We start from the raw sequence: 72,089 nt of genomic DNA on the forward strand, positions 1-72,089 counted from the left end.
AATGCACATAGTTATGAATAAAGCTAAATGACTTCATAGATAGTATCTATGTGTGGCCTGCAGGAAATTAGGTCCTTTCCAAAAAATATGTAAGTATAATCTTATTTGTCTTTTATTCACTTATTCAATCGTGTACGTGTCCTTAGATAATTTCAATTATTAGACTTTGAGAACATAAACTCGCACAACACTCAAATAACCGTTACTATCGCCACTGTCGTCAAAGCGCCAAGATTTCCACTTGGAGCATGCGGAGTGTTGATCAATGTACGTGCGTTCATTCATGGCAGGGCTCACAGGGTGCTATGTGTTGCATAAAAAGTTGTTATGCCACTCAAATTGCCAGCACCACCACCACCATTACAATTCGTCCCAGAGTTTTTGTTATTATTGTTGTCGAGATGTTGTTGATTGCTGCTAGTGCTGCTGCTGTTTTGCTTTTGATGACGATGATGAAGGCGATTGCCTAGCAACGCAACAGTTTGCCATGGCAATAATACCTTATAATTTGTGATTGAGTTTTATTCAAAGAACACAAAAAAGATCCAGCAACAAATAGATTGAGATGGACGACAAAAACAACTAACAATAGCAGCACACACAATGGCGTAATAAATCAGAAAAAATGTTGTTGTTGTAGCTGTGTCGTGCAGAAATTAGCTGGTTTGAACTACTGCAGACAAATGAAAGAGAGAGGGAGAGAAATAGAGAGAAAGAGATGGGAGATGGATACAGAGAGTGAGGATTGGTAAAGCAAAAATTGCTTGCCGAAATGAAAGCGTAAAAAAAGTGAAAAAAATAATAACAACAAGTCAATAATAATTGCAGCTGTCCAGGTAAGGTGGGCGAAAAGGTCAGCAAATACGTAAAAAAGTGAGAATTAAGTTGGGAAAAGGGTGCAAAATTTAATAACAAATTTTTGTATTTTAAACTAATGAGCTATGGACATATGAGCTTATTAATGAATAAGACGGCACAGAAAAGTAGAAAAAAAGAGAATTTTTGGTAAGTAAGCATTTGTAGCGTTCGTCCCGAGGCTAGCTTTTATGACATGATTATTTCGCTGAGTAGGTTGTCGGCTTTACATCACCTAGACCGATTTCACTTACTGCCGTCAGACGATTTGATTACCAATGGGTTACCAATATCCCCTTCGATATTTGGTGTCAGATAGGGTCATTCTGCTCATGCTCGGTCGCCATTGCCTCTTTGGTTATCGACAGGGTGCACCGACGTGGAGTTGAGATTGACATTTGGGTAGGAGAGCTTATGTATTCAGTGCAGTTCACGTAAATATTATCGTGTTTACGAAACATTTTGGAGGAAGTTTCAAATAAAAATTTGTTGCATAATTTCGGTGGAAAAGATATACCTACATATATATTTAGATGTGAGAGAAAATGTAATAAGTAAATTGAAATTTTTATTAGGATCTCTGTTGTTATTGTTGTTATTATAAAATTTAAAAAATATGCCTAAATAATGATTATTAGTTTTCTGGGACTCCAATAATAAAAATATTAAAAGAAAACTTTCGATACTATGAAGAAAAGAAAGGAAATAAGGATTATGGCTTTTCTTTTGAAAAAAAGGAAGAAAAAATGCAATAAGAATACCGCTAAATAAACCATTTGACTATTTGACTATTTCTTTAATAAAAATCCATTTAAATGCTACCTTGGTTATTTCTGCAATCGTCCATCCTTTTACCTAATTTTTCCACAAAATGTAAATGGGAAAAAGCATTTTAGAAAAAAAGGTGCCACTGAAGCCGCTACGTCAGAACGGAAAAGAAACAGTTATTATAAGTGGAAATATTTAGCCCCCCCCCCCCGACGATATTTGGCAATTGATTTGTTAGATTAGCCATCTAAACGATTTCTAGGATGGGCTTTAATTAGTCAAAAAGGCATTAACAAACTATATTTCAGCTGCACTGAGCGCAACTCCAGCTTTAATAAAAAAGCCAATAAGTTTTCTGAGGCATTTGAACATAAATCTCTACAAATCGCCTTCGCTGGTTAGCTTTTTGAAGGTATTCCTGGCTGTGAATTTAACTTTCCCTGTTGTAAATTTTTATACCACAAAACGTTTCTTGCAACCCCACATTCTCTTCCTCGCATTTTCCGTAATGAGCAAAACCTTTCCTACATATTTTTAATAACTATTGTGCAACAGAGCCAATTCTCTACAATTCGCTAAGAAAAATCTTTTCATTATGAAAAAACCTCCATTGTGTCCAAAGCGCTTATCAGCGCTAACTCATCATCACTCGCATATCTGTTAATAAAGTTGGCGATAGTATTTGCCAAATATGTTGAAAGGAAACTTTTTCCTGATAGAAAAAAAAAATATCTTTAATATAAACACAGCAGCCAGTTAAACTTCACTCAGAATGCACTAGAAGGAGAAGAGAAATTAAGCAGAAAAATTAAAAGCACAACCAACAGAAATTGCAAAGAAACGCATCAAAGTTTTTGGGTGCATTTGCGCTTGAACGCTCCACAAAGATGCGCGCGAAATAACTGAAGTTTTGAGTTGTTGCCACCGAAACGCCTCAAAGTATTTGCGTCTCAATATTTGTGTCTTCGCTTGTTGTGGCGTAGATGACTGCATACCAACTTGTGTATTTTGGCGCAAACTTTTCGGTGCCAATGCCAGTATATGACGCAGATACTCCCTAATGTGCATTCATATTTTTTCGGTTACTTGGTTCCTCACAACTGACTTGCCGTGATCTAATAAAGTTCAAAGTGTGGTGGGGTTGGTTGTAAGCAAAATATTTACCACTTGCAAGGCTGAGAGAAAGTGCTTAGCAAAAGTAGTACATAATATTGAGAAGACGAGGTCTTGGCTTTGCTTAGAAATCTGTGAGATCTTACCACAATTGCCCGCCTGCTTGCTTGGCTGTCTGACTGCTTGCCTGACTATTGAAGCGGTGCGGGTTTCTATTGACGACCGAAATTCCTAAACTAATTAGGTTTGCTTGATGAAATAGTTTTGTGTTTCGTCGTTGTTGTTTATGCACACAAACACATTTGATATGCAAAAGTACGAACACATATGCCGATTAAGGAATTTCCTTTTCTTGTTTGTGTGTGCTGATTCATTTCACCCTTCTTTAGTTAGATGTTGTTGGGCTGTGTATTTAGTCCCACATGAGCGTAGCGCGAAGAGAGGCTTGCTGAAGTGGAATTAATGAAAATTAGATAAAAAAGGACAGCAAAGTAATTTAAATTAAATTAAGATAAATGAACTAAGAACTAAAAAGATATATAAAATACTTTAAAATAATGTAAAATTTATATTTTTTAAATTTATATAAATTAAATATATAATTATATATTAATAAAAATATATATTAAATATATAAATTAAATATAAATTTAAAAAATATAAATTTTATAAAATACTCCAAAATAAATTAAAAGTGAATGAAATTAAATGAAATAAAAATAAAAGTTTACCAAAGACTATAAAATAAAGTAAAATAAAATTAAAATAATAAAGTCTAATTAAAGCTAGGGAAGATGAAAAAAGTAAAGTGAAATAAATAAAATAAATAAAAATAATAAAAGATAGGATGAAACAGAATAAACTAAAATAAAATGAAGTAAAATTAAATAAAATAAATAAAAATAATATTCAATAGCTTAAGGCAAAGTAACTTAAAAAAAAGTTAAATTAAAATGGAAAATAAAATAAAATCAAGTGATTTAATATTAAATTACATTAAATTAAATCAAATTGAATTAAACTAAACCAAAAAATAAAAAAATAAATAAAAACAAATTTATAAAATTACGTAAAAAATAAAAAATTAAATTAAATAGATTAAAATTCAATTAATTGAAATGAAAAATATTTATTAAAAAAAAATGGGCTTCGTAAGACCTGGCTGCTAGTAAACTTTGTTTGTGTTTAGATGGTAAGATTTTTGATAAGTTAATGAGTAAAAATAAAATAAAATAAAATGAACTAAATAAATATAGTGAAGCAAATTGAAATAGCCAAAAAGGGGACCCCAGATTCATGGTGGATCCGTCTTGGTCGCTGCCTTTCTCGTCGATTCCGGTGCTTCACCTCCACTACAGAATTCATTCGTCGGGACTATCTCTCGGATCAAAAATTTGATACGGTTTTTATTCTATGTGAAACCTAGATAACCAAACTTAAGCGTTACTTAATAAATTAAATAAAAAACAATAAGTTAAGTTTTGACTACATTTTATTTTATGCTAAGTCTACTGTAGGTTAAAATTTTTAACATTTTTTTATAATTTTTCTTACGCTGTTAGTCGCTATCTCGCCGGTTTTGGGCCCTCGCTGTTATGCTATTTTTAATTCACTTATCCTTCTTTGTCCGATCTCCGTATTTTTCTTCTTCTTCTGTGTAGTATACTTGAAGTAAAGCAGCTCTCCGATAAATGCAAAAGCACTCAATATCAAACCTATCAGCAACGGCAATACTAGACCTACAAAATTATCCATATCCAATTTGACTGGACCCACATCGAAGTCCATATACATTGAAGCTTGAATTTCTTCTTGCTGTTGTCCATCCATATAATGTGCGCCTACTTCCCACTCCCAGAAAATGTCCAAGCCAGTGGAGTGAACTTCCAATATTACATCATTCAATTTTGAAAGTAAGGCCCAGAGACGTGGCACAAAAACAAAACAATATTGAAAGTAGATATCGTCTACCATAAGCTTGAGACGCTTAAAAGATTCATCGGTGAGGAAACCAACGTTGCCAAAGTGACCTGAAAGAAAAGTTAAGAATTAAAACAAAAATAAAATTGTAAGACTATTGAGCAATACTCCAGCGGAAATTGAATCCAGGATTGAATAGCAACTGCGATACGAAAGAAATTTGTACCACAAAAAAAAAAACGTATTCAAAAAAAAAGGTTTACATATAGTTAAGTTTATTTTAAATCCGATATTGATATACCTATAAAATACGAAACCCATTTCGAATTGCAATTACAATTTGTATTTCAAAGTATGTAGACCTCTAGATCAACGAACAACTTCGGTGTATGAAGTGACATATCCTATCTTATCATGTGATGTAGCTTTATGATATATATGAAACTAATTAGATATCTTAGATAACTATTTGCTGATTTACTAAATAATTTGATATGTTGCCATCTCAAGTGATGTGATGACTTTCCATATGAGGATATCTCTGGCGATGTGATTTGCTGACGTGTTAAGTGATGTGCCTTGATACGATTTTATAATAAGTGATGTGATGACCTATGAAACGATGTGATGTGCTATGACAATTTTGTTGTAGTGGTATATCTAGTGACTAATTGCAATTATAATTCGCATTTCAGAGTAGACACTTAGGTATTCTAAGTGAAATAATCTCTAGATTTCCATACAATTACACAGAAATGACATAAAGGCATATCCTATCATGTGATGCAGGATTATGGTTAAGTATAGTATGATTTGATGCATTTTTTTTATACAAAAACTAATAATTTATGTCAAGTGATGTGATGACTTTTTCATCATCACATATGTGTCTAGCGATGCGATTTGCTGACGTATTAAGTGATGTGCTTTGATATTATTTTATAAGATATTTTATAAGAAGTGATTTGTTGCCATATGAAGCGATATGATGCGCTATGACAATTTTGTTGTGGTGACATGCACGGCTATTTTACGTAATTACTAGTTAAGTGTTGTGATGCGAGTTGCTGGACACTACGATGACGTATTGGTGACATCAAATGATGTTATGTGATGTGGTGTTATGATATGTCAAATTATCAAATGGGATATTGCAATTCGACCTGATTATACTGTGGATGTGATAACATGTCAAGTTGTGTGATAAATTTTTTTCGTAGAATCTTGACATTCACTACTGCTCACCAAATGCTAATCGCTCCAAGATAAATCCCATGTTCTCAGTTTTAGCCATTTCTGTTAGTTGTTCATAAGTATAGACGTGATAATTACTCAATAATTTCTCAACCATCGGCTGGAATTGAAAATAAATTTATAGGCAATTTAATCGCCTTAACAAATGAAACTCACATCAATATCATCTCCTTCCCCTCTAAAAGAGATTACCCAATCAGGTGATGTTGCTGTCCACGGAATACCATGCCTATACAAACGCTCGACTGAGTCAGAAGCTTCCTCCATTCTAAGTAATGTTATTTTATTAAGACATAATGAATTAAAAAATAAATCGCTCACGTTGGCAACGTCAATATTGCCGATAGTCCACCACCATAGACGCTGGTCACAATCGTGTCCATCATGTAACAGGCGAAGAGCACCGTACGTACCGTGTTCGAGTTGACTACATAGTCTGAACCCTGCGACACGAATAGTTTCAGCGTAGTAATGTACCCAAATTGAAAACTCTCTAGTAAACTGTAGTGAGGTTCGTTGTCGGATGGCGCCAAACGGCGTGTGAAAAAGAGTGCCAGCGTCTCAAGTAATAAACTGGCAAATACACCCATCCAGAGTGTAAATTGAAATGGCCGAAATGGTAAGAGCCAACTGGTTAGGCGCTGTGGTGCCGGTACTAAGCAAGTAACGCCAGAGCGTCCAATGAAATGGGACATATCTAAGTAGCGGTAGTCATCGGGCCTTTCAAAAGAATGAACGAGTAAAGGAGATGAACTAATTGAGATTTAAAATGTGAATTGCTTACCAAAAATACAGGGCACCCACAGCGTATTGAGACTTTCTTTCCGTTATCAATCCAAATAATCCATCGCCTGTCAGATTTGCATACGATGTACCCCACTCAGTTTTATCAGCTGCAATAGATTTTTTTTTAATTCGGTGTGCTTTAAGACAGCGTTGGGTACTATTTTGCTTACACGAATCTGCTTGCACAGTGCAGTTTATGACCTCGCAGAGCGCGAATAGCATTCGTACTTCGGTACCGTCCAGGTGTACAGTGCCACGTAGATTCTCAGGATTATTATCCTTTACTTGAGGCTCGCGATTCTGGAAGGTTTATTATAATAAATTAAGTTTTCAGAGTAACTCAGATTTTAGAGAATGCAAATGATGCGAATCTGAGACAAAACCAATTTTAAGATTTTCTGATCTGATTCATCAAATATTTCTTCGGAGTAATATAGATTTTTGCAGGATATGGTTTCTGTGTAATTTTTTAGAGCTACTCAGATTATTATCAGAGTATTCAAACGATTTTTTTATTGCTCGAAAATTTTTTGAAGTGATGGAGGTTTTTCGGAATCACTATTGTTATTATTTTTATTTTTGATAATATTGGTAGGATGCATTTGGTACGGTTCGGAGATTTTCAGTGACTTTACGGCGCTTTTCGGAGGTTTAACGGTGCTTTTCGGAGAATCTCAGAGTTTCATTAATGCACGATAAACAATTTTGAGCGATTCTGGGAAAAATCTAGAATTTTCTAACTGTTACAAAATTTTTCGGATTAGCTGAGCATTTTCGGAATAAGAGGTATTTGTATTATAATTACTGCTAAAATTATTATTATTATTATTATTTTTATTGGATGGAGCTATGTGGTGCGTAGCGAAAAGATTTCGGAGTTTTTCGGAATGACGTGTTTTCTTTTTGGGGTCCAGAAAACACTTCTGAAACATTTTTGTAATATTTTTAAGGTTTTCGAATGAATGCAAACTTTTTCGGAGTACTTTATTAATGCTGTAACTATAATGTTTATCATTTTTATTATTATTGCTGGTTAGAGTTATTTTGTGCAATTAAGTTTCGGAGCCTTCGGAGGTTTTGCGGTATTTTTCGGAATAGTTGAAATGTTTTCAGGACGTATAAAGTGTTTCGGAATATCTCCATGCTTTTATAATTCTCTAATATCACAGGCCGACAAAATTTAACCAACATTCAGACCCAGAAACCAGACTATATATTTCCGAAGGTTTATGATGCGCTGAATCCAAATCTGGCCTCAGAATTGCTCTATCAGCTCTGGTTTTTGAGATATCCTAACCTAAAAGTGCAAAAAACCCCATTTTTGCCCATATTTGAGGTTATGTAGCCTTGCAGATGTTTTCTTTCACCAAAATTAAAGGATGGCATCTTTAAATACAATCCTTCTTTTTTCAAATGGCGTTTTGTTTGCTCAAATATTATTTTTTTTCGCAGAGATATCGCATTTTGAAACTTTCATGTTTTTTTTTGTATTTTTTGCACTTTTAGGTTAGGATATCTCGAAAACCAGAGCTGATAGAGCAATTCTGAGGCCAGATTTGGATTCAGCGCAACATAAACCTTCGGAAATATATAGTGTGGTTTCTGGGTCTGAATGTTGGTTAAATTTTGTCGGCCTAGTTCCATTAAACACGAAAGATACGATTATCGTAAAAACTCAAACTAATAAATTAATTTTAGTTATCAATCCGAATTTTGCATGGACAGAGAAGCAGATATTAGTTTAAATTATTTCGGATACTTTTCCTTGTAGACTAGTGTATTTAGAGGTATTTGATACATTTCGGTGGTTTTACGAATAATCTAATACGAACTGTTACAGAATTTTTCGGAGTCGAAATTGATTTTCAGTGCTGTGTACAGCGCGTTTTGTTTTAGTTTAGTTTTGTTTTGCACTCGCAATTTTACAAATTTACCAATTTTTAGGCTGTGTACGTTGCAAAATAAAAATTAATGTTTAAAGAAAAAAAAAATCACTAACGATTTATAAGAAAGCAATATTTTCTAAACATTTGCTTCTGGTTGATACCTTGAATTTCATTTAACAATGAAACTTGTAAAATCGAGTGGTGATTTGTATAGCAAAATCAAATTAACTTACAAAATCTAAGACGGAAAATGGCCGATAATCGAATACGCCAGCAGTCACTTCCCGTCCCTGTAAATCCTTAATTTTATCCATATACAAATCCACACCAAGCTCAAACTTGTCACTCAAAGCATTGTAATGATCCAATACATACAATTGCTCCGGATGTTCGGCCAGCGGTCCAATGAATTTATTAGTTTTCAGGGTAAACATTGAGCAATTGCCGCACTCAGCTTCGACTATTAAAATATTTGGTTGATCTGTAATTAAATTGAAATACCAGCAAAGCACTTCCATTGATAAATGTGCAATGAAAATATACATACATCTATGCATACACACACACACTCGCACTTATAGTACGAATATATGTATATATATATATATGTATGTATGCGTGTCATGTAAGGTAAGTATTTTACCTATGAAAAGAAAGTCATCGAAGTATGCCGCAGTGCCAGGGTCCTGTTGTAAGTCCTTACGGTAGACAAATAGAAATTTATTGCGCAGCGAGCGCCAAACCGATATTCTGCTGGCATTGTAGAAGCTGCGCGTAAACACTGGTATGTCCTGCTGAAAGGCAATGAAAGACTGCGAGGTGTGATGTACATTGAAAATTCAAATTGAGGGCGCATTGACGAGGAGAAAGAGTAGAAGTGGTAATTAAAATTCATGCGTAATTAAATTAAAAGGCAAAATGAAACTGATTTTGCACGCAGCGCTTACTTCACATATATTTATATGCCCTCATTTTCTGCCAACCGCCGCTCTACTTAATTACAAAACTCACCTCACAATGCGATTCTCGTATGGCTATAGTCAATTTTTGCACCAAAGCATCCAGTTGCATGCCATAGTCACGCTGAATTTCGTTGAACGCTGTGTAATTGTAAATATCCTGCTGCAAGGATTGTGACAAATTATCAGGCCAAATATTTATGTATTGTATGAATTCGCTATCGGCTGGTGTTTGCAATTCAAATGGAAAATCGCGATGCCATAGGATACAGGTGGCGTGAGAGTCAATAAAATACTTTTGTACTAAGGGATGAGTGCAAGGAAATTTTAATCAAAAATAAATAAAATGCAGCGATTTTAAAAATGCAAATTTACTTATGAAATTGAGTAGCGTAGTCCAATAGTTGACTGCAGGTGACAGCAGCAACATTTTTTTCATTTGATTTTTTTCCACTCTACGCACACAAAAATTGCTATTGGCTGCTGTAGTCGAGTGCACTTAATGACACCTTCGAAAGGTTGGAGTGGCCCTTTTATATGCAATCCACTTTTGTAGGCATTTTGCTTACACTAGACACTTAAGTTGAAGAAAAAATGAAAAAAGGCAAAACTAATTGCTTGCCATTGCCTTTGAAAATTGCAAGTATTAGTTTGCTCTTGTAAGGCATGCATAGGAATGATATCCCCATAAGTGCTTAATTGTAAAGGTAAACATTATTTGCAAATGACTTAAGGTGCATGCATATAGAGTTCTTCACATCGGTACACACTTTTCCACTTGAATATTTTAACCCTGCATGCCCACTGTTAGTCATTTCGACTAACATCACTGCTTTTTACATTTGTAATTTCTTTTTCTCTCATTGTATCAATTTCATTTTTAACGTTGAGAGAGTTTATTCAGTTGCAAAGGTGCTCCTGATCAGTAGGGACTTGTTGTTTGGCTGGCTTAAGTGGTATGTATGTATTTGTAGAAACTGCGTAGTCGAAACGACTAACATTGGACTTAGTGCAACTTTTTTAGCATTGAAAATGAGGCCGACTAAAATATGTGAGGAAGAAATTGAAAAAATTTTGGCTATGTCGGATGAGGATGAAGAGGATTTCAGTATTTCCGAAAGCGAATTCGAAACGAATTTACTAGAAGAGGGTATGAATTCTTCGGAGGATGATTCTTCGGACAATTCGGAGGACTGGAATGAAGAACCACCACCTCAGGCGCCGCAGGATAATATAATACCATTTTCCAAAAGATTTTTGCGTGGTACAAATAAATATAAATGGGCGACAACTAAAGGAAAACGGCGTCGGTATGCAATTAACATAGTGCATCATGATAAAGGTCCAACAGGAGCAGCAAAGAATGTTACGGATTGCGCTGAAGTGTTTAATTATTTATCACTGATGAAATTTTAAGTATTATAGTTCATTACACCAACATCGAAATTGAAAAAAGGAATGGAGATGTTCCAACTGAAAAGCCGGTGAACAAAACAGAACTTGAAGCACTGATTGGCATCTTAATATTGAGCGCTGTTATGAAAGACAATCATTTGACCTCTCTTGATCAAATGTGTAGTGTTATGTCGTGCTCAAGGAAAACGAAGAGATGGCGAATGTGCATGTTCTATGGCATACTTAATATCGCGTTTGTTAATAGTTATGTGATATAGGTATGTTCATAACGCATTAAGCGCGAAAACGGAACCTCTTTCACGTCGGGAATTCATGAAGAAACTTCATTCAGATCTAATTAAAATGGCAGAACGCCTAAAGAATCCTAATCTGCACTCGGAATTACAGCAAAATATCCGAGATATTTTATCCCTGCCAGTTGAGGAGGCAAGTGTTAAGAATGTACCCTCAAAAAAGAAAAACAAATGAAAAATTTGTTCTATCTGTCCTTACAAAAACACCGAATGACGAAGAGTGTATGCTCAAAATGCATGAAACATGTATGTATGTGGTGAGCACAAGGTCGAGATTTGTGCCTATTGTGCAAAACTTTAATGTACAATTAACATTTTTTATCAACTTTATATTTAATGAAATTATTTAAACTTTATAACGGCAGGAAGCCTTGTTACTTTTTATGTTCTTTTTAATTTATTTTTAATTTTTTCTCAACATCATGTGTTGAGCAATAAATAAATGTTAAGCTTTCAAGCTGAAATTTGAGACTTGTGCCTAATGTACAAAACTTTTATTTTGAACTCTTTTTATGCTTAAATAATATAAAATAATTATTTAACTTTATATCGGCAGTGAAATGTTTTTTAATTTTAAGGTTTTTTAATTTTTAATTTTTTTTTTTGTAACCCTAAGTTAGATATCTAAGACTGAAGAATAACAAAATGTGATAATAATAAAAATAAATGAAAAACAGAAACAATTGAAAATGTTGTTTTACTTTTGAATAAAGAAGGAATAATAATTTAATTTTTCAGTAACTTTTAAAAATTATGAGCATAGGTAGTTCTGCAGCATCGATATTTTGAGTATGTTTAGTCGAATCGACTAACATTGGTAACAACGTACAAAAAATCACGGTGGGCATGCAGGGTTAAAATATGATTATTAGTAATTTTCCGTCAATCAATGGCTAATTTAACTTGCGTGTCGATGGTGCGTACGAGCTACTGTGCTGTACCCTGGTTGCTCGAGCGGTAATTCGTTCAATTCAAATTGGAAAAATAACAAAATGGTAGTAAATGTTTTTTTTCGAATAGCAGTCACCCGCTCTGCAGACAATGGCAAGTCTTTGAGTTGGAGACCAAATATCTTAGGTGCACATGTAGCATTCTCTAATGTGGGTTCCAGTACATAGGAACATGGAGGGTACTGAAATTGGTTCTCAGGAAAGAGTCGATTGAATAGGTTTAGTGGTCATCGGCATCCCCTTGACTTTTGTTAAAGTTAAAATGCACAACTTGTTTCTCAGGAAAGCAAAGATCCATCTGCTCCATTTGTCGTGTAGCATTTCGAAAATCCCATGATCTCCTGTATAATAGACGCAGGACGCTAATAGTCATAGGGACTATACGTCATTCAATTTCGAAACTCGTAGCTGTGTTTACCGGCCATTGGACGATCGGCAAGCACACAGAAAAGCTGGGCTTACCATTTAATCCCCATTGTACAAGCTTTGCAGACCTTTCGGAGAAGGAGATTGTAGAGCACTTTCTCTGTTAATGTCCGGATTTGGCAACCAGACGATTAAGGTCACTGGGTGCTCCTTTCTTCGACAGCCTAGGGCAGTGCTCCAACCTGAAACCGATCAATCTTGTCCGCTGCATTAACAGCTCTGATTGGCTGTAGATATTTACCCATTGGCGGTCTCATAATGGTATCAATATGGCACTTCAGTGTAACTTGGGCAGTGCCAGTCTGGTGCTTCAACCATTTCACCTACCTACCTCCATGATATCAATTCATCACCAGTAAATTTGTCACAAGGAATGTTTAGTAATAAAATAACTTTCGCCCGAAGCGGCTGACTTGCCTTAAAATCATGTTTCACTAACTTTTTCCGGCACTTCATTAAGCCTGTAAAATTCAGCGGGTTCCAGATAGTTCTTTTATACTACTTTGAAAGCAAACTGGTGGCTGATAGGGCTACTGTATAACCAACTCACTTAGACCATTGCCGATCCATTTTGGAATTGCAGTATTATAAAGTGGCCTAAGTGGGTCAAAGAGTGTCAGAAGGAGGATGTGTTGAGCAGGGAGGCGCATTCAAAAGGAAGGTTAAAGTACTTGTTGAAAGAACCATAGAGGATTAGAGAACGCTGACTTCATAAAGTATAAGCGCGCTGAAGGGAACCTTCTACTACTGCAACGAGAGAGGGACTACAACTGCAACGGAAGAAGGCATCCAAATTCCTGACAGCTCGAAACATATATGTCACGATATGGAAAATATGGCTTAGGCTGTGAGTGATTGCGAAACTTATGGTGGTGAAATCTTACAACACAATTGAGATCTGACTGCTTGAGAGTATGTTTACTTTACAACACGATTATTAGAGTGAACTCAACATCTTCACTAAACTTCGCTGACACCTGAATTGGCAGAGACATGTACTGCCAGATACTCAGATCTAGGCATTCGATTTTATGATTCTATGCCAAGTTGACAAATATTCGGATTTTAATTAGATTAAATAATTCAAAGTTTGTTATTTATGATAAAAATATTTCAGTTGGTTTTAATTTTGGAAAAAAACACACAATACTGAAATTGTCTTCAGCAAGCAAATCTTAAAACTATGTTAGGTTAGGTTATAGTGGTAGTCGGTTTGTACGACCAACTCACTCAGACCTTACAGGTCAGTTGTAATACCATTGTGCGACACGGGAACCCCACTTATTTTCCTTCGTGAAGCGATAAATTTTTCTTACCCTCACGACAGACAGTTGCGTAAGAGAATTGAAAAAGTAATCTGCTCGGATTTTAGCTAAGACTGGACAATTGGCAAGGAAGTGCTTAACCGTTTTTTCCACTTCCTTATCTCTACAACTTACAAAATATTAGTGGGTGAAAACTCCTAGTCTCAAGGAATGCCTGTCTCAAATAGCAAAGTACCGGTTATATTAGCAGCGACCTTCGAGTTATCCTCTCTTGAATGGCTAAGCAATTCCTTATTTGGGTTTCCTATTTATTTGCGTCCACAGCAGCCCAGCTGTTGCGTATGTGCCTTCATCTCTCCATGACCTATTAACCTCTTGAATAGTGTTGTTTTTAATTATAAGTTTGTTCGTGGCCATAGGCATCTAAATTATTATTCTATCACTAAGGATTTGCAGAAATTTTAAAACTGATTGAAGAATTTTTGTGCGTAACTACTCTGGTATTATTGATACAAAACCCAATTTACAAAAATTTCGGCTATTCAAAATGACGTTCTAAGTGAGGGGGGGACATACAAGAATGTGACTCCTTTGGTATCACCCTTCCATTGCAATTTGTAACGAGCTTCTTTCTTCACCATTGCAACGCTCAATCATTTGCATGCACCAGTAACGGTAATCATAAAAGAAAATTCCCACAGAAAATATAAAATCTTCCAACTACCCTGCAGCGTTGCCGCAACATTTCTACGCATCAAGTGCAGCTGTAGCAAATGAGAACAGTAACAGTAACAACAACCACAAATGTAGAAAACCATCAACAATGCAGAAGTACATAAAAAGCTTTGCAAATTTTTACATTTGAATAAACCGCAAATATTTTGTGATTTTAACACGTTGGCTGCCAGGTATCACCGGTGATCACAAAAAAAAACCTCCCCCAGGTGCCAAGTATCACCGGTGATCACAAAAAAAATCTACCCCCAGGTGCCAAGCAAAAAAAGTCATGTTCCCGTTTGAATTTTAATGAGATATTTTTACCAGGAATAAAAGTCACGCTCCTGGCGCGTATGAGCATGTTTTTGTGCTGTGTTCACTGGTGACCACTTGCCGTTTTTTAAAACGATTCTTATTTTTTTTTGAAATGTGATCACCGGTGATCACATTTCGAACAAGTAAATCAAAATAAATCAGTATCAAACTTGAGTTCATAGCGAGCAGTTGGTTGCAAATTACAGTGAAAAATAGTGAAGTGAAGTTGTGAAGTCCGAGGAAATACGTGATGCGTTGAATTCAATGGAAAATTCCAGTGTTAGTGGTGAGGATTTTAGTCCAGATGAAGATGAGTACATCCCAGATTCAGGCAGTGATACAAGGAGTGATGACAGTATTGATGAAGACCTCGATGTTAGTGCTACAAATGTTAATAATACTGCAGATGAAGAACAGACGGAAACTACGACAGCATGGACCTCGCCTGCTACCTGAGAGACTTTGAAGAATTTCGAAGAATTTACCAATCCACCCCAGGTTTTGCAATATGATGCCAGTACGCCATTTCAATATTACAGAAAGTTTTTGACCGATGAGATATTGGATATTATTGTTGAAGAGACAAATAGGAATGCAAACTCTCAAGTAACTGGCATCGGTACTCGCAGCAGCAGTAGGATGAATATGTGGAAAGATACTGATCGCCAGGAGATCATGGAGTTTCTGGCCATAGTCATGTATATGGGAATGGTAAAATACCCTGCAATAACCGACTATTGGAAACCAAGCACATTGTTCAAAAACGCATTCGTCCCACAAGTTATGGCTCGTAACCGGTTCCAGATCTTGCTCAAATTCATTCACTTCGCAGATAATGCCCAGTCCTCTGAAACAGTGTCAAAAACTTATAAAGTTGACAAGGTCTTGCAGGAATTGATTCTGGCCTTTAAACAAAATAGCGCGCTCACCTCCGCAGGGAAAACACTTTTTAATAACGTCGACAGAAGCAACAAAGGATGGTAGGCGCAAGAGACATCGTTGCGGCATGTGCTATTCAGAATTAAAGACGACAAACTCGTCGTCAGTCGCCAGGAAGAAGGCCAAACTAGTGGCAACATACTGCACCCAATGTCGAGGGTCACCATACCTATGTCTTAAACATTTTCAACAACTACATTAAAATTAGAAACAAAAAATATAGTTTTTTCTGTTTCCAGAATTGAATTGAATTTTCTCATTTTTAATTTCGTATTATTTCAAAACTTTGTATTTTACTATGAAATAAAATATTTTTTCTTTTAAAATAAACTTTCATTTTTCTCAAAACTCCTTCCGTTAGGGTCCCAGCCCCTAAAATCTAGGGGACTAGGTGTGTATCACTGGTGATACATTGGCACCTGGGGGTAGTTTTTTGAAATGATCACCGGTGATACATTGGCACCTGGGGGTAGGTTTTTGAAATGATCACCAGTGATACATTGGCAGCCAACGTGTTAATGCAACAACAGATACAGCACCAGCCGTGCTGGCATTGCTTACATTTCGTTAGTGGACCGGAGTAGAAGTTTTTCATTTCATACTCACACACATATACTCTTATACAATATGCATGTATGTACTTTTTCTAATTTTCCTTGACTGCTGCTTTTGCTGTGTTGTCAACATTTTGACAAATGCCATCAAATCTCAAAGCAGCTATTGCTGCAGCTGCTGCTGCTGCTGCTCTTTGTCAGCATTACACGCAGCGTTTGCGCTTAGTGGTTTTTCTCACTTTTACATTGCATTACGTTGTTGCTTTTGTTGTTCTTATTTGCCTGTTTGTCACCAGCAAGGTGTGTGGTTAATAGTTGACGCTTTTGCTTTGTCATATGCTTCACACAGCATTCAGCCATGAAATCATCAGAGCTCCAGCACCAGCAGCGGTAGTGACAGCAGTACAAAAAAGTCATTCCAACGTGCTCGCTGCGCGCGAATGCGAAGGCAACAAACTGCCTTTGCTTTCACTCAATGAATTGCAGACGAATGCTGTCATACTAAAATCATAGCAACAATAATAACAAAATTACTTATTTCTAGAGCAACAACAAAAAGTTACCATTTATATTGCAGCTGCCGAAAAAGATGTCAGCGGTAAATAAGTGCAGAAATTACATTAACTCGCGACAATGACTTTCAGTGCGCTAGTGGTAGTTAGCGGGCAGTGGGTTGCGGGTAGCTACTGCATTTAATGCGATTCACCAGAGTTGTTGTTGCTGTTGGCACAACGCATTTTCGCTGTCATGCTGAAATATTTGCGGCATTTTTGATGCGCATTAAGCACAACGATTCTGCCTCTATCGAAAATCTCAGCCAGCCACGACGAAAGGAAAGCCGTGGTGCAGAAACACAAAAGCGAAGGAAGTAAAGGAGTAGCGGAGGTTGTGGCTGTGGTGATCGTATCCGCACTGGTGGGTCACCGGCAGTGGAGGTGTTGGCAGCAAACTTGATTAAATGTCAACGCATTATAAGCAGCTGTAGTAGCAGAAACAACAACAAAAAATAAAAATAAAATAAAACGAGCAAAAGTAATAGTTGCGGTGGGGCATTCAATGCAGATTTTCGGCAAAACTTTCCCCTCCCACCAATCACTCTTTTCCTTTTCTTAAATATTCGAGTATTGCTGCATATTCCACAGCGAGATGAGCCCCATTTATTTCTTCGCACTCACGTCACTGCACTGTGCCTTAAAATGATATGGTGTGGACAAAGATTTGATGATTGAGAAAAAACGGGATATTCTATATCAATGCCGTGTGTAGTAAATTTTCAAAAATCTAAGACCCCTCAAGATGAGTACAAATGATTTTCACACTTTACAGTAAAAAACTGTGCAGGTAAAAATTTCATGTGTCGGTTTAACTATAGGGTTTATACCTTAACAAATCTACTTACTAGCGATAGTTCTGCCATGAAAAAGCCCATCATAAAAAATATCTGCAGTTCAGAGTCGACTTAAAAATGTAGGTCGCTGCATTTGTGGAACAACATCAAGACGCGCGTCACAAATAGAGGAGGAACTCAATAAAGCTAACAGAAGTGTAGTGCAAATTATTATTTTAAAACTATTTACTGAGTTTTTGATTTTCTTATCATCTTAATTTTTTAAAAGACCTTAAAGTTTTGAAGAACTAACTTTTCGAAAAATAGTTTTTAAGTACTTGTACTCACTCTATGATATAATATTAAGAGCATTATCCAGCTATTAAAAACAGTAAAATTAAAAAAATTGCCACAACAAATATGGCACCTCCCTTCTTCTTGCTTATTGCTTTATAAAAACAAAAAACAAAAATTTTCGACCTTTCTTTCAACGAAATAGAGTATGTATAGTGGATACCTCTGTTTACGTTTACACTTTGGAACTTACCTTATTTGTCATTTCGCAAGGAAAGAATTTCGGTGTAAGTATGTTTCACTTTCATTCCTTGATGATATCAGGATGTTTTTAATATTGTATTTCTCTGGTCCAGTCATTTTCACTGAGTGGGCTACTGCTGTGCACAAAGGTTTCCTATTATATAAGTCAGCAGCAATCAAATCCCGAATAAAGCAGAATGGCGACCAATGCAAACATACAAGTCTTCAGTTCCTTCCAAATATTCAAATTAAAAGTTAGATTTTTTTGTTTATTTTGCTTTTACGTTGAAAGTTGTTAGATCTCCTACGTCTTATGATGAAACTTGCATCTCAAAAGCTGCGCTTGCCGCTGTCATAGCCAATTGATGGCAACAATTTAATTAAGTTTCCGCTATGCGCAGTCCACCTTTTGTCACAGAATCGAGCCTGCTTACTTTTTTCGTGTGAGAAACATGACCTTTGACATGAATTGAATGCAAAAGTTTTCGTTGTAAATTGAAATTTAGTCTTCTTTCACTGCTTCTTCCTTTTCACAATTACCAGTAGAACTCTTGGCTCCACGAAAATCTTCAAATCAAATGAGTAAAATAAATTTTGATGGCGCCAAAGGATTTAAAAAAGGTCGCTAAAGGGTTTAGAAGAGCCGGTGAAGGGTTTAGAAAATTTGAAAATGCATTTCAACTTACTCTATCAAAACTATCGTTTAATTTAACTTCTGGATACATTTAAATTTACTTTTCAAAAGGGTTCAAAAGAGTCGGTGAACGGTTTAGAAGATTTCACTTCTGGATGCATTTAAATTTAATTTTTTTTAGGATTACGACTATCCCTACAATTTTTTGTCTCGACATAAGCTAATATCTCATCCGCTAAGTATTGCTGGGCTTGAAACTTTATAGAAAAGTTGTGGTTTAAGTCAATACAAATTCTTTGAGAATGAAAAGGGGCATCAGGTCTAGTACTGTGCTCTATAGCAAGTCCATAGGACAAAAAAAATTGCTTAAGGCAAAAATGATTATTCTTCCTTCCTGATTATTATTCTTCCTTCCTGAATAAGAGTTCCTCCACCGCCAGGTAATGACTTCGTAAATATTGGAAAATATTACAAATATTTGCTTTTATACTAACCAAAATTTTGGCAGTATAACTGATTGGCCATCAATTGGCAAAAGTATTGGTAAAATTACTCTTCAACTGCTTCTCCACGCAATTTCGCTACCGTCAGCTGAATGGATTTGCTAGCGTGGCCGTTCTATACTTGATTACTTAAGTACTTGGCTGCATACTTTTTTCTTATATAAATTTATATTTATATGTATGTATGTATAAATTGTTAGCGGCACTTCGCGCAAATGAGTTTTCTTTCGGTGCTCCACCAAATCTATGTATATAAATGTGAGTATATTTTTGTCTCCTGCACATTGAATGTCCAAATACCTGCGGTGTACTCTGCCACTTTCGCGCCAGCCGATGTGATGGCATTAGCGTAATTTATTTTTAGCATTTAAATATATTTGCAGTTATTCGCTTGTCCACTCCAGGATTTTTGGAAATGGTCTAACAAAAGTTGATGAGATTAAATTAAATGTAGTAATGAAAGCTTGGATTTCGTTGGTTGCTACTTTTTTGCCCTTTTGCTCTATTAGATTTTCGTGTTAAGGAATTGATTGCTGTCAAAGTCAAGAACTTCCAATCGTTTTACTTAAGGTTTTTGTTTTTTGTTTGCTGCGGAAAATATTAACTATGTACGCGGAGGTGCGATTATAAGATTTAGTAGTTGTTAGAGCATCTAATACCGAATACCATTTTGTCGAATTGTTACGTGCCACCCAGGCTTATGTTCGTAACTCATATTTTTGATGACAAAATTCAGCGACTCGTATATGATTTACTAGGCATAAAAGACCACGAGATCAAAGTGCAAATTTCAAATCAGTCTATGTAAACATGATTTACCAGCTAAGTGTTTTCGTATTTAATTTACCTGCCACTCCTCACAAAGTAAAAGGTGTACATTTTAATAAAATTTGTTATAAATTGTTTTACAAATTAAATTGCAATAATGAAAAATACTCACAATGCTTTTTATAAGCATTATTTGCGTTTTTCTGTCTGGAATGTGAACGAATAATCCCGTGGGCGCGTACTGGGATCGAAGGGGAAAACAATTGGATTCCGAAAAAATACCGAAATTTCTCGACTGCAGAATACCGAAGCCACATAATTTAAAATGTGGAATACTTTGTTAATAGATAAAGAATAGTATAAATGAAATTCCAAACCCAAAACAACATCACTAACACCTTTAACCACGAAAATAAAAAAAATAAAAAAATATTTATGGAGATTTTTATTTGTGGAGATTTTTTGATTAATTCGCCTGGAAAAACCAGTAAATGGATTTTTGTTGGCTTTGCTCCATTTGCTGGGGTCGCAATAATTTAGTTATGGCAAATTTATTAACTAGATGTAAGGCAAGAGAAAATTTAAGTAGATGCTATGTCAAATATGCTATGTCAGATGTGAATTGAATGCGTAATTACAAAGACAGATTAAAGTTTAAGGTTCGAGAACTGTGAAATCAAAAAACGAAAAGAAAAAAGAAAAAAATCAACCAAGTAAAGTGTGAACTGCCGACTGGTTTCTTTTAAAATCATAGTTTAAATCTAACAACTGTAGGACAACGAAAAAAAAAAAGAAAATACAAGCAAAAAAATTACTACTTTATTTTAAAATCACAGGTTCTTTTAGGTGCAGATACACACGTTTTTTATACCAACATAATTAGAAATGGATTGCTTAATGATTTATCCACGTTCTGAAACATAAAAAAATTACTTCCAAAGCGGATGCTGTGCTGCGAAAATAGCGCGAATTTCATAAAGAAATTTCGTTATATTGGTGACCGCCGTATTTGATTTTGTGTGTTGGCCAAAAATACAAATTCTTCGTTCCTTGCACAGATTCCCGGAGTATAAAGAGATTTTGCGTAGCTTTTAAATATATCTAAGATAACAACAGTTTTATTGATGCTTCAGTCGTTGCTGGTTTTATTCCTGATTTATACTGCATTAAATGAAGTGAAATTCCAATAGTGAAGTGGCTACCTGCCGTGGTGTAGAATTATTTACGAATCGGACTGGTTGCATTCACGAGTGGATTGTTGTTGGATTATGCTACATAAAGTATATTGCGCCAGAATTTGCTGGATAACCATCGATTTAATACCCTTCTTGATTATATCGACAGCTTCCACTTGGAAAATCTACGAGTTATGGGTAAAACTATGCTACTTCATTCATTTCTTCAAATTAAATTCAAGTGTCTGATATCTGTAATATCCGCTCAAGCACGAACGTTACAAATATGCTGGCTACACGCATACGTGCACGTATGTGAGTGTGTATTGGTATCGTACACTGCATCCACATTTGGTTGCACAATCAGTGAAGCGCATAAATCAGAACATAAAGCAACAAATAAGTGTCTAAAGAAGGTAGAGGTGGGAGGCGAAGAAGAGTGTGCGATTTCAAAAACAGTTTGAAAGTTTTAAGCCGCAGCACAATACAACAGACAGACAGAAGGGCAGCAGTAAGGTGCGCTGTGAGAGATAGAACTGCCAAAAAAAATTATGAAAATGCAACAATGGGGACCGTTAAGGGAGATACTGGTGGCAGGAGGGCGTGTTGAAAAGGGAGAATGTGAAGGTTAAGCTGGCACACATTAAAAAATTGGCAAAACGGAAGATCCCAAAATCGAAAAATCCCAAGTGCAAGCAAAGCACTTGACGCTTGAGCGTTTGCGCGCAAAATTCCTACTTAATTGGTTGAATTCGATCAGAGCGCTTTGGCGTTAGCACAAGCGAGCAACAGGAGGTGAGTGCATAGTAGTTGAGGGCGGGGAGAGAGTTGGTTGGAGTGGCAGCTAATTTGCTGTTCGAACTAAAAGTCAAGAGCACACACTTTTGTCTGTCATTAAGCCAGCAGCGCAATTTTGTTGATGCTTCAGTTACTGTCGATGCTGTTGTTGTTGGCGCTGTTGTTGCTGTTACTGATTTAATACAGTATGTAATGTAATGCCAAAAGTGAAGTAGCCGCTCCGCAGTGCTGCATGCGTAGGATTATTTTCGAGTCGGAGTGAGTGCATTCACGAGTGGATTATTGAATACGTTGGTGCACGCACTGCAAATGGGCACACACACACACACACTTAAGCGCATTCAAATGCTCAGTTGTATATAATGGACGCGATGAGTATTAAATACTCTGCTGAATCTTTGGTGCTTTTGCCAATGCAACGCTACTAAAAAGGAGTTTACGGTTCAATAGTCAGCTCGACTCAGCAGTTTTGGAAAACTAGTAGAAAAAAGCATAAATGCATGCAGCGAATGAAAGTAGATATGCATGCGTGTATTGATGCGTGAGTGCCACTTCAGCTGACTACGGTGCAAAGTGAAAAGATAACAACAATTATAGCAGGCACTTGGCCGATGCTTGCAACTGGTTGCGAGAGATGGCCTCGCCAGTAAATTTATACGCTTTTCATATTTTATTTTTTTTTTAGCCTTGGCTTCACCGAAAATTCCTGCAGTTATTTGCGTTACACACTTGCAAGCATACACAAACACATGCGCGTTGATGCACTGCCTGTATAAATAAATACGCATGCGGCTGCTTGTTGGCTATCTTCACGAATCGAATATGCGTTCGTTCTTCCAGTTAATTTGAACTTCAGCTCTGCTTCATTAATCATTTATTTAGTGAAATATGTATGTGTGTGTGCGCTAAATATTGGCATTGCCATTGAATCGCAATTCAAGTGGCGGCTACGTACAGTGTCATGAGTTCGTATAAGTTAGGGCCAAAAATAGAAGAAGTTAGCGTAGAGCAGGGAAATTTTGCACTTTGTTTGGCTTTTATCTTGTTTTGCGACATCACATCTGTGAACCTTTATTTGTGGGGTATGTAAAATTTAAATGCTCTGTGGATTTAACAGCTTTGATTGAGGCATTGGAAGCCAACATTACTAAAGTTAATCACGAGATACGGACCGGAGTCCTCCAGCGAATCATTCAAAATTGGTGTTTACGGATGTATGAATTACGGCGAAGATGCGGGCTACACCAAAATAGTAAAGAATGCGGAATCTATTTGAATTTTTCTTGTTTTATTTCAATTCAAAATCCTATAACTTTAAATTTATTACCCTTTACATACGCAGTTTGATTAATTTTTGTGTAAACACTCCCTGGTTAGTGCGTACCTGTAACCTTACTAACTCTTCTCGAGCAATGCTTTTGGCACTAACAATCACAAGCAAATGTGTCCGAAGTTAAAGAACTAATTTCACTTTTAATCAACTCATATCTTTTTGGTCGATCACATGCAGTCAGCATAGGCAACAAAATGTCTAACTTTCTTTCCATATCTAGAGAAGTTTCTCAAGGATCGATTCTTGATGACTATTAGATGGCTGTGATACCTCAGCGAATTTCATAATAAACGTTCATGAAGACTTAATATCAGTTTGGCAACTAAATTCTGACTGAAAATAGTTCAAATAGAGAGCAGCAAGGTAATTGGTTATGACCTCAGACTCGTACGGTTGGAGCCAACATTAGGAAAGTTTGTTTTTCCACAAGTTCTTATATTTGATATTATATTTGATATTTTATTTTATATTTTTTTTTATTTTGTATTTTATTTTATAATATTTTATATTTTTTAGTCTTATCCTCCTCACGCAATTGTTGTTTTGTGGTCTCTGATACCTGGACCTCTTATACAAATTTCTGCCCAGTAAAAGAGCAGTCAAAAGTTATTTGTTTAAACATAAAGGCCGTTTGCCAGTTGTCACTTATTTTGATTATTATTAAAGGCTACGTCTCCACGATGCTTTAGGACGTCTTTTGCAGCGATGTCGATGAGAGTACTAGTCTAACGCCGTTCTTCTCATTTTGTTAGATGGTTTGCGGATGGTGTGCCCAACCCATCTCCAGTTACGTTCCTGTATTTCTATTTAAATATTTAGTTTTTTATTTTATTTTAATTTCTTTCTACAACAAAAATTACAAAAACAAAATTTTTAAATAAATAATATATAAAAAATAATATAATTTGTAATTTATAAAGGGTGGTTTAGTTTCAAGGGCCGGTAATGATTTTAAATAAAATACAATTTTTTTAAGAAGATATTGCCATTTCTCTTTATTATGATAATGCTGGTATAGTTCAATTATGCATAAAATAAAATATTGGCCAAATGGCCGCCGCGGTCTCTGCGGCACACCTCCAGCCGATGGTCTAAATTTTCGATGACGCTAAGGCATAATTGAGGTTCTATGCCGTTAATGTGCCGAATTATCTCATCCTTTAGCTTTTGAATTGTTGCTGGCTTATCGACGTACACATTTTCTTTCAAATAACCTCAAAGAAAGAAGTCCAACGGTGTCGTTGACGTTTAGGTGTGGTTCACATTCAACATCGGCCCTTGAAATTTAACCACCTTTAGTTTTTAGTCTGATTTTTTACAAAGATTCTGGATATGCAGACTATGAATAAGTTCGTGCGGTTTTTTATTGACGTAAAATGGTTACAAATTTAATATTCAAAGTATTGTCCATCGCTTACTACTACTTTTTCCCATCTTTCTGGCAATTCACGGATTCCCTTTGTGAAAAATTCGGTCGGTTTTGCCGCAATCCACGAATCGATCCATTTTTTGACTTCATCGTAATTACGGAAGTGCTGGTCAGCCAGGCCATGTTGCATCGATCGGAAGAGATAGTAATCGGATGGCGCAAGGTCTGGACTATACGGCGGGTGGGGTAGGACATCCCATTTGAGCGTTTCTAAGTATGTTTTGACCACTTGTGCAACATGTGGCCGAGCATTGTCATGTTGAAAAATAACTTTGTCGTGTCTATCGGCGTATTGCGGCCGTTTTTCTCGCAGTGCTCGGCTCAAACGCATCAATTGTCGTCGGTAGACATCCCCCGTAATCGTTTCATTCGGTTTCAGTAGCTCATAATACACAACACCCAGCTGGTCCCACCAGATACACAGCATAACCTTCAGGCCATGAATATTCTGCGCCGACGTCGTTGTTGAAGCATGGCCAGGGTATCCATACGTTGCCCGACGTTTTGGATTGTCGTAATGGACCCACTTTTCATCGCCAGTCACAACTCGATGCAAAAAACCCTTTCTTTTGTGCCGTTGAAGCAGTTGTTCGCATGTCATAAAACGGCGTTCAACGTCTCTTGGCTTCAATTCATACGGCACCCAATGGCCTACCTTTCGGATCATTCCCATGGCTTTTAAACGTTTGGAAATGGTTGATTGATCAACTCCCAAAGTTTTTGGAACCTCTTCTTGCGTTTGAGCCGGATCTTGATCGAGCGATTCCTCCAATTCGGTATCCATGAACTTTGGCGGCGCACCCTCGCGTTCTTCGTCTTTCAAGCCAAAATCACCACTTTTAAAGCGTGCAAACCACTTCTGGCACGTTCGCTCAGCTAGAGCATGCTCACCATAAACTTCCACCAAGATACGATGACTTTCGGCTGCTTTTTTCTTCATATTAAAAAATTCCCCGCAAAAACACATTATTTGGCACGAAATTCGACATTTTCAAGTGTGGTAAAAATATTGTTGTTTACGCTTCAAATAAAAAACTTATACTGACGTTTGTGCCTTACGACAGTAGCTCTCCAATGAATGTTTGGAAATGTGGATCGATGGAATAATAATCAAGTTACGCCATCTGTTGTAAAACCGCACGAACTTATTCATAGTCCTATTATATTTTATATTTTCCCGTGGTTCCTAGGTGGATCATAGGGTATGTAGTTTAGTAGCCAATTAAACTTTAGTATAAAAAATTCAAGTTTCAAGTGGCTCAAAGCTCGCGTTGATTTTGCTCGCTGGAGTATTGCAAATTTTTTTCGATATAAAAAAGTGTGAGGATTGCGTTTTGTGGTGTTTACATGTGAGGTGTACTATTTTTATGGAATAATTCGAACCTTTCATGAGTTCGATACATGCAACCTTCATACATAGAACGAAAAATGTATACCTTCAATGCAAATCGAAGCGCGTGTTATGACTCAAAAAGTTTCTAAGTGAATAGCAAATGAAGCTATTCGTTACATTAGGCATCAAATTGTTTTCTGCAAGAACAGCTTACAAGCCATAAGCCTATCCAAACTTATTTTAACTTTCTCGAAAAATGGAAAGATCTGTTGAAGAGCGATTAATGCAAAACTACTAAGAATCAAAATCTGTACGCATTCGCTCTTTAGTTTAGCAAAACAACCCAAGGGCATAAGCTGTTTGCGCCACTTGAATTACTGCAATATTTTAGTAAGTGCATAAGAGTGTATGAATATTTTGAACTTCTACTGCTCATATCTTATACCATATAACGGTATATGTTCTCTAAAGTATGCGCTAAGTGTATAAGTACATAAGAAAGCCGAGCTGAGGCTGTATATTAAACGCTCTGCTACTTCAAGGTTTCACTATTAAGACAAGGCTAGTTTACACTTGTTGTTGTTGCACCAGAATTTCTTATTTGTTGCTGGGCTTGCTAAGCAGCAGTGTTTCTCGCCAACTTTCAGTGCTAATAGCAAAAGTTCATAAGCCGATTATAGCTTGGCTAAATAGTTTGTAATGCAACTTAATGACGCGATTGGCATGGAGAATGCGCTGCAAGACTTAAGTAGTAGGTGCATTAACATTTCAATCGGTAGAAGATATTGTATATGTATATACTGAATTGAATTATATATTGAAGTCATTCTTCATTGCTGGAAAATTTCGAGAATTTAGTTTGATTGAATTTTTAGGATTTATCTTATTTTCCTCTCTTAAAAATATTTCTTTATTTCGTTACACTTTTATGATGAATAGTAATTGTATGTGTACGTGTATGTAATGTAGCAAGAAAATGCATGCAAAATATATGTTGTGTACTTTCAAGTATTTCTGATACATGACGCAGATACGGGCATACATTGAAAGTCTGTACAAAATCATAATTTCTCTTGCATATTTGAAATTTCCATAAATTCACCATTATGCGCCCTCTTTCCACACCGGCACTCAGCTGTACATAATATGCATTCGATTCATCAATACATATATTTGGATATGTTACGTCGTTGGAAAGCATCGCATGACTGTGCGCAATTAAATTCCAATATAAATTTCATAAAAATTTTCTTCATACGCTGCTACTTGTAAATAATTGCTGCATATTTGCATTCTGCTGATATCATCAACAACCACAATGAAGCTTACACTTAGTGCAAACAGTTATTTTTTGCAAAATCATTCTACAAACTGCTACGTGAGAATGCAAGATTTAATGTTATGCAGCGCTTACAGGGCGTATACGCAACATTACTCCTTCACACAGCTTCAGCAAAATGTAATTGAATTACAAGGGAAAATAAGCGCTCGAAATTTGATTAAATTACAGAAATTATTCTGTAGCATGGCACGAAGAAATATTTTACATTTTTGATATCTTAGGGAAAAATGAAATTTTCTGAAATGCAAATAAAAATCTTGTTCCAAAAATACTTACTGAGCAGCTTTTTTTTAACTTAGGTAGACTGTCGCAATATTTCCATTCACCATTTACTTCAAAAACACAGAGGAATAAATGGATATTATCGAAATCATGAAGCCTCCATATGCTTGCAAGAGAGGAATATGGGTGCAGGTACCTGTGCGTCAGCAAACATAAACGTGGATCTACTCTGATGTAATATCTTTCCGGAGGTCCTTGAGGAGAAAGTAGCCAAAAGAGGATTGTTATAGTATTAGTGGTTTTTGTATGGCTCATGACTGATTTGCTCACAAGTAAGCTGCAAGTTTTTGTTAACATATGTTTAACACGTTTATTGCAGATTTGGTGGCCCAGAACAATTAACAACAGAGAGCATTAGGCGAATTGTAAGCAGTTACCCATCCAGACTGAAATAAAGCAGAGGAAGTAAAGGTGGATTGGCCATACTCTTCGAAAGGAACCCACAGAAATATATAGACAAGCAGCAGCTTGAAACCCGCAAGGCAGTAGGCCTTATGTGTACACCCTATGTGTAAATGGAAGAGAACTCTTGAAAAAGAACTTAAGACTGCAGGGAAATCTTTCGAATAAGTCGTTTTGTAGAGGCCCTATGTTCTATCAGGGAGAATAAAAAGTAAGAGAGAGCGGGAGCTTACTTCACATACCACAGGTGTGACGGCGGCTTTGATGGTGTTTTGTATTAAACAGCCTTATAGGCTGCTGGGTTTTATTGTAACATAGAACATACAATCAAGTCACCCCGTTAATTCAAAATTAGAAAAATATACCTTCATGCCCTTTCCATAAGTGGGACAATGTGATTCCAATAACCAAGCACCGCTTTTGTCTCTAAAACTATGCAATACTAATTAAATTACAACTTCTAATGAATACTAAGCTTTCCATGTAAACACAATTTACCACCACTACAAATGCACTCATATTTGATATTAGTTTTGCAAGTGAATTCGCATACTTTATTAAATTATATTGCCACTGCAACACCAACATAGAGAAATTGAATTTTAATTGAAATTCTAGAAGTGTCGACTTCATTCTTGCACCTTGAATTAAAATCCATCTACTCACTTTCTTGCTAAAAAGCTGAAATACATATTTTATTTGTTCTCTTTTTCGTTGTAGGTATGTACGCTTGTTTGATGTTTATACTCGCATCCACTCTCTTGAAAGAATCTAAGTAGAATGTCATGAATGGAAGGTACGATCTCCATACGTATATAAATAAATATATTATATTTTATGCTATTTTTCATCAAACATTGACAAATTCTTCACTACTACAATTCATTTTGTTATTATTTTGAATTGTAAACCACTTCCACCGCTACACAACTGTCAGCCTCCAAGCAGCCAATAGTTAACAGCCGCAAAGACACAAAGGCGCTGGCACGTCTTTTATGAATGCTGAGCAGTGAAAGCAGCAGGCATAAAGTAAGCGATTTTACTACCATCATTGCAACTGTCGTCTGACGTTTCAAATTACTCAAAAGACAATTTCAAATTTATTACTACAACAATTGCTTAGAGGAAGCGCTCGGTCGCGCGCGCGTACATAATTGTAATGGGAAATTATTGTTCTTTTTTTCTTGCCTTTTGTTTCTTCGAATTTCTATTTTAGGAATTTAAGTGAACCACGGCAGCGCATAGTCAGCGCATCTTGAGTTTGTGTAGACGAAAGGTAAATAATGAAATATATTAATATTAAAGCAGGTCGGTCTGTATGCACAGGGAAAGACATATAAAAAAATGCAAAAAAAAAAACAAATGAAAAAAAAAATATAAGAACAAAGAAAACTCGTAGTAAAAAAAAAGTACTAAAAAAATCTACAAACTCGCCTAGTCTGAAAGGATTTCAGAACCATCAAAAACAATAAATTATGCGTTTGTACATATTTTTATTTATTTAAGGATATTAAAGCAAAATTTATCGTGCAAAGCCGCTTGATTCCCAGTGACTTCTTTATTCATTGCCTTCTTGTGGCATTTACAATAATACAAATATTTGAATTTGAATTTATTTATTTATTACTAGTATAATAATACATTATAATTTACAATAAACTGTAAGTCCTACAGAGACTATTAAAAGTCTGTTCGTAGGCTAGTAGCATTTATAATGACAATCTTACAAACTATACTGATATTATTTACTAACATATTTTATTTTAAAGAAACTTAAATTGAGTAGAGATGTAAAGGGTGCTCAATTTAGAGTTATCGGATTTTAAATTCAAATAAAATAAGGAAAATTCAAATTTATTGGATAAACTTAAGTACTTTCGCGTAGAACCACTCATGATATTTACTTTTTTTTAAATAATCCCTTTGAAATAATAGCCGCAACTGCGCTGTAATTCGGCCATCCGTAAATACCAACTTTGAATGATTCGCTGGAGGACTTCCGTCGGTATCTCGTGAATAACTTTAGTAATGTTGGCTTTCAATGCCTCAATTCAAGCTTGATTATCAACAAAGTATTTACCACAAATAAAGGTGGTACAAAGGTGTGATATCACACGATCTTGGTGGCCAATCCACTGGTCTGAGACAAGGGGTAAATTGCTCACCGAAACGAAGACGCAGTAAATTGATAGTTTCACGGGCTGCATGGCAAGTAGCGCCCTCTTTTTGGCACCAAATGTTCACGAGCTTCAATTTCCGGCATCAAAATGTCATTTATAATGGCGCCATAGCGTTCGTCATTCACCGTTGCCTTAGTGAAGAAATGTGGGTCGATAATTCCTCGAACCGATAGGCCACACCAAACGGTTGTTTCCAATGGATAAAATGGCTGGTTTTAAATGACTTCGGTTTACTTTTCAGCACAAATACAACAATTATTTTTCTTATTGATGTAACCATTAAGCCAATAATAGGACTCATCCCTGAACATCATAAGTCGGCCTAAGCGCGAAATGAATACTTCTCATAGAGCGTCGATTTTCGCAATTGTGCGCTTTGTACACGCTGTCTTTTCATGATGAAATGCACATAAATACTGGAAAAGTTGTGCATTGAGTTTGACCGTAGTCTCGCGTGATCTGTCAAAAAATGCTTTTGGAAAAGAACCTCGAGTCTGATCACTCTTCATTTGCATGTGTCACACTTCGAAATTGCGTCGGAAATAAAAAATTTATGAAAAAATGCTATGAAAGAAAGGAATTTGGCTGTTTTTCTGTCGGACATTTTTATGATCTACACTCCATCGCAAATGATTCTTCTACTTTGGATGGTTTGCAAAAGCCCGACTTTGTGTGTTTTTAGCACAAGACCAGCGCCGTAATCTTGGTGGTTGCATGTCGCTAAAGCTTTCGAAGTAAGACTTTTAAAACTAGGTTTATTATAATTCGGTGACCCAGCCTAATGTACGCACATCCGTAACCAACGTCAACCCCACCCACCATGCTGTAGTTGTACCTTTCGTGCTGTCAGTGCAGCTGTACATCCATACTTGTGTACACACACACAAATACACCTACTCTATAAATTTCTCTTTCTACCCACATAGCTGGGACTTTAATGAAAATGCCAACATTTCATTTTAATGACACTTTGAAGTCTCCGGCGGCCGCAAAAACACTCAGTCTACCTGGTATTTCCTTTATTACTTTTACAGTTGGGGAAGCCGCCTCAATGTCTCAACAATTGCTTTTAAATAAATTTACTCATATTTGCAGCCGAGTTGTACTTCTATTCGCTGATTTCTGTAGCGCAGCACCGAAGCAGGGGCTTGTGCACGCCGCTGTGTGTGTCTTGCTACTGGTGTCATAAATAAATAAAATAACTTACACTTTTAATTACGCAATGTAATGGTAATCAAAATGTTGGCGCCGCTTACAAATACACCAACAACAATAAATATTGTGTGGCACGGGTTACTCTCGCCCAATAAAATTGACTTCGTTTGTGAGAGTTTTTGCTCTTGTAGGTAATGAGGGTATTATTGTTGTTATTGTCTTTTAAATTTAACGGTAAAAAACAAGAACATTCCATTTTATGTATTTGCCTTCAGATATGTGGGCTAAAAATTATTGTACGATGAATTTGTGTGCGTAGTAAATGAACATCGAATTGCTGTGGGTTCCAATAAAATTTGAAGGATTGAAAGAGGCAGTGAAAACAGAAATGGTAGAAAATCTAGTGATGCGGTCTTCAATTACGTATCATTAATTTGAAATATAGCCGTGTTAAGGTACAGAAACGAAAATGCTCTTCATAAGAGCACGTCTACGAGGGTGTTCTAGAAGTGTCACCAAATATCCGCAACGCCATAAGGGCTCAGAGACGCATCAACATCTATTTGCAGCGCATTCGTTTATTGTTTAGATGTTTATAGAAACAAATGCTGCAGCTAATATAAAACTATGCTGTTAATCTTTGATTCCTTTTGCTTGAATTCCAGTTGTTCCGAAAACGATAACAATTATATTGAAGCTGCCTGCTGTCTCCTTATTTGGTTGTGAAATTGGCTCGGGCACCATACCAAATGAAAAGTAAACTGCACAGTCATCCCTTTTGAGGCATTTCATGGTACTCAGCTACAATTTTAGAGTATATTCAAGCGCTTATTAGAAAATATTTAACAAGAGAGATACCTGATTTCGATAAATATGCGATTAGCATCAACTATAAGTAGTTCCTGATTTCATATTTCCACCAATAATTCTTTAGCGAACCGGTGCAGAGTGGAGATTTCCAAGCAATTTTGTTCACAAATGGCAACAGGATTCAATTTTCGAACGATTGTAATTGTTTTTTTTTTAAATGCTTGTAAATGATTTTGAAAGAGATCATCTAGGTCCGAATTTCAATTTTTTTTTAATAAATCAAAACACACCCTTGAATAGGGGTACTTTTATGAAAAATTCAGTAAAACTTTAAAGACAAAAAATTATTCGGTTTCGATTTTTGTATTGCAGTTCTAAACAACGGTAATACCTCAGAGGAAGTACGTAAATTTTCAACCCCTCTTAAGAGCTGAAATCATCCCCTAAATACCTCAAAACATAAAAACCAAACTAGTATATCTACCAGAAATATTACAAAAAAAATGATATATGTACACGTTTTTGGGGCTGCTGAATCCAAATTCATTGTCCGTTTGCCCTTGCGGAATCAAATTGAAGACCCGTTCAAGGCCACTGTACTAAACATTTAAAAGATGCTTACCCGTGAAATTATTACATTTTATAAAAAAATATATATTTGTTGCTATAAAATAATGTAATATATAATACTTTTTTGAAAGTAATAAGCACACAGTTTTGCATCTCTCAAGCTATTTTAGAGGGTCCTGCAAATCCTGGTTTTCAACCATTTTTTCATATTTTCTTATTATCGCTGCTTTTTAGATGCTTGTACCACCGATGAAAGTGAGAGGTATTCAGATGGAACTACGTCGTGTGAATAATGCGCGTGAGGTATCACTGCATACTTTTCTCAATTTCTTGGCCAAAAAATACAGGTGGTGGAACTTAGTTTGATTAATAACTAGCAAGAGATGTCACTGCTTACCAGACAGCACTAAAAATTTTCCTGTCACACAATGCTTGGAATGACAGCACATAGCCTTCAAAGATTGTCTAAGTATCAGATGCTGTGCATTTTATGAAATCCTCAATTACGCATTAAACAAAATATTGGCCAAATAGTCGCCGCGGTCTCGGCGGCACACTTCCATCCGATGGTCCAAATTTTCGATGACGCTGAGGCATAATTGAGGTTCTATGCCGTTAATGTGCCGAATTATCTCATCCTTTAGCTCTTGAATTGTTGCTGGCTTATCGATGTACACCTTTTCTTTCAAATTACCCCAAAGAAAGAAGTCCAACGGTGTCGTTGACATTTAGGTATGGTTCACATTCAACATCGGCTCTTGAAATTTAACCACCCTTTTAATATATTTTCATTACTTTTTAGTTTTAGTAGTCTGTAATTATATTTTTTGATTACTTGAAATGAAATAAAATAAAAAACTTCAAGGTGCAGTATTTGGCTCAATCAACTTAGCAAAATTGTAAGGAACCTGTTTTTTTTTTTTGTTTTTGAAATGGAGATTGTTAGAAACTGCGTATATTTACAGCTAGCGTTCTCTTTGTATGTGTGTATTTCGATTTCATATGTAGATATTCGGGACACCTGAGAGAAGAAAATAACTAAAAAGCAAAAAGAATAGAAATATATTTTCCAAAAAATAATGGTCCATATTTGCGACCAGCAAGAGATAATCACGCATCCATAGAATTATGAATTGATACATTTCGTGCCATTTTTGTGAAAAGGGATGTAAGCTAGCGTTAAGTAAATCAGCAAATACTCCTAACCAATACGAGTTGCTTGTGCGCATAAAAATAATTAAATTCACTGGAGTATAAAATACAATGCATTATTAGCAAAGAAGCTGTAATTGAAAGTGCATGAAAACCAAGCAGTTGCATGCAATATTTGGGAGAGCAAACAAAAGGAGCAGCCCGCACACACACGCACACGCCCACGCCTACACAGGGGAGTTTTTGCTAGTCTTTGTTTATTACTTCTGTACAGTTTTGACTCTTCCCTTGCCAACTTTAATAGTAGAACTAATAACAAGAGCAACAAAAACTTTTTCTTCACCAATTAACCAAAGGGCGTCGAATGCATTCCTTGTTATTATTGCAAAAGCAATTCAATACTACTAAATGTATACAGTTATGCAAGTACGTGTGTGTATTTTCGGAAATTAATTACTTCATTTAAGGCAAAGCTATCTATGCGATTTAGGGTCGCACAAGTTTGAGCTTCTTCTTTAGCTGTGATATATTTTGTCGACGTCGCAGTTTGGATGCGCTTTTCTGAGAGATATTAAGTAAAAGTCTATAATTTACTAAAATTGTATGATTTCTCTCGGGTAACTTATAAAAATAGTGAAACCAACGACTGCATAGTTTTGCTGAAAAAAAAAATCGGCGAATAGACGCCGCTAATTTTCATTTAAACCACAAAAAAAAATTGTCATCTTTGGGCTTTGATGGAAAATCAACAGCAATATGTTGAGAGGACTTTACTCTTTTTACCTACTACATATTTGGTACGCACTGTTGTACTTACCATTAACAGGCTACAATATTAAATGACGTAATTTTTTTTCGCTTTTTTTTAATTCAAAACTGCTTTAGTCGTGTTTCAAAATTTTATAGGTGCTAAATTCCTGTGTTCCTTAACATAAAGTAATTTTTATTGGCAGATAATGTAGCAGTAACAGTGGCTGTAGAAATAGCTCTACCTGTTCTCTGGTAGCAGTGACTTCTCTGTTCGGCAGCAGCGAATAGAGTAAGCAGAGCCGAGTGTTAATATAACTAGAAAACTTTTGAAACTGTATTTGTAGGGATGAATGCGTGGTGGAGCCATATAAGTAAACAGCGCATATACGAATACATACTAATTATGTATAAGTACATAGGATGATTGGGAGTTTTTTTTGTGTATTTTGATTCGATTGCTACAAATATTTAAGAATCTATATATACATAAGGATGACGAGCTATGCCCTTGCTCCGTGTTTTAATTAAAAAAAAGAATACAAAAAAAAAACAATAAAATATAAAATACTTTAATCTAGATATTCAATTCTTCGTTATGACCGAGGTAGATGTTGCTGTAGTAAAACATTTCTTGAGTTTCTTAATTCACAGAAAATAGTCAAGTTAGCGTCCTATGAGTGTAAAAATATGTCAAGTACAGTATGATTTGATTCCTAAGGCTAATCGGCTGACTGAAACCATTCCTTTAGAATTACTTTACCTTTTACTTATTGGTAAAGACGCACGGTCACTAAGTCTTATTCCAATTAATAATGAAGAAAATTTACTTACTTATACGGCCTGCTCAAGGATCACAACCCGTACCGGATTAAGGCCGTAAGAATGAATGTTGAAGAAAAACTGAGGGATGAAGAAAACACTGTAAATATTTAATTTGTAATATTTAATATGAAATTTGTAATTTGTAGAAACTAGGGATATGAAAAATATGAATGCTTGTTAAGCCAAACCTAGATTTAATTGAAATAAGGACGAAATTGTTAAAGATAATATTGGAGATAACATTTTGCTTAGAAATGAAGAACTACATCAATGTTAGATCAGAAAGATATGACCCTACGGAGTTGGATATAGTTGATGAAGTTGGCGCTAATGAAAGTGTGGAAAGCGAAGATGTTGAAAGAAGCTACCTCACTGGTTAAGGCTTCAGAACGCATCATAGTCACTTTGTGCAACCACAAGTGTAACCGGAAATGTTTCATCGTGGCGTGTGGCGGGGTATTGTGATGTGGCGTGGCATACGAGTGGTGTTAAAGTACCATTTGTAGTAAAAGAAATGCCGAATATATGTTTAATCAAGAATGAGTAACTAGTAGAAGCCGGCACAAAAGCTTGCAGAATGATAATATCCAATGAGACGTCCATTGGAGTGTTGGGGAGAAAGATTCTGCGGAAGATTTTTCAAACTTTGCACGCTGGCGGCGACGAGTAACGTAGGAGATGGAACAATGAGCTGTATGAGCTTCACGATGACATTGTATACCTTGTATTATCTTTTCGCACTACAGCTCTTCAAAGCTCACAAGGTCACCTGCATGTGTTTCCTTCTCCATACATTTCGATCGCTTGCTACTTTTTTCCAATTCCTTCCTTACTAGTTTCGATTTGAAGGACTTCGTCACAGATGTGTACGATCTCTTAGCTGCTTAAATTCTCACATCGATGGTGAGTCTTGTTGAATTGTCTCTACTCAGTTTGAAGCATAAGTAGGTAAAGGATTCCATGGTTTCAAAAGAAAAATCTATATTTTTCAGTTCGTCTGATGTTGACTTATTTGGGCTGGAGATCATCATATAATTCGCCCTATCGTCATTGATTTGAAGGCGAAGTTTAGCAGCTGCAATTTCAATATCCCCGCAGGATATGCGAATAAAAATACAGTAGTAACATTGGCCGGCTTTGAAAGTATTCGGGAAAGGCGAAGGAATGAAACCAGACAAGTGAAAAAAAGGAAGAAGTGTGTTTGGATTAGAGAATGGCGACCAACTGGGGCTATTTATGTTTGTATCAGCCACCTCAAGTGACTGATGAATTTCACTCGCAATATCCGCAGGCGTAGCAAAAAAGTGAGAGCACAGATGTTTAAATCTTTACCTGACGCGAGCAGGGCAGCTGAGAAGAAGGTGCTGAGATTATTTTACCTCGTTCTCCAGGCAGCTTCTGCAGAAAGAACTTGAAACAATCCAAAGTCTCACCGCATTAACACCTAACGGACAATATCCGGTAAAGAGCCCTACCAAACTCGAGGGCTGCGGCTTCGTTAGTCTTAGAAGTTTGCTCGCAAAATTGTAAAAAAGTGAATTAACTGAATTTGTAAATAGAACACATTCGGCCAGGAACGCAAACACAGAAGTGATGCCGGCGAAAATCAAGTGGGCAGAGAGGCTGATGCTTTGATGGGGGAAATTTCCAATGGAGCTGCGATGTTACTCCGAAATGTGTACTACTTTCACACTACTTTAAAAGAAAATAAAAAAAAAACAAGTACTGGAGCTATGGTAAAGATTTTCGCTCTTCTTGGATTTGGCACTCAAAAACAAAAAAATAATTTTTAGAATTAAAGAAGAAACATTTGTTTTATATATTTCTGTCTTTTCGCACTTTGCGTTTTTAGCTCTCACAAAAAAGTTTACAATTAAAATTTGTTAAGCTTTTTTTTTCTTTTTATTTTGAATTATTTTATCTGCCTTTTCTTTTTATAACCCTAAGCATCTCACAAAACACATTAAATGCAAGAGTGGCTTGACCCTTTTCTCATACGAAATGTATTTCAGTTGTTTTTATCGCAAAACTTAGCTTTTCGCTATGACAATTAGTTCGATAAATCACTGTTATTTCGGCAATTCTGATAACATCCCATTATTTAATTAATTTGATACCTCCTGTTCCAAGTATGCTCATGTGGTACGTACTTGAAAGACCCTGTAGTGGCCCTGGCGTAGCCGTCGCTACTACCTATTATCTCTTGGCATGCACCTAGCCTTCCTTTGTATGCAACCGTTGTCCAGGCAACGAGGATAAATGTTGAATGCAACAATGGATTTACTGTTAAACAAATCCGGCTTTATTTTAGTGCCACTTCTAGTAGTGTGCCTGCCTCTATGCCAACTGATTATTTGTTGTTGATTTTATTGTTGTTGTTGCATGTATTTGTTTGTTTCCTCATTACAACGGTATTTTAGAGAATTGGTAGTGCCCACCTACACCCATACATACACACACACACCTGTATACATTGCTAGCTTAAACTGCTGTTGTTCCAGTATCTGCCTGTGATGATGGGCGGGTGTTAAGCCTAACAACAACACCTATAACAAAAGCTTTCTGTAGCTTAGAAAGGTAAATAAATTGCAAATGTGAAAGAACTAGAGAAAATATTTAGATGTATGTGCGTATGTACCTCCTAGAAAATTGAAAAGGATTTCTTAGGACATCTTTGCTCGAGTGTTAATGGTAAAATAGTTTTGTTTCTTGCTCTTATAATTCACTGTTGCCTACTTCTTTCCGGATTAGGTGTGAGATGAACCTTCAGTTACCATTGCTTTTAAGGTACTTCGATTACTTAGCCTAATTTATTTCCACTTCATTTAATTGTACGCAAAATATTATTTATTTTATTAGGGGCGTAACTAAGTTCTCCCTATTTTTTTAATGAAACAACAACTTTATTCTGAAGAAATGGTTACAAGTGAATTATTGAAAGTATTACCCATCGCAAGCTACTACTTTTTCCCCATTTTTCTGGTAGATTTCGTATACCGTCGCGGTAAAAGTGTTCATATTTTGAGGCTATCCACGGATCAAGCCATTTTTTGATGTCTTCATGTGAATGGAATTGCTGGACCATGTGCCATCGATTGGAACAGGTGATGATCGGACGGCGCAATATATGGAGAATATGGCGGGTGGGGTAAGATTTCCCATTTCAGTGTTTCCAGGTAGGTTTTAACATCAACGCGAGGCTGAGCGTGGTCATGCTGCAGAATCACTTTTTCATACCTCTCCGCGTATTGCGGCCGCTTCTCACGCAGTGCTCGGCTCAATCTCATCAATTGAAGTCGATACCGATCCACAGTAATGATTTTGCTTGGTTTTACAGTTCATAATAAATAACAGTTCATAAAAATAAATGACACCAAGTCACCAAATATATATCATAACTTTCGCAGCGTGAATATTCGGCCGAGGCGACGACGTAGAAGCATGACCGGCCTGTCCCCATGACTTTTTTTCTTTGGATTGCTGTAATAAATCCATTTTTCATCATCCGTCACGTTGCGATGAAGAAAACTCTTCCTTTTTTGCCGCTGGAGCAGTTGTTCACAGGCGAAAAAACGACGTTCCACATCCCTTGGGTTTAACTCATAAGGAACCCAAGTCCTCTGTTTCTGAATCATTCCCAAAGCATGTAATTGCTTGGAAATGGATTGGCGGGTAACTCCTAATACTGAAGCAAGCTCTTCTTGCGTTTGACACGGATCCTCATTGAGCAATGCCTCCAATTCAGCGTCTTCGGAGGTTTTTGGCCTTCCTTCACCCGTACGGTCGTCGACATTAAAATCACCAAAACCAATCTCGGCACGTTGTTTCACTTAAAGCAGCATCTTCATAAACTTTTTGCAGCTTTCGCTGCGGCTTAGACGCGGTTTTTTCAATTGAAAGAGGAAAATCAACACCCGCAAATGACGATTATTCGGCACAAAATCAGACATTTTCACAAAACCAAAATTATATGATACCAAAACAAAATCACTAATGTGTAGAAGCAGTTTGCTTACTATATGTTTAGAATCGACTAGCACACACTGCTGGCGGCATCTATTGACAAACAGCGGGAACTTAGTTGCGCACCTAATAATTTGCTTAAATGCCTGCTGTTTTGTGAGGAATAAGAAAAAAAAGCTATTTTATGAAAAATTTCTTTTTTACCAGTAATTTCTCTGTAAACTCTTCCACAGCTTATTTCTATGAGTAGTTCTGAGAATAAGAAATGGATTATTTAAAATTCTTTTAAAAAAAATAAGCTTAGTTTACGGAAATAGTTATAAATTGCTTAGATATTTAAGCTTGAACTTGAACTTACACTTGAATTTGAGGTTATACTTGAACTTAAACTTGAGCTTGAGCCTAAGCCTGAGTTTGAGTTGATAATAAGAAAATAGCAAGGCGGAGAAATATGGCTACCAAAATCCCACAATGAAGAACGAGAAATGGTACTTATATACGATAAGTTAGTACCAATATTGTTCCACATATTAAGAATTTCTTTAGGTGAAATTACGCTTTAGTGCTCAACTCAAAATGTCGAAGATCAATATGTGGCTAAATGTGGTCGGTAAAATGTTTTCTATGTTTTTATTTTATTTTATGATATCAGAAACACTAATATCAATTATCGTGGTTGATCGCATTTTTCAAAGATTAAGCATTAAACAACATTCATCGGGAGACCCGTACCACCTTCCTTAACGCCTGACCCCAGAATGCGGTTTTCGACGTCCAACTTCCACTTATTGTAGACAAAGAGTTTCAGTTGCTTCGCGAGACCCGCGAAACTTTGGCTGAATTGTGTTCTGGATATTGTAGAAGATTGTGTGAAACCCCCCAAATTCATGTAAGGTCTTCGACAGCCAATTTTCTCCAACTCTGACCACATCCTGTAGTCCAATGGATTCAGATCTGAACTCTCAGGCGACCAATCTTCTGCGGGTATTGTTTCTTAGCTACTTCTAGGTGGTTTTTCCTTATGGGATGGAACACAGATTTGCTGAAGGATCCAACGCTCTCCATTGAAGAGATTACTGCTCAACTGCTTCGCCCCACCTTCTAAGGCTTTAGAAGTTTTACGATAGATTTTGGCGTTTTGCTTATTAAAAACTTTTGCAACAGTGAAATTCTTCTCATATGTGAAATCAATATTTTATGGACGTTGACAGCGAGCCACCGAAGAAGCTGCTTGCATCTGTCGATTCTAATTTTCTTCAAGCGCGTTGTCAAAAGATGACCAGTTGAGCGTTGGAAGGCTTTCATGTGGATGATCTCCACTAATTAGTCTTGGCATCGATCCGCTCAATGCATTTATTTCCCTGGACATTATTTTCTGCTTTCTAAGGGATTTTGGCGAATTCTTTCTCGAACGGTTTTATGGCTGCAGGAGGATAAGTACTTCTTTATCTTTCTTTACTTCTTTATCTAAACAAACATTCCCGAAATATTATGCTTTTTCAGCAATTCGTAAATCTCACTTGCACTTTTGCCACACTTTTATATGCAATCACTGCAATGCGATTTTCCTTAGCTCCCCACTCCATTGTTGACAACCAAATTTGCCACGAAACTGAGTATTCTTTATGAGTAAGCAATGCATACGAGCAAAAAGAAAAATAACGGAACTTTTTCTGCGATTTTTTTATGAGCGTCGTGGAAATTATAAATGAAAATTTTGGCTTGAATTCCCTTATAAATGCATTATTCGTAGCTATTTATATTAAGATCCTCATTTTGGATTAAAAAAATGTACAATCTAATTTTTTTGTTTTTAATTCAAATTGTATGCTATTAAACAAATAAAATTACCCACAGTACCTGTTGCTGCTTTATTGTTATGTAACAGCTCTTGCATGTATTCCAAATATGTATGCACACACATGCATACGTATCTACTTCTACAGTTTGTGTGTACCTAATTTTCTTCGCCATACTCTCTCGTAAACTCTGCATTCCATTAATATGAGAAAACTTTATATACAAGGCACACTAAGCCACTCTCGGAAAATAGTTTCTATGTACCAGTATTGCAGAGGAGGCACTAAAAGTTGCGAGATGCTCTCCTTCACCATCTCTGTGGCTGCTCTTTATTCGCGAATAGTGGCTTAACACACCAACAAAGGTTTTATTTACCTTACTGGCACTACTATAGTAAGTAGAGGAGGAAATAAAACGTGTGAGTTGCGCAACTGCATTGGAAGTGAATGTGGGAACTCTGTTGGAAGTGAAGGAATTTGAGAATTTAAATGAAGATTGAGCAGTACAATACTCCATAGAATTATTCCCATGGGAAATGCAATTTCAGTCGTTACAAATACTAACTGGAAATATGGTATTTGAAAAAACAACTGTTGAAATAAATCATAGGTTTATTGAAGTAATTAACCATTTAAATATATTTATTTGGCACTAGCATCTCTGGAAAAGAATAATGGAGAACTCTACAGTCTTACGAGACATCAGCAGGACCGCTTGCTTTTCTGAAAAGTATTTTCATGCCGGAATTGCGTCCGGAGGTCTGTTATTACCTGCTGACATGGCCGCTCTAGAGAGAAAGAGGAAGATGTGCTTAGGCAATTGTGAAATTTTAAGAATGAGTAGATAAAAATGGTAGGGATAAGGACGAACGAGTTACTAGTTAAGAATTATAAATATATAACTTGGTATTTGGCCAAACTTCTCCAATCTGTGGTGTGCGTCGTAAAGTTGTTCCACAGTCTTAAGCCGACTCCGAAAGGCTAATGTTAATGGTTATTTTTTGAGGAGCTCTTTTATGGTAGAAATATACACGGAGGCTTGCTATTGTCTGGCGAGAGGTCACCGCTATTAGAAATTTTAAGAATTAAGTAAAGATAAGCGCTGGAAATCAATGAAAAAGGAACCCATGCAGTTGATATCTACACCTCATTGCTAAAACGCCTACTTCAAAGACATGCGAAAGGAAGACAGCTCTGCTGATGCATGCAACTACTGGAGATTATGCTCTTGATTTATAGGCTAGGGCTAGGCTGAGTTTATAGGATGAGCGCTTTGTCAGTAGCCTGTGCTTACCGGATAGTATCGGAGGATTTGCGTGATTGCGGAAATCCCACTGCATATCTGAGCACTTGAAGTGAACCGTCTCTATCCAAAGCAAGGTGCAAAACCATCAAGGGACCAAAAGTTGGAAGAGTGAAATGAGTCATTTAATAAACGGCAGCGAAGATGGGATGCTTCTTCTAATGGCCGCTGCACACACGAACTCATCCCCCACCTTGCTAGGTGGTTACGACGAACCCACGGATAATTGAATTACTTCCTCTCTTAAATGCTGAGCGGACACGCCTGTTTTCAGTATTATCTGCGTAGGCTTGGTCTCTCTGCTTCACCCTAACTCCGTCGCCCGCCCTACCTGCCCAAAGGAGTTTGAAGACGAGCGCAATGAACTCTTCTACTGTCCAAGGTTCGCAAGAGCATGTGAGGAGTTAGCCACGATCTTTGGAAGACAGCGAAGTGAGGCAAATTAAATTGACTGTAAGTGTAATTCAAGCCATTGCTCGGATGCTACGAAGCAAAGCGAACAAAGCGAGCTGTTTCAGCGGCGGCAGCTAGAGCTAAGTACATAATAATAATAATAACACCCTCGGTAGCATTTGATCATACCAAGCTTCCCGACAAGAACGGCATTGAAGATAAAATAGTATTCCCGTGGATGTCGACTCAGACGTACCGACAACAACTACAGATGCTTGAGTTACCGACTCGCGACCGTATCATACGCAGACAAGTCGGTAATACACATTCATTATCCCACCTTTTGGAAGATCGATCTGATTCATAACGAAAGTAATGTGGACGATTAGCGACGTATAACTTCCATACGTTGTAGGTAGAGAGGCGGAGTGCAGGTTTCTTTTGTGGGTGATAGGCACAATCACGGCTCCATCCCCGATGTAGTGCAAATGAGGCCCCGGGGTGGAAGTCAGCCGAAGAGGGGAGCGTTGTTTTAGTAGGAGCATATCGCACATAACATTGATGCGACGGCATCAATCAAAATATTTCTGACATTTTTATTCTCCCAAAACTCCCAAAAACGTTCACTACTAAGATTTCACCGTTCGGCGGCCGCCGGGATCGAATGGTTTATATGTAAATACCGTTCGGTAGGGCTCAGATTCCAAACTTACTTAAACTAAGTATCATAAAAGTTATTTCTAATAGCGGTCACTCTCGGCATCCAATATTTTGGACTCAAATTAACACTAAGGGCGAATGCCTACCAGACAGTGTCCGAAAAGGATATCCCAAAATTTTATAGTTGAGGCTGTTTTAGCTTTAGAGGTTCTTTCGAGCACCGCCGATCCACCAGTGCCTAGAAGGATCTCACGTTCTTACAAGTTGGTGTCCTTGCCCACAGCTCGCTGAGTTGACACGAAATCCACCTTTCCCGGAGCAGACCATAGGTAATTAAGGAAAGTCTAAGTTGTTCATTTCACGGGGGAACCACCTTACGGATACCTCGTATCAAGAAACACATATGAGTTTAATTTCATAATCTACAGGTATATTCAAGAGATCAATCAGGTGGTCTCGGTCTACGTTTGAGACTACCGTCAACCAGTTCAGGAATCTACTTGTCGCATGGCTGTCGGAGTAAATGTGTACTTCCTTGACACAAATAGGCTACCAATAAGCGACTTTGATAATTGCGGCTAACTTTACTGGGAGCACATTGCGGTTGTAAGGCAGCCTGAACTTGAGCAGGATGGGAATCTACTTGCAGAATATTACTCCAACAACTCTTCTTGTACCAAGTTCGAGCTATCTATGAACATATTCACCAATCCTTTTCTTTTAAAGCTGCACCTTGCCACTCTTTTCATTAGATATTATGAATAGAGAAAGTACCGCGAGGAAGGTTGTGCTTTAATCAGTTTTCGTGGCGATGGACTCTTAACCTGACTGAGATTCTAGCTTGTATGACGATCGCAATAGCAAGCATTTGACTGAGGGGGAGTTAGTCCCTAATTACTTAGGAGTTTTGCTTATTGATTCCATTCTTGTTTCAACTGCAAAATAAAGTTATCAAATAAAAGCTTGTCGACACCCCGAGGCCTAAACTAAATGCACTGCCCTGCAAGCAACAGGATGCAGCAACAATTAACTTACACAGTATGGCCCACACGCATACATGAATATGCGTCGATAAGTATGTATTGGTTTTGTGAGAGTATCAAAGCCAAAAAGTAATTAAATTTCGCTTCAAAGCATGTCACAAACACACGCGCATCTAACGTAGAGTAGCGTGAAACAATGAAAAACAAGATAAACAACAACACATTTTTGCAACAAAAACAAGGTCACTTAATAACCACAAAAAGCAAGAGGAGTGAAAGGGTACATGTTTTGAAGCGAAGCTATAATTCAATAGAATGCTTTGTGCATGTATGTGTGTGTAGATCGACATATAGTACAAAGGTGTGTCTGCATGTCTACTTGTGCAAAAGCTATTACAAATACGCTGCAAGGTGCATAAAAAGGATTAAAACAAAGTCAGGCATACATACCAAGGGGTAGAGGAAAGTGCTGGGAAAAAAATTCAGAGCGCAGTAGAGAAAGATGACTAAATTGTAAGGGAGTACACAGCGCATTTACGCTGCAACAGCAACAACAACAATTCCATACATACATAAAAGACATAGCGATAATGGGTGAAGTGTGGTGTGAGTAAAGCTGCCCAAGTATCTGGCAAAGGATATGCGTGAAGAATACCGCCATCCGTGGTGCTTGGCTGAAGGAGGTTGTCGTGAAATTCCCAAGTGGATGTCCGGTGCACGAGTGGATAATAGAAAAACAAAGGCTAGTTAACAAGCAAAACAGTTAGCGACAGCAGAAATAACAACAAATATGCAACGCGATGACAGCGGGAAAGCAGGCGTCCGTGAAGCAGTGGCGACATAAACACATTTTCAACACGCGCCCAAAGGCGAAATTTATTCACTATTTGTAAACTCGTGCGTTGCTAGTGATTCTAGAACCAGGACCAGTATGGGTGGGTTTTCCTTGCAATATAAGGGAATTTTGCAGGTGATCTCTTAAGGATTAACAAGTTAGTTTTTGTAGTGGATTTGTAGTGATCAGTACTAAATCCAACACTTTTTTGAAGAAGAATTTTGAAGAAAAACATTTGAGTGCAGGAATGTTGAACACCCTCTCTGATGAGCAGTTCAATGGTACATATCCCATCTACACTGGAACTCAGGATGTAGTGGTGTTCTGAGAAATGAGGAATCAAGCGAGTGCATATGGAAGGCCCTATAGACAAGGCATAAGTAGTATAGTCCAATCAATCAGATTTTCCCTGCCGGTGCTCTTCTGAGCAAACGCCACTACCACTACATAGATTTAGTGCAAGTATGTTGTACTTCCATACGTAAGTAAATAATGCGCAAACAAGCTCTATAATGCATTCATGTGTATGTGTGCATGTGTGTGAGCGCACTCAGTTACCTAAGAAAATCCTCAATTAGCGTTTGCATTGTTTATGATTGGCATTTTCCTGGCAGGATATGTCAGCTCATCCGCTTATCTATGTAAGTGCAAACACATGCATTAGCCTATTTTAAATTGGCTGTCCGCCCGTACATAGGACACCAAACGCTCATTTTCAATACGACACGCCCACACGTTGTCAGCTTGTTGCAATAGCATACAACTACAAACGCACATAAGCCGTGACGATACTTGCTTGAGTGTTATATAAATAGGTACACACATACATACATTAACATAACCGTTGCGCGATTTAGAAGATTGAAGACTGTAATGACTTCATCATTTGACCTAAAAGTATTTTTTAGTTAAGTTTGTCTAAAAATCCATAACTTTTAAATCATTTATATCAATTAGAAAAGGAAAATAATAATATTTTTAGAGACGAGGCAATTTGTTGGTACACACAGTTTATTGTACCTCAGGGGTATATCATTTTAATGGTACTAGCAAGGAAATATTATTATAAGCCACACCGATCCGATTACATAAATATGAAATTCGTTACTTTGCTATGGAACTTTCTATGCAAATCAACTCCTTTCATCGCACAAATAATATCAGCCTTTCATTGATATCCGTCTTTTTCAACCCCATATAATCTTGAGCTCATAAATGCGATAAAGTTAAATAAACTAAAAGGTTTTCCAATATCAGGTGTTATTTTTAATAGCCCGCTATTTCGGTAGATGTCACTTTTGAAGCTGTCATTTTTTGATATTTGACAAGTAGAAACTACGCCATTAATAAAAATGGAACGATACACGCTTACACAGCACAATTAAAATTCTCTATAAAAATGGTGAAAATTTGGCAGAGACGGTTCGTGAAACTCGAACATTTTTGCGTCATCGTGAAGAACCTTGTTGGACAGCAAAACAGAAATTGGTGAAAAAATTCGAGCTGTTGGGACAAGTTAGTGATGTGAAGTACAAAACCCATGCAGAACAGCCAAAAATATTGCTGTTGTAGCGAAAGTGTTGAAGAAAACCCAGGTTTGTCCATTCTTAGTTATTCTTTGGAATTAGCCATTCCACTAACGTCATTACACTGTATTTTGTATAAAGATTTGGGTTTTAAGGCTTGTAAAGTCCAGTTAACACAAGAACTCCAGCCGGCCGATGATCAACAACGTCGCGTCTTTGCTGATTGGGTCGTTGTAATGCATGAAAATGATCCGGAATTCCATCGAAAAATCAACTTGAGTGATGAGGCCCATCTCCAGCTCGGTGGCTTCGTCAACAAGCAAAATTGTCGGATCTGGGGCTCTGAAAATCCGAGAGTCATTGTTGAAGAGCCTCTCTGTCCTCAACGTGCGACTGTTTGGTGCGGTTTATGGTCCGACAGAGTCATTGGGCCTTACTTTTTCGAAAATGAAGCTGGATCAAAAGTTACTTTGAATGGATTGCGCTATCGAGAGATGATTAATGATTTTTTATGGCCGAAATTGGATGGTATGCATCTGGACAACGTTTATTTTCAACAAGACGGCGCTTGTGTGGCACTAAGCAACGAAACCATTGATCTTTTATCAAAATAACATCTCTTATTGGAAAACCCTATATTTTATTCAAAATATTATAACCATTTTTCAAGCAATTTTTCGGCACTCTTTGTTAAGGCCATAGGGTTTTTATTGACACAATTGCATTGGTATTTGATAGTACCGCAATGCGGCATAGGTGGTTAATTCGCATAAACTCGTTCGGTGTGACAAATATTTGTAGTGGTGCATTCTTTTCAGCTTAATTTAGCCAACGTATCAAACGGTTAATAACTCCCATTCGATTACTAAAAGTGATCGATCCCCACTGCAATCGTGAAACATTAAGTGATAGCTTAATCGGGTCTACCACAACTGAAAGGGTCTATAAGTAAATTACCAGTTAGTGATATGAAGGTTGCCGATTGATCCGAATTATGAATAAGAAATTTTTAAATTATGGAAGTAAAGATAAAATTTCCATTAGCAAAAAGGGAGCTCTGATAATTGATATATTTTGTTCAGCAGATAGCTCTTTTATATTAGTTCCTTTTTGGCTGTTGACTCTCAAGGTATATATTCACACTGTTTTACCAATTTCCATGTACGCTTATGGGGTAAAATTCGACCTAATTTTATGTTGTTACACTTTTTATTTGAGTTAAAAGTTTTCTTCACGTTCTTGTCTCATGTAAAATTTATCAGTGACTTATATGAACTTTCCCCACTATATAAGTCTGTAGTCCAACCAGTTCTTTTCTATGGATAGACAAAAACAAACTGCAAGTAATACTTGAGAGAAAAATTTTGGGGCAATCTTCGGTACCGGCAATGGCGAATGTCGTACTAGATGGAGCCATGCACTGGACCAACTTATAAGAGGAGAAAATATTATACGGACCATCAAAGCTCAAAAACTAAAACGACTTGACCTCGAAAATGAACCCCACGAGACCTCAACGAAACATAAGAGGTAGATCGAGATCAAGATGGATTAACGAACTAGAAGACAACATGGCCAATAACTGGAAGGAATCAGCATGGTCAAACGGAGACATTTTGCGCATCAAGCCAAAGCTCATACAGAGCTGTAGCGCCAAATGCCGATGATGATGTGAACTTTACCTTACCTTGATTTTGGAAAAATTAAAAAAGTTTATAAAAAATTTCTCTCCGCAAAATTTTCAATTAAAAAAAATTTAATTTAAGACTTACTTCGTTAGTGTATTTTTTAAGGTTTTTGGCGGTAAATAAATTGTGATGGAACAAGAGATGAGAAATTCAACTCAGGACAGTCATTCGTGAGGTAGAACCAGAAACAGTCACCACGGAGTTGGAAAACTTAGGTTAAGGGGGAACACCACTTTGAACGCGTGAAAATTAAGTGATTTTCATGAATTTTTTTTTATAAGTAGGAATGATTATTTGAGGTTCGAAAAAATTATAATTTATTTCACAAATTTTTATTAAAAAATATTAAAAATTACAATTGTTATTAATATTAATGCAATGACGTCATAATAAACTGATGTACCCTGGTGATCACGATACAGCGTTGAAAAATCATCTGAAAGCAAAAAACCAAAAAATTCTTAATTTGTGCATCAATGGCTATCGTCGTACGTGGCGGTTTTTTATATTTTTTTGGAGAAAATGGTGCAGGTTTGAAAAATTAGTTTGTGTTTTACCCTTTTTTTGTTTTTCAAAAGGCTTGAGAAAATATTAATTTTTGGAATTTTTAAAAACGGCTATGTACGACTGTAGCCAATACATGTACAAAAATAAAAAAAAAATTAAAATCGGTTCACAAGTCTTCGAGAAATCGAGGCCATGTTAGAAATGTCGTTTTCAGAAAAACGCGTTTAAAGTTTTCATTGGCCGTTGTAACTCACTACCTGCACTTATTGTGTGGGGTATAACTTCGTTAATTTTCAAGATTTTAAGTTAATTTTTTTTTACATATTTTTGAACATTTCTACTTTAAGAAAATGCAAAAAAAATCGATTTTTTGAAAAATCACAGTGGTGTTGCCCCTTAACAGATTGCATTACCGTGAAGCCAGTCAAATGAAATTGTGCTCCATAAATGATGCGAGTACATGCACTTTCGAATAAACTCTTAACATACTAAGAAAAGTTAGTTTTTGTTAATTTTTTTGGAATTTTTTAAAATTAACCACTATATGGATCACCATTTGCGTATCAAACAAAGATGAAGAGACGAAAGAAAAAATGCTTTTTAAATTTATTTAAAATCATGAATAAATTAGTTCTATAAGTCGAAATATAGAAACAATGTAGTTTGATTTCGTTAAGTATTAATTGGTTTTCAACTAGCCAAAAACTAGTCCCAACCAGACTACTCCCGATTTACCTTTATCTTTTGATAGTAACTTTCCATTCAAAAGTAAATGACTAGTAAAATAGAATATAATAAATCTTTTTCTTGCTACCTAGAATATAATTACTATCTACACATAAATTCTCTCGCTGAGCATCCAGCATTAAACTCAAGGAGTCCGCAAAATTGATTACTCTTTCAATGCGCTGCGTCTACTCAAACAGCCAGACACCATTGATTAGCCATATTTACTGAACAATTAAAATCATTCAAATAATGAAGCTACATTTATTTCCAAATCTTTTGCAGACTCACTTTTTTACTGTCTCAGCCTTTACCGCCTGTCTGTCGCCTTTCAACAAACTACGAATCCTTGCATACCTTAAAATTAGGGACGCTTAATTAAAATGTCTACACCTCCCCACAAGTGCTCAGACTGCCAGTGAAGGAGTATTTAAGGCAGTCGTTGCCAAAAACAATGCACTGATGGTAGTAGAATGCGAAAAATGTGCTATTCTTTTATGCTGGTAGACAGTCTATGGTATAGTCGCTTAGTTATTGCTAGCGATTGACTTCCTTTTAGTTGTTTATGCCACAAAAATTTTAAAAGCTACTATAGACTGCATCCTTTTGAAATGTTGTAAGGCAAAGGTATTCCAGCAAGTAGGCTGACGTTGCATTTTCGTTTAAAAAATGCTGCTTGTCGCTGGCAATAGCTCTAAGAAGAAAGGTTTTTTCGATTGGGGGAACAATAGAGCTTTTGGCTGTTGAAAGGAAGTTGAAGCTGGAGAAAAGTCGAAGACGTTGTAAATGGTAAAAAACAAAAAAAAGCCCCAATGCAGATTATTTAACTTACGGCACGTGTACAGACGTGCATGTGAACATACATATCTACGGTGTGTCTACCTCTTCGTTAAAAGTAGTATTTCTTTACGAATCCTCCTGCTTCGCAGCAGCGACTGACTTAAACTCTCTGCTTTTAATTTGAGTGCCGTGGCTTTTCAATTGCTTAAGTGGAGCAATTGAGATCCAATGCCGCTACTTAAGAGTTCGTTGTTCGCAAAAGTTCTTTACATGCGCCGGTAAACGTTTGACGTTTTTTCTATTTGCGTATGTAGACACATAAGTAAGAAAGTAGTGGTGCATGGATGAAAGTTTTTTTTCGGCATCAAAATAAATCACATAGGATAATTGAGGGAAAAATACATGGCGGGTTTTTGTTAAGCCTTTATTTGTCATTTATCTCGTCACAATTCCTGGAGACCTATTATTTCTAAGCACTTTATTTCCAATATTTTATATTTTATATTTTTTATTGTCTATTGTCTATTTTCTATTTTTATATCTATTTTCTATAACTGTATCTATTATCTATTATCTACCCAATATCCCTTATCCATTACTCATCCGTCAACAATTATCTATTATTTAAAAGCGAATGAAAAAAGGTGGATAGGTTTTAAAAAGGTATTATTTTCGTACCTTATATGCATTTTATTTATTTTATTTATATGTCAATCCTTGCCCTTGAAATTGTGATGAAGCCCATAACCTTTTAATCTGTAATTTGTGTGCCACTCAGCCGCACATCATTTAAGGCACGCATAGTTTCTTCCCCCCCAAATACATATGTTTTCCATACCTTTTTCGTCAATAAATTTTGTGCTTAACTCAGCCGTTTTCGAAGCTTAACTCTGTACCATACGTATAGGTATATATGCAAGGTATCTTTCTTATATGTACGTATGTGTCCTTCAGTCCTTCAGGTATTTTTCTGTCACTTTATATATCACCGCCGGTTGTAAGCAGCCCATCGGCAGTCAATAAAATTTTATGTATTGCCCGTTTAAACCGCAAAACAGAAATTTCTTATTAAAAATTCATGAATATACACTCGCCATCAGCTATAGTTTTATTAGGGTTATTTCTTTCTGTCGTGTAAGATGAAACAAACTGCTATTGTTTGCTTTCTTTTTGTGTATCACTTTCGCTATGCATACAACTTTATTACTTTGGATGTGGTTTCCAACACATTTGAGTTAGTCTGTCCGCGCAGTGCGTGCGAATATGAAAATTACTGTAAATGAGTAAAGGAAACCTTTATTGTTATGTGTCCCGCGGGTAAATGTCTGTAAGCATTTGTACATACATTGGCCTGAGATATACTTAAACTCATCGTTACTGATTATCGAAACCATCAACTGAGAGGTAAAAGGCAATGCGTCGAGCTAATTTGATCTAGAATTGGGCAAATTTGGAAGGCGCAAACGTTTTAGAAAGGAAAAATTTTTAAGACTTCTGGAAGATAATTGAATACGGAATATTTATAGCACTACTTTTTCCTTAAACTCCTTTTAAGTTCTTCTTAAGTTCTTTTTAAGTGCTTCCTACAAACGTCATCTAAAAGTTCAAGTTTTATTAAGGAATACCAAAAATAGAAGAACCGATTAATAGTTGTAAAATAAGCCATTAGCACTCAAACTGTAGACACCGCAATCGAGGAAGGCTCATGAACTGGCTTTAACGGGAAATATTTCAAACCTTCCTATTCGGCTCATACTGCCATAATAGAACGGATCGCCTTAAAAAGTCGTATCCAACACTGGGGATATTCTAGCAGCAAATCGTCTGATGCAATGAAAAGTTGGAGTGGAAAGCATGGTACTGGTTATCTAAAGATGTAGTAGGGAAAGAACGTGGAGGCTATCAATTTATTTAGGATACCTAAAAAGGATACTTTCTCCCATGCAATTAGTTGTAGTGTAATAAACCTTTTACATTTTATTATGAAAGCATTCGAAGGGTTAATTGACTAGCACATAGTTGTAAGCGTAATTACTTCACCGAAGAGGTAGTTCCTGGATAGACAGCGATATTTTTTTAATCGAAAAAAGGTCTCCATGATCAAACAGCGGGTCTCTGCAGGACGCATTATGCAAATTCTAGTTATCACTTAAATTAACTGAGCTTCTATGAATAAGAATTTTTACATACAATTTGCAATTTATAACCATCAGTTAGACTTTTAGTCCTAGGTAGTGCTCATGTAGCGTTAAACGGGAGTGTAGCACATTTCTTCTTATCACGAGTGTGCCAGCGAACATAGAGCGAGAGGCTGACATGGTGCTTTTTACGACAGGTGGACTAGTGACGGACTCTAGAGAACTTAAAAGACTATCAAAATTTGCGGTGATAAGGTTCTTCATCCGGAGCTGTTTGATGTAAACAGCGGAATTTCAACATAACCTCAATTTCACCATAGCCACAATTTCTGAAGAATAATGACCTTCAGTTTTTAATTGCCACTGAGTAGCTATCAAAGACTAAGATTTTAGTCGCCTGCGAAATTTCTCATTAGCAAACAATATTTCTCTATTCCTATTTCCTTATCGCCATTTTCTATAGCTCCTTTCTTTCTTCCTTTTCTATTTCTCTTTTTCCCCCTTTTAATGGAACCACAAATCGTCCATTTTTACTTATCCAACTGTGTTACCATTCTTGGGTGTCAATATCTAAGCTGAGCTGGTGTTTCTGAAGTTTTTTAAAAAATGCAATAAAAAAATAAAAAAAAGAGGTTGTCTGCAAAGTCGGTTTACTGACGATAGTTTAACGTGATAACGTCATAAGAAAATACTGATTGAATGGTTGCATTTTTCAAAAGAAAATTTTAATTTTATTTGTTTGATACATATTTTGTATGGATATAGAGAATGAGTTAACATTAACATAACATATACTTTAACATAACATAACATAACATAACATAACATAACATAACATGACATAACACAACACAACACAACACAACACAACACAACACAACACAACACAACACAACACAACACAACACAACACAACACAACACAACACAACACAACACAACATAACATAACATAACATAACATAACATAACATAACATAACATAACATAACATAGCATAACATAACATAACATAACATAACATAACATAACATAACATAACATAACATAACATAACATAACATAACATAACATAACATAACATAACATGACATAACACAACACAACACAACACAACACAACACAACACAACACAACACAACACAACACAACACAACACAACATAACATAACATAACATAACATAACATAACATAACATAACATAACATAACATAACATAACATAACATAACATAACATAATATAACATAACATAACATAACATAACATAACATAACATAACATAACATAACATAACATAACATAACATAACATAACATAACATAACATAACATAACATAACATAACATAACATAACATAACATAACATAACATAACATAACATAACATAACATAACATAACATAACATAACATAACATAACATAACATAACATAACATAACATAACATAACATAACATAACATAACATAACATAACATAACATAACATAACATAACATAACATAACATAACATAACATAACATAACATAACATAACATAACATAACATAACATAACATAACATAACATAACATAACATAACATAACATAACATAACATAACATAACATAACATAACATAACATAACATAACATAACATAACATAACATAACATAACATAACATAACATAACATAACATAACATAACATAACATAACATAACATAACATAACATAACATAACATAACATAACATAACATAACATAACATAACATAACATAACATAACATAACATAACATAACATAACATAACATAACATAACATAACATAACATAACATAACATAACATAACATAACATAACATAACATAACATAACATAACATAACATAACATAACATAACATAACATAACATAACATAACATAACACAACATAACATAACATAACATAACAAATTACCCCGTATTAAAGCACTTATCAACAGCTTTCATTTGATACCCATATTGTACATACACAACCAAAGGTTACCCGGGTCCACGTTTTGACCTATATCTCGAGACCCCAGTCACGGAGCGGCATGAAAAATATTCTGTACTAAAGCATTCAGCAACAGCTTTCATTTGATACCCATATTGTACATACACGTCCGAAGGTTACCCGGGTCCACGTTTTGACCTATATCTTGAGACCCTATCTACCAATAGGTATTCAAACTATGCGGAAGTCATCTTCAATACCTCCTTAACAATGTGTGTAAGTTTGGTTTAATTCGGTTCAAAGTCACGGTGGGTCCACGTTTTGGCATATATTTCGAGACCCTAGTCATCAATAGGTATGAAAATTACCCCGTATTAAAGCACTTATCAACAGCTTTCATTTGATATCCATATTGTACAAACACATTCTAGGGTCCACGTTTTGGTCTCTATCTCGAGACCCTAGTCACGGAGCGGATGGAAATACTCTGAACTAAAGCATTCACCAACAGCTTCCATTTGATACCCATATTGTACATACACGTCCGAAGGTTACCCGGGTCCACGTTTTGACCTATATCTTCAGACCCTATCTACCAATAGGTATTCAAACTATACGGAAATCATCTTCAATACCTACTTAACAATGTGTGTAAGTTTGGTTTAATTCGGTTCAAAGTCACGGTGGGTCCACGTTTTGGCATATATTTCGAGACCCTAGTCATCAATAGGTATGAAAATTACCCCGTATTAAAGCACTTATCAACAGCTTTCATTTGATATCCATATTGTACAAACACGTTCTAGGGTCCACGTTTTGGTCTCTATCTCGAGACCCTAGTCACGGAGCGGATGGAAATACTCTGAACTAAAGCATTCACCAACAGCTTCCATTTGATACCCATATTGTACATACACATCCGAAGGTTACCCGGGTCCACGTTTTGACCTATATCTCGAGACTCTATCTACCAATAGGTATCCAAACTATACGGAAATCATCTTCAATACCTACTTAACAATGTGTGTAAGTTTGGTTTAATTCGGTTCAAAGACACGGCGGGTCCACGTTTTGGCATATAATTCGAGACCCTAGTCATCAATAGGTATAAAAATTACCCCGTATTAAAGCACTTATCAACAGCTTTCATTTGATATCCATATTGTACAAACACATTCTAGGGTCCACGTTTTGGTCTCTATCTCGAGACCCTAGTCACGGAGCGGATGGAAATACTCTGAACTAAAGCATTCACCAACAGCTTCCATTTGATACCCATATTGTACATACACATCCGAAGGTTACCCGGGTCCACGTTTTGACCTATATCTCGAGACCCTATCTACCAATAGGTACCCAAACTATACGGAGACCATCTTCAATACCTCCTTAACAATGTGTGGAAGTTTGGTTTAATTCGGTGCAAAGACACGGCGGGTCCACGTTTTGGCATATATTTCCAGACCCTAGTCATCAATAGGTATGAAAATTACCCCGTATTAAAGCACTTATCAACAGCTTTCATTTGATACCCATATTGTACATACACATTCGAAGGTTACCCGGGTCCACGTTTTGACCTATATCTCGAGCCCTATTTCCAAAATAAAATATAATCCATGTTACTCGTGATGTAGCTTTCGAATGGTGAAAGAGTTTTTAAAATCGGTCCAGTAGTTTTTGAGCCTATTCATTACAACCAAACAAACAAAGTTTTCCTCTTTATAATATTAGTATAGATATGGTAAATATTACCATACATTTTTTCCTTCATATATAATAAAAAAATTAATAGTAATAACATTAAAACAACAGGTATTATTAACAAACTTGGTTTTATTTTAAATTCTTCAAGTATATCAAATTAATAATAATCAATAAGAAGGCATATGCAAATACAAATACGTGAATTTATATATGTACATATGCGCATATACATACATATATACGCTCACTTGAGTAGGGGAGAGCAAGATGTCGAACGTTGCCGTTCGTTTGCTTTGTTTGCTTTGTCGTTCCTTCCGCGCTTTCGCTTGCAGTTCATTCAATGCAATGAGCAAGGTAACACTAATATGAGCAAGGTAACACTAATGAGCAAGGTAACACTAAAGAGCAAGGTAACACTAATATGAGCAAGGTAACACTAATGAGCAAGGTAACACTAAAGAGCAAGGTAACACTAATGAGCAAGGTAACACTAAAGAGCAAGGTAACACTAATATGAGCAAGGTAACACTACTGAGCAAGGTAACACTAATGAGCAAGGTAACACTAATATGAGCAAGATAACACTAATGAGCAAGGTAACACTAAAGAGCAAGGTAACACTAATATGAGCAAGGTAACACTAATGAGCAAGGTAACACTAAAGAGCAAGGTAACACTAATGAGCAAGGTAACACTAATGAGCAAGGTAACACTAATATGAGCAAGGTAACACTAATATGAGCAAGGTAACACTAAAGAGCAAGGTAACACTAATATGAGCAAGGTAACTACATATGAACAGTAATGAGCAAGGTAACGACACATTTTTTCGTGCGTGCAGCCTGTTAAATCGAATTATAAGACGTTATCACGTCAAAAAATCGTGTATTATTTGAAGCATAAAATTGGTAATAACTAAAACTCCCATTATCTGAATTTTACATTTGTTTTGTCTATTACAGCATTAATACATGCACAAAAAAACTTTTATATTGTCATTTAGTGAACGATCCTTACCGTTTCCCAATCCGATTATTCAAAAGAGTCTTTAACACTAAACCTACCGATACTTTATGTATTCCTATTCCTACCAAAGTGGGTCAAATGACCCGCCTTTAAAATGTTATATATATTACTAAGTCTAGCGAAAAATATATCAATTACGCCAATTTGGTACATGAATGAAACAATTGTTTTCAATTAATGATTCAAAATAGTTTATATATTAAATTTAAAATATATAAAAATAGTTTATTCTTTGCTTTGTTTTTGCTCCTGTTGAAAATCTTCTTTCGGCAAGTTCTTCAGCTAATTAAAATAAAAATTGTTATCTAGAGGTGTTTTTGCCGATTGTTTCTCTATATAAAACTCTTGAGTTGATTCCAGCCAGGTCAAGAATATTGAAGAGAATCTGCGCAGGCCATCTTTGCGATTTTGATTTCACTGAGTATTTTCTGGCCATCTGATTCGTCATCTCTACACCGTACTAAGTATTATTGTAAAATCCTATCGTTTCTGGTATACGCTTGCCATATGTTTCAATGCTTACAGATTTATGTTTTGCGCTTAGTAAAAGCACTTTTTTGTTTGTCTTACTTTTATAAATGGTAAGTGAATAATGACTCGATTTATATAGTTTTGTTGAGAAGCGTGGCGCACCATCTTTCTTCTACTTGGCTAATTTGGGCAGTTCTCTTATGCTTCCGCGAATGGTTTCCAAAAGAGTGGTTCTCTTTTCTAATAGTTTCGTAGCGAGTGAAGCGCTTGTAAAGAAATTATCTGTAGTGACGCTTCTTTCGCATCCTGTGAACGGTTCCATTAGTTTGAGAACAACGAATTTCGCAAGCGGAGTTGAAGCACCTCTTTTTTCTTCCTTTTCCAAATATGAAAATCCATTTATGATGTATTTAGTGCTTACATCAGATGCTAGCCAAAATTTGATACCAAACTTATTCGGTTTGTTCGGCATATATTGTGTGAATCTACTTTGTTTTCGAAGAGCTGTTCATCGATAGTTACATGTTACACAGGCTTCTAACAATTTTGGCTATTCTTGATGAATTTGTACCATACTTCTGAGATTAGAGCTTCGTTGCTGGGTAGACCCCATTTAGTGATAGATATGAAATGTTCAAATTTTTTGCCTGATATAAGCCACGTGCATATACATAGAAGACCAATAAATACATTTACTTTTGCAGGAGTAAAATTCCATTGAGCTCCCAATACTCGAGAGGCTTCTTCTTCTGTGCATTTTCTTATGTGCTCCATTACACGATTGACAATAATCAAAGAAAATGCAGTTCTTACTTTGCCCTTCATTATATTTCGTTTGGCATACGCTGTCGGGCCTACAACCTCCCTAAAAATGTTATAAATTGGAGAACGTCCAGGTGTTGAGCTTTGTTCCATTTCTTGCCAAATTGTACCATCAGGCGCAATTTCAGTACATCGGTCTTCCACATATTTTTCACTTTCCGAACTCGATAACGGTCTTTTTCTCGTCTTTGCTTTCTTTACCTTCGCTTTCTTTACCTGAGGACTCACATTCATCTGTACTGTCAAATGAATTATTATATTGTACTATGTTATCTACTTTACTTTCAGACAGTTGCTCCTCACTGAATTCCGAACACTCTTCATATATGTTATTTATAACTTCCAATGATTTCAAATATCTTGAATGTTTTGACATTTTTGGGATAAGAATTATATGTAAAATTATCAAATAAGAATTTTTGATTCACAAAATAGCACTATAACTTGAAATTTTTACGGTAACGCTCGCTTGTAGTAGAACGAAATTGGCTATTCATCCGTCAATCTGTAATAAATATAACTCAATGGAGCGAAATATATCACGTAATAGGAAAAACGGCTCAATCAAGAGACACAATCTGTGCATGGGTCAAATGACCCGTTACGGTAGTTACAGCAGATCACATATATTTCTCGGTAAAACAATTAGCAAGAGAGGAGTAAATTTTGAAAAATACATTCGTGAAAGAAAACGGCGATTTAATAATGTTATTTCCAAAATCTTCTGAAAAAAAGTTTAAAATGGGTCATTTGACCCGTCATGGTAGGTTTAGTGTTAATGCCAGTTAAATTTAGACTAATAGAGCCTAACGTTAATGTAAATGAGATAGACAATAAAAAGGATAAAAGTCGTCATTGTTATTTTGTTTTTGGTGCAGTTAGACATGCAATCCTCTAATTCTCACTAATAATCATCAAGGTCAGCAATAGCAACTTACATGTTGCTTGCAAATCCTATATCTCTTCTTCTCCTACTAATACTCAAAAGACATTTCTCCTCATTACTAATAATTATATATATAAGTACATACATATGTAGCTGCTCTGCATTTAAGAGCCACCCTCATGTTTACTGGTGTGCTGTTTTTGCTTTTTTTTCTTGTTTTACTACAACTATAGCTTTGTTATTACTCTTTAAAGGGTATGTTAATATGTGAATAACTCGCGAGGGAGTAGTTTACACACTTAAAATACATAAAAACCCTTACGTTAACCAAAATACAAATGTATTTGTTTATCTGTTAACCACTGAAGTAATAGAGAGCAGCTCGCAACAACACTTACTTAAAGCTGCACTAATGTACAATCATGCATTGGTGTGTACGTTAAGAGAGGCGCAAATTTATTTTTATTACTCAGCGGCCTATCGTAGCCAGTGTGTGGTAAGTGAAGACATGATGGGGAAGTTGGTGAATAATGTGGAGTCGGTGAAATGGTTTTGGGCCAAAGGTGAGTAAGGAATACAGGAAAAAAATGGCAGCAACAGATCAATTTTTATGGTTGTGTACGTTGAAATAAGAACTGAACTTGGGCAGATTGAAGAAATGACTACCTTGCGATAAGGTAACAAATGAAAAGTTCATGGTCGTGTGCGCTGAGCAATGCTCATAAATTGTTATTTCATTAGTGCAGTAAAATTAATTGATCCTCTGTGTATTTTACGCAGTACACGCAAAAATTATGTATGCACATAACTTTTATGTAAGCGTATAGATGTGGCTCACCCAGCAGAGAAACTTCTTAGTGCGAACGTGATGCTGTTTCATTGAATATGGGGCCTAGACTGGATTGGAAGATGTTTGTGATGCTGGTGAATGCTTAGGGGAATTTTAAATGGTGAAATGTTAACAATTATCTTAACTGTACAAATTCGATAGTAACGGACCAGTAGGAACATTTTTTGGGTTCAGATGAGATGTCATTGCACGCACACAAATGCTACAAAGTGATATGAAATTATTTTAAAAGGGGGCTGCTAAGTAATATTTAGTATATTTTTTTGTCAAATATTTTAAGAGGAAATATTGGTTGGTTGCCGAGACGTAAGGACTCAAATTTCTGATTTTTTTTGAGCCACCCTTTATGCTTTCGAGGTGTGAGTCAAAATAAGTGTCGATCTAGAAGAAAAAAAATTATAAATCGCTTTTGTAGGACCTTTTCCGTACATTCTGACTAAAAAACAAAAATGTAATGGAGAAATTTTTTCGCTTTCTGTATAATTGGTAAATAAATATATATATAATTGGCGCGTACACTTCAGTTAGGAGTTTGGCCGAGCTTCTCCTCCTATTTGTGGTGTGCGTCTTGATGTTGTTCCACAAATGGAGGGACCTACAGTTTCAAACCGACTCCGAACGGCAGATAATTTTATGAGGAGTTTTTCAAGGCAGAAATGCACTCGGAGGTTTGCCATTGCCTGCCGAGGGGCGACCGCTATTAGAAAAATGTTTTTATTAATTGTGGTTTCACCGAGATTCGAACCTACCTTCACTCTGTGATTTCCGAATGGTAGTCACGCACCAACCCATTCGGCTACGGCGACCGCCATATATACATCTATATATTTCCCGTGGCTTCTAGAAGAAACAAAGTATCCCAACGGTGGGTTAATTGTACAACATTTGCCAGAAAATTTTAAGTGGTTATACAATAGTAAAACTTTAACTGAAGGAGTTTGATAAGGGCAACTTGGTACTAGAAGATTTTAGGCACATTTCACTGATTTTTTTTTTTTTTTTAATCCAATATTGCTATTTTTTTGGAGATTTTCTAAAGCGGTTTTTTTTATTCCTTGATATCTCTTGTCAAATTAACAATAAATAGTTTGTACATGAAATTATTTATATAGTTATATGAAGAAATACCGCTCTTAATCAGAGTATAGGGTGGAAAAAACTCTCTAAAGCTTAGCACTTCCTTAATATTATAGAAGCTCAATATTTTGATTGTTTGTGTAAGTTTTTCTTCTTTGTATTTTAAGTGAAATAATTATTGGGCAAACAAATTGAATGATTTCTGTTAGATTTTTTTCGTGTTTTCCAATAAAAAAAGGATAGACAAAAAGTTCGAAAAACTTTTTTGATAAACAGTTCTTTTTAATGATTTTTTTTTTAATTTTGCTTATATTTTTGCAATTGTACTTAAATGAAAGCTTTTCCCTTAAAATAACACCTAATTTTTTATGGAGTTAAAATTTGATAATTGAATTCAATATCAGTCATTATCACTCTTCCGTCAAGGCGTTGAAAATGTATGTATTTTTTTTACAACTCTGCGGTTGAAAAAATTACATAAAAGATATTAGAATAATTTTAGAAAAGGGTTGCCCAGAAAACTTAAAAAGTTCTTTTTTGTCAAACATTTTAAGAAATTGTTTTTGTAGTTTACTTGTTTGAGTAAATATTTTTAATTTCTAATCATTAAATATATTCAATGTATGTTAAATCTATTTAATGAATACCAAATATTATGAATTCTGGACAGGTTGCCAAGTCAATTTAATATTTAAATTTTTTATTTTTGTGAATCCAAGAACTCTGAGCTTAGCTCGACAAATATAAACGTCAATCATTTATTGGAGGACTAAATACTCGTATTCTCGACGGTAAAAAGTCGCTGATTTATTATGCAGCGCTTCAAAATGGGTCTCGAGCTGACTGGAAGAACTCGAACGCGTAGTTGAAGCTATAACTGAATTTTAATAATAAAAATAGGTATCTCCTTTCTAATAGTAAAGAAGGTTGCGACATTTTTAGACGCAGCACGAAGTTATTTAAATGTAACCTTAAACGATTTTCATTCGCAGATTTATACGTGCAAAATTAAAGCAAAATTACTATAAGCCACAATTTTCGCACAAAATATGTTGAGCCTAGAATTTCACTGGGTTCTATACACCTTAAATATACAAATTAGTGTATATGCAGCTTTGCTTGTTCGGCAGTAACTACCTTCACCGGTCGAGTGAGAGAATGCATTCAAAAAATTACTTATTGCTGCATACTTATAGGCGTTAAGCGGACACTGCACAAGCTAATAGTGCACGCACACTACCAGCACGCTAAGCCTAGGGTGCCAAATTAGGTATATGTATATGCATGCATGTATGTATGTATGTATGAGTTCGTAAAATGATATGCGTAATTTTTTAATATTCGAATTTCCACTCAATGCCAACGTCAACGTCAACGCCAACGCTAGCTTCAGTGCAAAAGTTTCTGTTTACTGTGGTGAGCCTACGAAATACAGGCGGGCAATTGCGCTTGGCTGTGTGGCTGTGCGTACAGATAGTATGCGTGCATAAATTTCCCTTCATCATACGCATGCATGCGTTTCAATTTTTGATTAATGACACATCATAACTTTCAACTTTTCCACCAATCATTTTTGCTACTACGCACTGACTGACTACCTGCCTGCTGGCTGCCGGCTACTGGGTGATGATGGGTAGATTGGCCAATGGGTCGGGTGTATGTTTTGCAGCTTGCTGTTATAGCTATGGCTGCTGGTTATTGTTTCTGCAAATTGTTGTTGTTGCTGTTGATTTACCAGATCGCAGTATGCACGTCGAAGGTGTTGCTGTCAAATTCATTTGTTTTGCTTTATGCGCAATCAGACAGTGTTTTAATGTTTCAAAGCGAATTTGTGAAAATTATAATTTGCTTTCTGAATTAAGTTTGAAATACATGCAGATTGATAAAATGTCTAACTCTCAGTGACTCAGGGCTTATAAAAATTAGTTTTAGTACTATTTCAATGGAACTGTAAGGTTTTAGCTACGAAACAGAGGAAAATAAATTCGTTGAAGCTGCTAAAAAAATTGAAAATTTTAGCAAAAATATGCATGATTCAGTAGCTTTCGGACACATAGATTCTGAAGATCTCAAGTATCATAAAATTACTAACCTGAAGTCAAACGGTGCACTTCTTAAAGGAAATAATATACGGATATCCTTTTTTCCGAGTCGAAAGCACTTCATTTACTTCCACATGCGAGATTGTAAAGGGATTTTAAAGTTTAAAGAAAAAGGTTGGTGAAAGGTGGTAAGTAGAAATGCCTGCAGGTGATCTTGTAAAATTTTGTATTAAGCAAACTGTAATCAAACTATGTTATATCTTCAAAGGACTGTCATTGTTTTGAAGTTTGCAGAAAAGTGGGGCGGCCGCCGTAGCCGAATGGGTCGGTGCTTGACTACCATTCTGTAGAGCATAGGTTTGAATCATGAAATACCAAAATGATAGAAACAGTTTTTTGTAATAGCAACCGCTCCTCGGCAGGCAATGGCAAATCTTCGAGTGTATATCTGCCATGAAAAAGCTTCTCGTAAAAACAGTTGATGATCAGAGTCGGTAGGTCCCTCCATTTGTGGAACAGCATCAAGACGTACACCACAACCAGAAGAAGGGCCTCGGCCAAACACCCAAAAAGAGTGTAAGCGTCAATTATTTATTTTATTGTAGAATGGAGTGAGTTCTGACTTTTTACACTATAATTTAGGATATTTCTGTGCCAGATAGGATTTTTGATGTTACTGCGAAAATGCTCGCCTGCCATGCAGCAGAAATAGAGGCCCAGACATAGCTAACTGTGGGGAAGAAATGGATCTGGAAAAGTCTGCTCCTACTATTTTATAATTTCAAGGCAAACGATTTTCATCGCACGACAGTCTTTTCTGGAACGGAGGAGATGTCAGGTGTAGCGACTGATTCAATACAGGGCAATGTCTCCGTGACTCAAGAATTAGTGGAAAAAGCACGCGAAATGGAGCAGGTCAATTTAGGGTTGGCAATGACAGTAGCTCTCCTCTTAAGATCTTTGTGTAAAAATAGAGGATATGACTTCTGGTTTTCGAGCTAAACTTTAGAGATCCTTTTCAAGCAGTAATATTTAAAATTGGGGTGCGGCCGCCTATTTGTAAACCTAATTTATTAAAAAATAGATAAAAGTACTATAGTCTTCTTCTTTCTAGCTTCACAGTCTGTGGTGGACCATAGCATCATCAACAATGTTTCTCCACTTTGTTTTACAAGTATCCATGCCCTCATCTCTCCAGTTGTGTACGTTCAACTCAGTGTTATAGTATGAGTGTCAAAAAGGTTACAGTGTGAGTATCCAAGCAAATACACTAAGAAAAATTTATTGCAAAAATAGCCACTTGAAAGGTGGCGAAGTGACAAAATAGCGATTTACTAAAAAATTCAAGTGCGTATATAGACTTAGATTTAAACAAGCTTTAATAAACAAAATTTTTAGCTGGCGTTGCCACTTTTTATTTTGAATATTAAAAAATAGTTTTAGTCTAATAATATTTTTAAAATAAAATTACTATTATTTTTTTTTGTAAGTATTATTAGCATTACCACATGTTTTAACTAACAAGCAATATGCGTTGAGTTTTTATGGGTAATCTGCTGAATTGCACAGATGTTGTTTGTTCCAGTAGATTACGGGGCTTCTTTCGTTTAAGCCTTGTCTTCCAATTGCATAGGTCAGACCGTAGTGAAGTTTCACTGTTGATATCCTGTTGAAGTCTATCTATGTGTGACTTAGCAACAGCGATTGATTCAAGATCGCGTTCAAGGTCGTTATAGAATTTATAACGCACCTTAGTACTTTATTCTGAAAGTTTCGAATCTGCATTATGTTGCTGGAACTTGAGGAACCCCATAGTTGTATTCCAATGTCCATACGTGTTTCAAAATTTGCCTGCACAGCAGGACTTTGTTGAATATTTGCTCATGAGCCAATAGAGATTTTTATATTTAATTTCATGTTCTTCCCTTTTTCTTAATGTGTTCATTCCACTTGAACTTAGCATCTAGAGGCATGCCCAAGTATTTCGCCTTTTAGATACAATGGAAAATATCTTGTTTTAATTTTTTGAAAAAGATATTTTTGTGTATATTGTTGCTCCGAAATTCTTAAGGCGAAAATTTTAAATACATACAAATAATAATACAAAAACTGCTCGCTTATAAATTATTATCAAAAATTGGATGATAGCAGGATAGAAACATTTTTGATATTAAATTATTATTAAATGGGCTGGACGTAATTCTGAGTTTCAAAAAAAAAAAGTGCGAGCAGTACACAAAATTTTTTTTGATTATTAAAGTTTTTTAAACGCTTCTTATACAATTGTTGTATTTTAGAAAGCTGTTAGGTAAAGTAAAAAACATTAGAAGCTTTTATCGCTCTTTAAAAAAAGAAACAGTGGCAACTCTCCAAAAAAATTTTTATTTTTAAAGTTTCTTAAGCGCTTTGTGTGAAATTAGTTTTTATTGATTTCAAAGACAAAATTGTTCAAATGATTACAATTTTTACATAGATTCACTTAAGCTAGACACATATGACCACCTTTTGCCTTGACTATTGCCTTTAAACGGTCAAAAAATTAGTTGCATGCTGCACGAATGTGACCTTGCGGTATTTTGGCCCATTCTCGTATAATCCATCGTATCCATATTGGCATATTTTTTAGTCCTCACCTTGCTCTCCAAAATGGATCAGATGAAATCGTCCATCGGATTTGCGTGTGGCGAATTCGACAGCCATTGTGTGGACGAAATGAAGTGTGGAACATGATTTTTTAACCATTCTTGGTTCACACGAGCTTTAGGAGACAGTGCCGAGTCCTGTTGGAGCGTCCATGGTCTACGAGCGAAATATTTGCATGTCCATGGCTCTACAGCAGCTCCTGAAACATTTTCCCGATAATAAGTCGCAATAATTGTATTTAAGAAAGCCGTAAGGTAAGGTAAAAAATATTTGAAGCCTTTAACGCTCTTTCAAAAAAAGGAAATAGTGGCAGCTCTACACAAAAATTTTGTTTATTAAATGTGCAATTGTTATATTTTATAAAGCTGTAAGGCAAGGTAAAAAATATTAGAAGCTTTTATCGCTCTTTAAAAAAAGAAGTAGTGGCAACTCTAAAAAAAAAATTATTATTTAAGTTTCTGTAAGGTAAGGTAAAAAATTTGAGAAGCTTTTATCGCTCCTTAAAAAAAAGAAATAGTGGCAACTCTACGCAAAAATTTTGTTTATTAAAGTTTTTTAAGCACTTTGTGCGCAATAGCTGTATTTAAGAAAGCTGTAAAATAAAGTAGAAAATATTAGAATGCTTTTATGTGACGCATATGTAGATATATTCACAATTATGAGTGCTTGAAAAATGTTTTGGAAAACTGGATATTATTTGCTGAGTTCAGCACACTGCCTATTCGATCTAGCATATCACAATTGTTGACTTTTTTTTTTTGCAAAATATTTACTTGCGCAGTATTATTCATAAATTGGCATGCGTAAATAATTGCGTTTAATGTCATTATGTCACATATATCCGCTCGGCACCAGTGCACACATACAACCAGATGTATATTTATGGAGAAAAATATAAAATATGGATGTATGTAAAGAGGAGTAGCCGCAAGCGGACAGCGAATACCCGTGTAACTCTATACACCAATGATGAACGCACATACACACATACGTTCATACACACATACATACATAGTATGCCCATAAATACATGCCAAGCAACTCATTTATGCAAATGCAGCTGCCGGCTGTGGGTGGTAGTAGATGTCACGCGTTTCAATATCAGCGCGCGACAGGCAGCCAGCCAATCATTCAGGCAGTTGATATGAAATTGCTTGACTTTACTTGTTATTAGAGTTGTTGTTGTTGCTGCTGCTGTAGTTGTTTCTGTTCTTTATGTCATGTTTTTGCCGTTGCTGCGCTACCACTGTGCTTTGCTTTCTCTGCTCACTAACCACATCAGCCCCCATTCATTCAATCCATGTCAATATTTCAGCTCAGATTTCAGATTTTCTGTTTGATTAAATTTTTGGTGGTTGTCATCATCATTGGCAAGCGTTCGGTTGATGTGATGACTACATATGACTGGCATCTCAGATTTGTTTGTTTGTTTGTATGTGTAATATTGTTGCTATTGGCATTGGTGCATGTTGTGTTGTAACTACTGGTCACCAAGCACACACACAGACAAACACACGTATTCATATACCACAAATATGTACATATAAATCAGTACGGAAATTTTCACTGATGTGTGATTTATGCCTGGCATACCAGGCCTCATCATAGCATGGACACACATACACACATGCTTGCATATTTAGCATTGGTCTAGTATTGCTGCCTCCATTTCCATCTCCACCGCATTCCCCGTGCGTTCGCCTGTATGTGTTTTGTGTAATTATACACACTCAATCAATGCGACTGGTGTTTGCTGCTGTGCGTGCGTATTAATTAAAAACCATTTTTGTATTACACAAAACGCCCTGCATTTTTGTTTCTGTAATTTGTTTTTTTTTTTTTGGTTTTTGTTTTTGTTATTGCAGCGCATAGCCGTTTTATACGCTATTAATTTCAGTTCAATAATTCAGAAATTTATGCGTTTGCAAAAAAAAAACAAATTTTGTTTACAGTATTTAATCGCGAATGGAGGATGACGAATGAAGGGGATGGGCAGCGATACGGCAGGCAATGGTAAATATGGTTTATGGCTGCATTGTGCAGAGAAGAAATATGATTTTTCCGTAGAGTAGAAAATTAGCAACTAAACATTCAATTGGAATTAAATGAATTATAGAAAATTGTAAGCATTTTATTTAAATAGAAAAAATGTAATTAACAATACAAATTTTTAATTATAAGCTGGTAATATTTAAATAAGTATGGTAAATATGGATTCACGTTGACAAATATATTTTTCAAATATACAATAATATAATTCTCTCTGCCGAAATTCTGTTTATTGCTTAGAGAACGTGTGGCTCTGAAAGCTTTATGCATTTATAAAATAAATCACTATTATGTGGGTCCCTATCAAAAATAGTTAAATAGTTTTTTTTCTAATACATAAATAATAGGATATGCTTTTTCTGAAGTAAAATTAAAAGAATAGATTATATATATCACATTTACTGAAAAGTGCTTTTCCTAGTGGGTATTTGTTTTATGCCACTCTAATGAAATCTGAAATTTGAAAAAGGCGAGCCAAAAAGCACCGAGAGATTTGGTAAATCCTAAAATGCTTAGGCTAAAATGCTCATTGTATTCAAAGCTCTCATTGTTCTCAAAGCAGGTCCTGTGAGAATTTTCCAGATAACTTGGAAAGTCTAAAAATATCCTCCAGTTTGAGAGAACGAATTGTACTCATTCTCATGACATCGGAACTCGATGTTCGTAGCCTTGTTCTAGCAAAGACCTGGCACTCACAGAGAAAATGCTCAGCGCTATCCGATTCCTCTATGCAAGGCAGGCAGATTGGGTGATCATATGCTGACCTGATCTGTAATAATACCAATCATAAACCGAACGTTTTTTCTACAAAGTTGTCGAAGAAAGTTAGACAGTTTTCTGTTCGGCCTTGTCACAAAACTCCTTGCTGCTCTGCAGTGTTCTTGACTGGACGGATGTCAGGTTAGGTTATCACAATCCCAAAAACCAAGATGTCTAGCATAACAGCTTCATGGGTTTCAAATTGGTAGGCTTTCTTAAGTAAAAGTGAAAATAATTTTTTTTTTTAATGAGTTATTGTTAAGGGGTTAGTGGTGGTCAGAATTCTCAAAAAATTATATTGGTTTTGCATTTTCTTTAAGTATAATACCTTAAAAATATTGTGTGAAAATTTGAAGTGAATCCAATAAATACTTTTCGAGTTATTCAACAATTAACAAAGAGCGCAAGGGCGCTTCGGAGAGATTCAGAGCAAGTCACTATCAACAGCTGCAAGCAACCGACGATAGAATAACTTTAAATACATTTGAGCTGGTGATCACTGTAACTTAAAAACATCTTGGTAGATTTCAATAAAGTGTATACTGCTTTTGAGAAACATTGAAACCTCGTGCTTGGTCAAAGGATTTTTTTTTTGCAAAAATTCCGATTTTTTTAACAATTAATTGTCGGTTTTTTCTCGAAAATCTTAAAAATATTTCCTGAGGACGCCATATTGTTAATTTTGAGAAAAAAAACCTTCGATCCTGTGCCTGAGATTATCTATTAATAAAACTAATTTCTCTTGTCCGATTGATTTTAGATGAATCTCCAAGGACTTGTGATTATCACCGCAAGGGACTTCTGGAGAAACGGGCTCCACACGAACAACGATAACTTTTATCATTAATAATTTTTTTGAAATTTTGCTAAAGTCAAGTCCAAACATTATGTACAAATGCTATGTTTTAATTTTTGTAAAATAAAGCAATTGACTAACAAAACAAAAATTATCTGGAATCATAATTTATGGCCTCTGACTACCTCTAACCCCTTAACAGATATCACCATGATTTTTTTTACATAGAATAAAAGAACAGCTTGTGATTATTTCTGCATGTTTCTGCAATTTATTTATTTTTAGTTACAACATTCATCTAATCCTAATAGTTATTGCAAGTGAATAATTACTAAACACCTTTGGGAGAACCAGTAGCCCCACAATAAGCGCTAAAATTCAAAGCGCTTCGCCCTACCCAGTCGAAGAAAAAGTAGTGCACAGCTCAAAGACCCTAAGCGCATAAATTCCGGTAAATATTCTATGATGAGTATTTATCAAGCACTTTTCATTTATTAAACTAAACTAATCCCTTATAATTTTCATAAACTTATTGCCCTGCAGTAGATAGCGCGTGAACATGACAATAATTTGCATTTTCATTCTCTAAGATAAAAGGTGTTTATGGGTGTGTGTTTAGATAATAATTTGCTATGCAAGTAGTTGTTGTGGGGTGCAATATAACCATCATATGTAGATATGTGGATATGTGCATTTATTTATATGTTGCGACAACTACTTGTAAAGAAATAAACGTTCTCTGACGTGCCACGCTGTAGTGCATCATTAGCATTGCCATTGTTTTGCTCAACACTGACGTATAACAACAATATCCTTATTAACGCTAATATCCTAGTAAAATGTACAATCAGTAATCCATCAAAAGCTGGACGATAGAGTAGATAAGGGAGTAAGCAGGTGCTTTAGAGGATGAGACAAATTTGCAAATAATTACATATTCAAGTACACATACATACATCGGGGAATGCCCACCAGTACCACCTGTACAATGTACCATATGGAAATAGGGCAGTACACACCTGCAAATACCTTTGCCGTATCGCCAATTTTTAAAAGGATAAAATGGCTGAATTTACTTATTCATACAGTCACTTACATCTTTTTTTACGCAGATACGATTTTTTTGGAAATTGTTGTATATATCGTAATATGTTGCGAAAATGGAAAACAGAGTTTGCAGACATCTTATTTATTTTGTTTTATTTCTTTTCTCATCATAAGATACAAAACAAGGTCCACTGATCTCATTGTGATCTAAAAAAAGAGGTTGTCTGTAAAGTCGGTTTACTGACGATAGTTTAACGTGACAATGTCATAAGAAAATACTGATGTAATGGTTGCAATTTTCAAAACAAAATTTTAATTTTATTTGTTTGATAGATATTTTGTATGGATATAGAGGCGGAGCTAAATGGAATCGCAATGGAATAGGTCAAGTTACATTTACACAAACGTGAAAAATGACGAAACATTTATCAAATTCATGAAAGATATGCTCAATTTCGATTGCGCATCAGACGTTAATAAGTCAACAACACTAAGAGGCAACATCATCGATTTGCCTTTTTCAAGACACTTTACACTCGAAACACCCCCTTTTATTTCCTACTTTTCCTATCATCGTTCTATTCTCAACAGAGAAATGGTTCATTACCATGCACACAGAAAGAAGGCATATGCAAATACAAGTATGTGAATTTATATACCTACATATGCGTATATTCATACCTATATATGCTCACTCAAGTAAGAGAACGCCAGATGTTGAACGTTGCCGAACGCGGGGGCCGATTGTGCTCTTTGTCGTTCGTTCTGCGCTCTTGCTTGCAGTTCAAGCACATTAGCTTACTTTTGCTTGCGTACGGAATAGATTCGTATATTTGATATGTGCATATGATTTGTATGCATCTTTACATATAGATCTGTTCTTTTTGAAAATTGCGCGAAATTGTATATGTATAAGCGTGTTTGTATACATATGTTAGT

At 36.0% G+C, this 72,089-nt stretch overlaps 1 protein-coding gene across 1 annotated transcript; it reads right to left on the minus strand.

Annotated features, from left to right (window-relative positions):
* Positions 1 to 4,313: 4,313 nt before the first annotated feature.
* LOC129242246 (uncharacterized) lies at positions 4,314 to 9,971 on the minus strand. The gene is made up of 10 exons (XM_054878803.1): positions 9,917 to 9,971; positions 9,594 to 9,844; positions 9,226 to 9,394; positions 8,816 to 9,063; positions 6,867 to 6,996; positions 6,695 to 6,803; positions 6,232 to 6,630; positions 6,067 to 6,178; positions 5,902 to 6,010; positions 4,314 to 4,766 (listed from the first exon to the last, which is right to left on the minus strand). Exons 1-10 carry the CDS (start codon positions 9,969 to 9,971, stop codon positions 4,330 to 4,332), a joined length of 2,019 nt encoding a protein of 672 aa, XP_054734778.1. The 3' UTR covers positions 4,314 to 4,329.
* Between the last annotated feature and the right edge of the window lie 62,118 nt (positions 9,972 to 72,089).

The sequence above is a fragment of the Anastrepha obliqua genome, chromosome 3 (assembly GCF_027943255.1).
Source record: "Anastrepha obliqua isolate idAnaObli1 chromosome 3, idAnaObli1_1.0, whole genome shotgun sequence".
Taxonomy (NCBI): domain Eukaryota; kingdom Metazoa; phylum Arthropoda; class Insecta; order Diptera; family Tephritidae; genus Anastrepha; species Anastrepha obliqua.

Coding starts and splice junctions, on each gene's coding strand:
- LOC129242246 (XM_054878803.1), bottom strand. CDS start 9,971: ATGTTGCTGCTGTCACCTGCAGTCAACTATTGGACTACGCTACTCAAT. Junction 9,064..9,225: donor CGATGACTTTCTTTTCATAG/GTAAAATACTTA, acceptor ATTTAATTACAG/ATCAACCAAATATTTTAATA. Junction 4,767..5,901: donor CTTGGAGCGATTAGCATTTG/GTGAGCAGTAGT, acceptor CTTTTCTTTCAG/GTCACTTTGGCAACGTTGGT.